Source organism: Ictalurus punctatus, chromosome 4 (genome assembly GCF_001660625.3).
Source record: "Ictalurus punctatus breed USDA103 chromosome 4, Coco_2.0, whole genome shotgun sequence".
NCBI lineage: Eukaryota > Metazoa > Chordata > Actinopteri > Siluriformes > Ictaluridae > Ictalurus > Ictalurus punctatus.
In genome coordinates this window covers 24,037,084-24,109,172 of record NC_071284.1, presented here as the reverse complement: position 1 = coordinate 24,109,172, position 72,089 = coordinate 24,037,084, and the positions used below count along the sequence as shown (strand labels likewise).

The 72,089-nt window shown below is 39.0% G+C and overlaps 1 protein-coding gene across 1 annotated transcript; it reads right to left on the bottom strand.

The window, feature by feature from the left end:
- Positions 1-17,749: 17,749 nt before the first annotated feature.
- Positions 17,750-68,942, bottom strand: LOC108264075 (WD repeat-containing protein 49). Its single transcript, XM_017465379.3, has 19 exons — positions 68,470-68,942; positions 66,151-66,277; positions 64,622-65,062; positions 60,000-60,176; positions 57,439-57,610; positions 46,622-46,789; positions 43,583-43,731; positions 40,635-40,868; positions 40,306-40,470; positions 38,091-38,206; positions 33,923-34,053; positions 30,807-30,908; positions 29,522-29,644; positions 29,186-29,373; positions 22,005-22,202; positions 20,812-20,999; positions 18,285-18,409; positions 17,870-18,016; positions 17,750-17,763 (listed from the first exon to the last, which is right to left on the bottom strand). Exons 2-19 carry the CDS (start codon positions 66,229-66,231, stop codon positions 17,750-17,752), a joined length of 2,919 nt encoding a protein of 972 aa, XP_017320868.2. The 5' UTR covers positions 66,232-66,277; positions 68,470-68,942.
- Positions 68,943-72,089: the final 3,147 nt, after the last annotated feature.

Sequence of the window (72,089 nt, the reverse complement as noted above, 5' to 3'; positions counted from 1 at the left end):
ATTTATATGCCACTCCAGATGAGGACCGCTTCAAAGACCGTGAGCTGGACAGGCATCTAAGACTGCACCCCAGCCTGTGAGGGAGGCGTCTGTCATTACCGTCTTGCAATAAGGAGATGCCCCTAGAGTGTGACCCAAGGCTAGAAACTGTGGATACCTCCAAATACTCAGAGCACGTAGGCATTGCCACGTGACACTGATTAATCCCCGACTTTTCACCCTCCACTGACACGGTCTCATGTGCAATAGGCCCAAGGGTATGACGTTGGCTGCTGCTGCCATAAGGCCCAACAGTCTCTCGTAGAGACTCTAGAGGATGCCCAGACCCAGCTTTATCTTGCTCAAAGTTGATAGGATCAATCCTACGCGTGTTGAGGATAGAAACGCCCTAATCATAGTAGAATCCCATATAATCCCTAGAAAAGTTGTCCTCTGCACTGGAGAAAGCATACTTTTCTTGAGATTCAACCTGAGCCCCAAGCTCCTCATGTGGGCGAGAACAACATCTCTATGTTGAAGTGCCAGTTCCCAGGATCGTGCAGGAATTAACCAGTCATCCAGGTAGTTTAGTACACGGATGCCCTGGAGCCACAAGGGAGCCAGAGCAGCATCCATGCACTTTGTGAAGGTGCGAGGGGATAAAGCTAGCGCGAAGGGAAGAACCCGAAATTGGTATGCGTTGTCTCCAAACGCAAACCTCAGGAACTTCCTGTGACTGGGCGATATTCCTATGTGGAAATATGCATCTTTCAGATCTATCATCACAAACCAGTCCTCGAACTGATCTGTGGCACGATAAGTTTGAGCATCAGCATCTTGAACCTGTATGTCCAAAGAGTACGGTTCAGATGACGCAGATCTAAAATTGGCCGCATACTCTCATCTTTTTTGCGGACCAGGAAATGACAGCTATAAAAACCTCCCTCCCTTAGGGAACGTGGTACATGTTCTATGGCCCCTTTGTCCAAAAGGGAACTTACTTCCTGCGCTAACATTGGGCTCTGCTCTGTGCTGACAACTTTGGTGAGCACACCTCTGAACCGGGGGGGGGTTCGAGCTCTGATCATGAGCTCTGAGCATCCACTCATGGATGACTGGGCGAACGTGACAAGACAGGGAAGGAACTGGCTGAATGCCACCGTTTGCGGTTTTGCCTCACGAAACCTGTCGGCGATGGCATTAACTGTGCCACCAAACAGGCCGGAAGGTTTAACAGGGGCGTTCAGCAAGGAGACCTTATCTTTGTCCCCCATCCCTGAGAGGTTGAGCCATAGGTGCCTCTCTGCCACAACCAAGCAACCCTTTGAACGGCTGATATGACGGGCCGTTTGTTTGGTCGCCCGGAGAGATAAATCTATGGCACGGCGCAGCTTTGCCACTGCCTCGGGCCCAATTCCCTCCCCAGTATTGAGCTCACTCAGCAGGTCTGCTTGGTAGGCCTGCAACACTGCCATTGTATGCAGTGACCCACAAGCAAGACCCGCTGTCGCATAGACTTTGCCCACCAACACTGAGGTGGCCTTACATGGCTTGGAAGGTAAAGTTTCTCTCTAAATTACCTGCCATTGATGGAGAGAGGTGGCTTGCAAGCGCCTCCTCCACCTTCGGCATCGCTAAATGGCCATGCTGCTCACTCCCCATGATGGCTGAGTAATCAGACGTCGCGGGGTTATAAACACGGCTAGTGTATGGTTTTCTCCAGAAGCGTGATATCTTATCATGCTCTTCTGGAAAAAAGGGGAGTTTTCTGTGGTGTGAGGGAGATTTATATTTATTTTCACTGGAGAGGAAGTGCTCATCCAGCCCGCTATGAGCCACTTCCTCTTCCCTGGGCCAGTCTATATTCAACTTTTCTCCTACCCTAGTAATCATCTCAAGCAGCTCTTTATATGCTTGAGAGCTGCTCTCGGTTTTCGGTGCAATGGCACCCTCTACCGACTCCTCAGAGTCAGCGACGGTGTTTTGGCTTTCCATATGGGAAGGAGGAGTCATGACACGAGCTCCAAAGTCAGAGCCAGACCTGGAAGACAGAGCAAGAGATAGAGCAGCGCTCGTCTCCGGCTCCTCTTCCAAATCCATACGAGATCCCCAGGACCCGAAACCCAACTCCCTTCGGACAAAAAGAGAGCGAAATGCGAGCGGAGCTGCCTAATCATGAAATGTTCACAATGCTGACAGACAGACCCCTCGAGGGCTGCCATCGCATGCTCCAAGCCCAAACACTTCACACCGAAAGCATGTCCGTCTCCTCCCGTGATGAAATGGGAGCAAGGTGTTAACACACTTTCTGAATTCTTTCTCTCTCATTCTTTCTCTTTTCTGTTCTTTTATTTTTAAAAAGGGATAGAAAAATTTAGAGATTTTAAGAAAATATAGAGTAGAAATGAAGTGTCTTTTTGTCACACAAACAACAGACATGCAGTCTCACTGAAGATAATAAGGCTGGCGGCTTGGTTCATAGGTGCTATCTATATATATATATATATATATATATATATATATATATATATATATATATATATATATATATATATATATATATAATCATGCGACACACTTAATTGCCATGTCACCTGATCATGGCAGGCCTGTACGTAGAGGCATGATTTTACACAAGCTTCAGATACCGGTCACGCACGCAAGAGCGCTCCCATACTGTTATGCTAAACGCAACGTCGAAGTTCCCTTTGAAAGGGAACTACTTTTTGCAGTCCTCATCTGCCTTTTTGATTCCATAGTTACTTCAGCAACACACATACTGTAGACTTATACTTGCTTTCTCCACATTTTTCATTAATGGCCTCTTATCCTTAATATAACACCATATGTAGCAAGTAACTTCATAAAGAAGTATGTGCAGTTGATATAAAAAGTCTACACACCCCTGGGTTTTGTGATGTAAAAAAAAATTGAAGTAAGATAAATCAAAAAGTCAAGAGACCTATGGCAACATTAAAGGAGATGCATAAATATCTGGAAAGTACTGGTCACTAGCTGCTTGTGATTACAATCTCTTGTGTTCTTCACCTGATTGGGCTATAGGGTGGGGTGGCCAAACCTTTGTCATGCAGAAAATAAATATCCAAGCCCACATAAAACACCCCAAACTATGTAGCAAATTAAGTTATGGTCTGATAAGACCAAAGTAGATATGTTGTAGTATAATTCTAAAAGATATGTTTGATGTAAAACCAAGACAGCTTTTCACTCTGTGGCAGCGGCGGTGTGGACCGGCAGTGTCTTATTGCTGCCAGTCTACTTTTTTGTGTTTTTGTGCTTTCAGACTGCCATGGTGAGAAATGAGAGAGAGAGAATGGCATAGCTGGTGGAGCCTGCTCTAAACATATATACACACGTCAAGCTGCACTGAAAAGCATGGTGCAAATAAACGTCCGCCCAGAGCTGTGTTAAAATTCAGCCTGTCTCCCAAGCATTCCTTTGTACCCGTACACACCAGGGTTCCACACACCCAAAGAACACCATATCCACAATGAAGCATGGTGGTGGCAGCTTCATGCTATAGAGCTGCTTTTCTTCATCTGGGACTGGGGTTCTAGTCAAGATAGAGGGCATCATGCATAACTCCAAATAAGAAATCTATTTTGGCCCAAAACCTGCAGGCATCTGTTAGACAGCTGAAGATGTACAAAAATTTCACCTTCTAGCATGATAACATCCCAAAGCACAAATCCAATTAAACAAAGGAATGGCTAGAAAATAAGAAGATCAACATTCTTTAAAGGCCAAGTCAGAGCCTGGATCCAAATCCTTAAAAAGAATCTGTGGAATGGCATGAAGAGGGCTGTGTATAGGCGATACCAGCACAATTTGCTAGATCTGGAGCATTCTTGCAAAGAACAATGGAATAAAATTGCCAAATCAAGTTGGTAGGTTCTTACCCAAAAAGATAATTTCTAATATAAAGGGTGAATTTAAAAAGAAAAAAATCAATGAAATGCTGTTGAATGTGATGTATAAGAATTAACATAAAATAATTTTTTTGCATAAGTATTTTGTGAGCCTGTTAAAGAGTTATAGTAATAAATTTTTGACAACTATTTTCATTTCTTCCTGTACTAATCTCTTAACAGTGTTTTAGTTTGATGCTTCTCAGACCCTGAACTATTGCACTAACATGAAGGTATGTTTTTGATGGAGACTTAAAAGCATTTCTGTAATTCACTCAGTGGATGGGAGTCTGTTTAATGGCACAATTGTAAATCTATTTAGATAGCTAGCTGGAGTTAATGGGCTAGCTTGGTTATAAATAGACACAAGCCTACAGTGCAGCATGCAAGCCAACACTGTTGCACATTAGGAAATTACAGCAGAGCAACTGAGAGGTTTTACTCTTTCACCTTGTGCTCAGTAATTGTGGCAGTCACATTATTATTCTAACTTCTGTAATATTTAGTAGTTGTTAATCGATAAGTGTCTTTGAACACCTGGTCATGAACAACTGGAGTCATCCCAAACTGCATAGTACTATATAGTACTACATAGTGCTAAATAGTTTGTCAGTACTATTTAGGCATACTACTTTGTGTGTATTATGAAGTTTGGGACACTTTCCCTCTAATAGCATGTTTAGCTTTATTCTACCAGTGAGAGGAAAATTCCAAAATCTCAGATCCAGCAGCTTTAACCAAATCCACAGAAATCCCCACTATTGGTGAGAGAATCCTAGTGAAGGTTTCTATCAGAAAGGCAAAAAAAAATGTTTTAGCTAAGCCTAAAACACATCATAAATATCAGATAGCAGCAGGAGAGGCAATTCTGCTTGTTTAACCATATGCCATAATTTAAAAATGTATTAAATTAATTTATTAAAGAACAGAACAGAACAAGCTCAAGGGCACACATACTAAAATAACAAAACAGTCTCTCTAATCACTTTAATTTTGTATTTAGTGTGGAGCAGCATGCAACACATTCTATTCAACAAAGTAGAATATCAAATAAGTAGTGTAGTATTGAAGTTATTTATTTATTTATGTTCCTTGATGAGTGTGGTACTGTTATTTGAGGCTCAGCAGGCATCTCAGGGCATCAGATTTTATTAACGATAATCACTTTCAACTCACCCATTAACATCCATTGATGAGATTAATTAGGCTGTTTGAGGAAAAGTGCACACAATCTTTAAACAAAACCACCATTTCTTCCTTTCCTTCTGCATCATCAGAACACAAAACCAAAGGGGAGCCAAATTCAGGATGTACACACCAGGTTTCTTTATTAAAGTACAGAATATTAAAATATTTTGCATATTATTAATTAAATGTTAGTTCATGCCCAAGCAGATGCATGTTTCTGCTAGATGTTTAATATAACACCCAAATACAAGTTGGTTTCTCCAGGGTTTTTTTTTCATCCCAGGAATGAAAACAAGTCTGTTATTATATTATGTTATAAGATTTAAAATATTTTTGAGTTTAAAAATCATGGCAGGAGTAGATTCAGGAACACATTTTTCTTCATGCAGCATTAGACAAGATTATTGCCATCAGATAATTTAATGTGACATAAAATTGGTTTTCTGCTTTTAATCAGCCTTTCTCTAACTAATCAACCTTTGTATCTAAAATAACTCCTCCAGCTTCCATGGCAACAGGATTCGCAGGTTTGATACCAAGCCGTTCAGCACACATGTAAATTCACATCCCCTCTTCATGTACTTAGATTTCTCCTCTCATTACATTCATTTTAAAACATCTCTGATAAAAGAAATAAACATGGCACATGTTAACATTATCACAGCTTATGACGGAACACACAATGGTCTTAATTTTATGTTATTCATTTCAGTATAGTTGTCAACAACGTGTGAACAGTTGTGTTTTTCCATCAACTACTGTTCTGTTGAATACTCTGAAGAGTAGTGACAAGATGACATCAAGGAACGCCAACATAACACCCAGCCGTGGAGAGACTGGAACACATACTCATTACCACTGACAGCTGGTCGTGATATGAAATCGGAGGGCTAAAATCTAATTATATAATATAGCTTGAGAACAAAATTATTATCAAAAGTGTTTCAAGTCAATAATGCCCTACTGGGTTCATGCTGTGTTTCATCTGAATACCAACTATGCTAAACAGTAAATTTGTAACCCTTATATTCAACCTTTCAGTACTGTCTTTGTTATTTTGTGTCATTTGTATTCTCATTGGACAATGTGTGCTTAAATCTCTTCTAAAGACATTTTGCAGAAAAATTATCCACCTTGTTCATGTTCATTACATCTGTGTCTGTGTTTCTCAGTCATTGATGATTACGTGTTAAGGATGTGTCAGCATCATGGGTTGAAAGATATTAGTCCAAATTTACATCTAAGGGGCATGTTAGTCCCTGTAATCACTTGACACAACTGTCACTGATAGGCTACATGAATTTACAGTTTTGGCTAGAAAGAAATCAGTACCAGACTCGCTTCTTCATAGCATTCTGTATGTTTATCCTACCACGATTTGTACTGTAAAAAATTTGTTAACAGCAAATAATCTGATGCAGTTGCCAAAAAAAAAAAAAAAAAACAGCTTATGTTGATGTATTATTAAATGTGAAAGACATGGGGCTTAGCCCTGGTAGGCCATTTATAATCAGCCACCCATGCTCATTACGCTATAATTTATTTCATCATAATAGGAGGAACAGGGTGATAGGGCATGCTGTCACATGTGTGGTGTGATACACTTGATGCTAACACTGGAGCTGAATATTTTGCTACAACTACACATTATAGCATAATAGTGTGTTATTCCTTTTATACTACAGCATTTATAAGTAATACGCTTGATGCTAACCCCATGATGAATTTTTTTGCTACAACCACACATTATAGCATAATAGTGTTTTATTTCGTTTATACTACAGCGTTTACAGTTACATTTCATCTTGTGCAATGTCCACAAAGGTTTGTTCCTGTTATCACTTACATTATAGATAAACAGTCATTTTATATAGAGAATTTTTTCTTTCTATAATTTAATAAGACAGTAATATTCAGTTGTTCATGTAACTGAGAAATGGCAAAGACTTCCATACTGATAACTTTCCAGACTTGTGAAAATGAATAGCTTTACTTCTAATTGTCATTTTGGAAGGAGTCTCCAGTGACAAACATCTCCTCATAGAATGCTTCAGCAGATCAAGAATTACACACTTTTTCAATCCACTATTACTGTTGCTGTTACTATAGAAATGATAACATATTAGAATAGAGCAGACTTATTTAAATCTGTGATTTGCCTTGAGTGATAACTTACCAAGAAGCCAACCATCCTGCACAGCCCCAGTTTCAAGTCTTTCAAGTCTCATTTTCTAGACTGTTGTGTCTCAGAAGGAGTGGATTATGTGTTAAACTAGGCCACTGAGCAACCACATTGATTAAAGTCACTCATAGAATGATATTGCTTTCAATTGATGACAGGAGCTTCATTCTGACAAAATGCCCTTATACCAACATGAGTGTGGTCAATTGCTCCAATTACATTCGGGAAACTGTTCATTGCTGCAAATTGCACATTGATGTTGGCCTGTTCACCCACCGTGTAAGGAAATCTGACGTACCGATTTTTCAATTTAAGGCAGACATGATGGAGCTTAAGGATGGCTGGGATATCCCTGACTTATCAGACATTTGGCTTTGGAAGCAACTGATTTCCAAGAATCCAAGTGTTGTTCAAACCTGTAAGTGACAGAAATTGGCTGATTTTGAAATGTTGGTCTCTCAAAACCTGGGGCTTCTAGACTACCCCATAGCCCAGATATGTAATGAATATGAGAGATTGATGTCACATGCAGGGACTTGACAGATATTCCTGGAGTTCCTATAATGTTGCCATAGGTCTCTTGGCAACCTCACTGCTAAGTTTTAATTTTGTCCTTTCATCAGTTTTAGAGTGATGTTGATGATGTCACTTGTTGGTGATGGCCTTCATGGTGTTCCATGTACATCTATTGTTTTGGAAATTCATTTTTACCTCTCTCCTGATTATCTTATCTTTGAGTGTAAGAAAAATGCTGCATAGTATTATTTACAGTGCTGTGAAAAAGTATTTATTGATTTCTTCTGTGTTTGTGTATATCTCATGCTAAATTGTTTCAGAAATTAAAACAAAATCTAAGATAAAACAAAGGCAACCTGAGCAAACACAAAATACAGTTTTTAAATGATGGTGTTATGTATTGAAGCAAAAACGTTATCCAATACCAACTAGGATTGTGTGAAAATTTATTTGCCCCATAGCTACTAATTCCTCAAATCTATGAAATTGCATTCATAATGGGTTTCAGCTGGACTAGACACAACCAGGCCTGATTACTGCAAATCCTGTTCAATCAAATCAACAGAACTTTTTCAACAGCATGAAGTTGGTTAAAATATCTTACCCAGTAACACACTATGTCGAAGTTGAAAGAAATTCCACAAATGATGAGGAAGAATATCAGTATGAAGATTGAAATACATCAGTCTGGGAAGAGTTACAAAGCTATTTCAAAGTATCTGGGACTCCAAAGAACCACCGTGAGAGGCATTATCTCCAAATGGAAAAACTCAGCACAGTAGTGAACCTCCCCAGAAGTGGCCGAGTTTCCAAAATTCACAGCAAGCAAGAGCACAGCAACTGCTCATCCAGGAAGTCACAAAAGAGCCAAGGACAACATCAAAGGACCTACAGGCCTCTCCTGTGTCAATAAAGGTCACTGTTCATGACTCTACTATCAGAAAGACACTGGGCAAAAACGGCATCCATGGAAGAGTGGTGAGGTGAAAACCACTGCTAACCCAGATAAACATTGACTCGTCCGAATTTTGGCCGAACACACCTTGATGATCCTCAAATCTTTTGGGAGAATGTTCTGTGGACTGATGAGTTGAAATTGGAACAGTTTGGAAGACAGGAGTCCTGTTACATCTGGTGTAAACCAAACACAGAATTCACAAAAAGAACATCACACCTACAGTCAAGCATGGTGGTGGAAGTGTGATGGTGTGGACACGCTTTGCTGCTTCAGGGCCTGAACAACTTGAAATAATTGAGGGAAACATGTATTCTCCTCTCTTCCAGAAAATCCTAAAGGAGAATGTCCGGTCTTCAGCCTGTAAGTTGAACCTCAAGTGCGACTGGATTATGCAGCAAGACAATGTTTTCGGAAGCATTTGGTTGCAGTTATTGCTGCTAAAGTTAACACAAACAGATTTTAAGTTTGAGGGGGCAATTAGTTTTTCACATGGGTGATAGGTGTTGGATAATTTAAAAAAAAAAAAAATTTTTTTTGCTTCAATAAATAAAAACTGTATAATATGTTTACTTTTGTTTTATGTTGTATTTCATTTGAAGATCTAAAACTATTTAGTATGAGATATACAAAAAAACAGAAAAAATCAGGATGGGGCAAATACGTTTTTCACAGCATTGTATTTCAGCTGTCATCAGCAACAAATCCAGCTTTTATTTAACTATATTTCTCAAACAAGACTCCGCTCATTGTTCCCTACTGTAATGTAACAGTAGGTTCTTATAGACTGTAAGCAAGTTATGCAACTATTTCTGAAAGGATGCTCCATCCTCACTTCATGGTCAGCTAGACCCAGAAACACCCAAACAGAATTAGTTATATAAGATGTTGATACACACTCAAGGTCAGACTTAATGCCACACTGAGAGAACACACTTCAAACGACACACACACAACTCACATCATAATCACAATCATAAATACATAATACAAATCATACTAGGTAAATCAGAGTTTTTAATGTGCAGTAATAATAATATATAATAGTAAACCTTTACTTAGAGAACTTTCATTTGGCTTTGTGGACTCCAGAGGTGCTGTCTTTGGCTTTCCTGTTATAATGAAAAATATTAAAAGACATATTCAGCAAATTTATTCACAAGACCAGATAGTTAAAAAATCATGAACATTTGTTACAACATTTGGGTTTTCACTTTACCGTCAAATATGAAATATTTTGTTGCAAATTGCTAAATAATCTAATGGCATATGACCAAATATCATAATCCCTTCACTTGCACTTGTTAAGGGGAAGTACATAGCTTTTCATTTATAGGTTTAACTGGTTGTTTATCTGGGTTTGGGGTAAAATTGTCAGATTCAGAGGTGCCAACATCAACAGTTTAACCATAGCATTTATGCTTTTTGACCACTTGCTACAGTGATATGGGAGACACCTGAAAATTAACTTTTCAGGTAACATTTACTTTTGCTTTGTCCTGACTTGGTCTTGACTACTGTAGGTGAACTGTGAAACTGTGAAACCCTGGTCTTGTGAGCCAGTAGAAAAGAAGAAGGTGGCACTGTTGTCTCTTTAGTCTGTAAACAATGGAGGAGCTGATAATTACTATGCATAAATCTCACAAGTCTTCTCTGCCTTCTTTTTTTTTCTTTTTTTACGGTTGCCTGGCACAAATCTAGGGATAAAAAATTATTAGCAAGCTGCCATTAGCCGTACTTCCTCTCCAAAATCACACCTTCCAAAAACCTATTGTTGGTGTGTGCAACATGATAGTATCACGTGATAAGTCTATCTGTAACTGAGTAGGGAAATAGAAATGGGCAGACTTACACTTATGTTAATTTTGTAATAATTGTATAAAGAAAGTATATACACTCAGTTTTTTTGCATATAAATCCAAACAGTTCTGCAGATTGCAGTTAAAAATCAGTGTCATGTCACGGCAAACTAGCGACTCAATTTCCCAGAAAGCACCACGAACTACAAACATGGCCGACGACTACAACTCCCAATGGAACATACAGATATGTCACCTTCTCCTGAGGACTAAATCACAAACATCTGTTCTAAATCACACTGATGATCACAAAACACTACTTAAGAGATTGCTTATTCACAAGGTCTTGGTGAAGTAATACGTTCAGTTGCCATAGTCTCTGTGTATTACCAAGCCATTCCATTGTTTTGTCTATTCCGGTTTTGAGTCTGCTTTGCCTTTGATGTTGATTTCTGCCTTACTTGCTCTAGCCTGTTTGCCTGATCGCCTGATGGCCTGACCACTGCCTGTCTTTATGTCTTTTGCCTTGCCCTCTGGATATTGTAATCTTTATTAAAGCTCTTAACTGCAATTGCATCCATCCTAGCCCTCATTATGTAACAATCGGTTGAATCACTTGATGTTTCCATTTATGCTGATGTAAGTCATCATGAAGCCATTCCATCCACTGGTACATTTAAAATAATAATAAAATAATAAAATTTCCTCTGCCTGCTAACTTTTTCTTGTTAATATGTCTGGTACCTCTGCATATTAAACTTGATGCTATGCATTTGCATGCTGCCTATTGCCTCCACTCATTACAAATGTGTTCCCAGTCTGAAAGAAGAAAGAGAAAGCTAAATACACACCCCATGCTCCTGATGGCTCTGCCATAGTTCCTTTTCATGGTAACTTTCTGCATGTAACGCCGGGGCTTGTCCACCTGCTCCAGCATTTCTTTAGGAAACAAACTCTTTTCATCAAATGGTGCTTTTAAATCTGTTAGAGAGAGAGAGAAGTCCAAAATCTGATTTTAGTATGATTTTATTTCAGTTTAGAGCTGGGTTCCTTTTAGTTTCGTCAACTGTAATAACCACTTATACATATGCAAAGCTGAACAATAAACCCATGTTTATCTATTAGTTGCCATGACTACTTTGTGACAAGTGTTTAGCTTTCTGAACTACCAACACTTTTTCCAATGAAAACATTTACTTTTAACTCCTTATATTTTTATATACACCATCAAAATACTCATTACAAATCTTAACAGTCTCATCTCACCCAGCCAATAACTGTACGCTATATATTGATTGAATATGCTCAGTTTAGCATCCGATCTTGTAACTCCATATGTTTCACTAATTTTGTAACAATAACTGGCTATATTTAATTAAGTCAGCCAGTTGTCTTTTCTAATGTCCATTTAGACCAGCATCAATTCCAGTAGCTAACATAACTGGCTAGGCAGCAAGTCAAATTCTAGCTATAGATAATATTGTAAGTTTATATTGAATGAGATTGAATGATGTCTTCAGGCAAAATGATGTAGTTGCTTTAAAACAAAAATCATCTTCTAACATTAGTAATAAAAGTAACTTCTCACATGAAAACATTAACTTAATTTCATCAGTTAAAAACATTTACTTTTTAATACTTAAGTACATTTAAAAGTAGCATTGTTTTTTTAAAATTGCTTTTCACTGGACTTTTTTATATATCCACTTTTATTTGAGTAGAATTTTGACACATTACTTATTACTTACACATATACTTTATCTTCTCTCAGTACTTTGTACAGTACAACTATCTTAGAAGTATGAATATGATCATACTGAGACCTTAAGGCAAGACACCACAAGTAGAAATGCCAATTTTGGTCACATCCATCATCTTACACTTTGCTACTACAATGTAAAGTAGTGAGTGTACAGCTTGTATAACAGTGTAAATTTGCTGTCCCCTCAAAATAACTCAACACACAGTCATTAATGTCTAAACCGCTGTGAAAATGTCCAAATTGGGCCGAAAGTGTCAATATTTTGTGTGGCCACCATTATTTTCCAGCACTACCTTAACCCTTTTGGGCATGGAGTTCACCAGAGCTTCACAGGTTGCCACTGGAGTACTCTTCCACTCCTCCACCTTCCGTTTGAGGATGCCCCACAGACGCTCAATAGGGTTTAGGTCTGGAGACTTGAATGAATGAATGAATGAATGAATGAATGAATGAATGCCTTTTATTGTCACTATACACATGTACAATGAAATTAAGAGCCACTCCTTTTTGTTTCGTGCCAACATATACATAAAATAAACAAGAAGAATAAACAAGATATATAAGATAAATAAACAGATAAATAAACAAGATAAATAAACAAGATAAATAAACAAGATCAACAAGATATTGGGGAGGAGGGGGAGGTACTATGAAATGCACAGTTTTGAGACACTATATACATATACTGTGAAATCAGTACATGTATGTGTTTAGAATGGTAATAGCTTTTGGGAAAAAAACTATTCTTAAATCTATTAGTCCTTGTTTTGATGCACCTGTAACGTCTCCCTGAGGGCAACATATGGAACAGATCAGAGCCAGGGTGAGAGCTGTCCTTAATGATGGTTTTTCCTCTGCTGAGGCAACGGGAAGTGTAAATATCCATCAGGGAGGGCAGAGGGCAGCCAATGATCTTCTGTGCTGCCCTTACTACCCTCTGAAGCCTCTCCCTGTCTGCCGCGGTGCAGCTACCGTACCACACCGTGATACAGTATGTCAGCAGGCTCTCGACGGACGAGCGGTAGAAGATCAGCAGCAGATTGGGGTCCAGATTGTACTTCCTGAGAACCCTTAGGAAGTGTAGCCGCGTTTGAGCCTTCTTAATAACCGCTGTGATGTTGTCCGTCCAGGAGATGTCTGCAGAGATAAGGACGCCAAGAAACCGGGAGTGTGGACCCTCTCCACACACTCACTATTGATGAAAAGGGGGGCTAGATCAGTGTTGTGCTTCCTGAAGTCTACAATGAGCTCTTTGGTTTTCTTGGTGTTTAGAGCCAGATTGTTCTTTGAACACCAGGCTGCCAAGTTCAGGACTTCCTCTCTGTAGGCTACCTCATCTCCTTTTGAGATGAGTCCGACCACTGTGGTGTCATCAGCAAACTTGACGATAAGATTATTATTGTGGACTGGACTACAGTCGTATGTGTACAGACAGTACAGGAGGGGGCTCAGCACACAGCCCTGTGGAGAACCTGTGCTCAACGTGCGAGTGGAGGAGAGGTGGGGTCCAAGTCTCACTGTCTGCGACCGGTTGGTGAGAAAGTCCTTTATCCAGGCACATGGGGGGGGGGGGGGGGCAAGAGTGACCAATTTGGTGATGAGAATGTCCGGAATGATTGTATTAAAAGCCGAACTGTAATCCACAAAAAGCATCCGGACATAGCTCTGTTGCTGCTCTAGATGTCTCAACACGGAGTGGACAGCTACGACGATAGCATCCTCTGTGGATCTGTTTGCGCGATATGCAAACTGATAAGGATCGAAGTCTGGGGGGAGGTAGTCCTTGATGTGCTGAAGAACCAATCTCTCAAAGCACTTCATGATAACTGGAGTGAGGGCCACAGGACGATAATCATTTAGGCTAGTGGTGGGCGACTTCTTTGGCACTGGAATGATTGTGGCTGATTTTAGGCAGGACGGGATGATTGCTTGGGCCAGGGAGAGATTGAAGATTCTGGTAAAGATGTGGGTAAGCTAGTGGGCACACGATCTGAGCAGCTTACCAGGTACTCCGTCTGGGCCAGCAGCTTTTCTGGGGTTCACTGCCAGAAACATCCGTCTAACATCGTGTTCCCTCACAGTAAGTAGAGTGGTGCAGGAACCAGGAGGGGATGGAGGCAGGGCTGGACTGGTACGGGAGCCAGATGAGGGTGGAGGTGAGGCTGGAGCAGATGAGTGCTGTTGTTGTGATGTTTCAAAGCGAGCAAAGAAGCAATTTAGCTCTTCTGCCAGCATTGCACTCAGGTCTCTTGTTGTCGCATCACGGCCTCTGTAGTTCGTGATGTCTTGTATGCCCTGCCACACCTCCCATTTATTTTTGCTGGACAGGTGGGACTCTATGCTCCTCTTATGGACCGCCTTAGCTTCCTTAATACCACCTTTCAGGTTGGCACGAGCGGCTCTGTACAGAGCTCTATTACCAGACCTGAAGGCAGCGTCGCGGGCTTTGAGGAGTGTGCGGACCTGTTTGGTCATCCAAGGTTTCTGGTTTTGGAAAACCCGAATGTTTTTGTCCACAGTCACATTTCCGATACAGAATTTGATATAGTCCAGTACCGTTCCTGTTAATGTTTCTAGCTCTTGATGTTCAAAACAGTCTGTTCAAAGCAGTCCTGTAGTTTGCAGAATGCATCCTCAGGCCAGGTGGTAACAGTCTTTATAGTGGTCTTGACACTGCGTCTGAGGGGGGTGTAGGCAGGGGAGAGCAGGAGGGAGAGATGGTCTGATTGGCCGAGGTGAGGGAGAGGTATGGCTCTATACGCATGCTTAATGTTGGAGTAAACATGATCCAGAGTGTTCGCCCCTCTAGTAAAACACTTAACATGTTGATAAAATTTCGGGAGTACAGTCTTCAAGTTCGCCTTATTAAAATCTCCTGCAATTATGTGAACACCGTCGGGGTGAGCCCGCTGCTGTTCGTTTATGGTGTTCAACAGGAGAGAGAGCGCCGTGTTCACATTGGCATCGGGTGGAATATACACAGCCGTGATAATCACTACTGTTAGCTCTCTCGGTAGGAAAAAGGGCCGACATCTTACAGACATGTACTCGAGGTCAGGGGAACAATGTTTATCTATCATTGTTCTGTTATTACACCAATTCTCATGCACATACATACAGAGCCCCCCCCGCCCCCCTACCCTGCTCTTACCGGAGTCCTCAGTCCTGTCCCAGCGGAGCATAGTACGACCTGCGAGCTGCATGCTAGCATCGGGTATCCTCGGATGAAGCCAGGTTTCAATAATAATCAAAACACAGCAATCATGAACGTAGCGATTTCCAGCTAGTTGTAATTCCAAATCGTCGATTTTATGCACTAGGGATCTGGCATTGGAGAGAAACAGACTCGGTAAAGGTGGCTTGGGTGGTTGTTTTCTTAGCCTTAACATAACACCGGACCTGCATCCCCGCTTTTGCTTCCTCTCCCTCCTCCGTCTGCGCCGCCTTCTGGACCCGACAACAATCCACGGAGAGCCGGGCAATCTCGCTATGTCGTCTGGGACATTGTGCGTGTGGTGAAAGACTCTCGAAATAGGTATTCGGTGTTGGTCCCCAATATCTAGAAGGTTCTGACTTGTATAGCGAATGTTCATGGAACCGATAATGCACAAACAAGTAATAAAGAAATAATACAAAAACAACAAAAAAGAGCACTGAAAAAGAGAGCCGTGAGCTGCTGCAACTGTGCGCGCCGCCATCTCTTGTTCCTTGTTGTTCTTGTTGCTTGGCCAGTCCATCACCTTCACCCACAGCTTCTTTAGAAAGGCAGTGGTCATCCTGGAGGTGTGTTTGGGGTCATTATCATGCTGGAATGGAATGTTGGGCTCATGCTCTGCTTCAGTATGTCACAGTACATGTTGGCATTCATGGTTCCCTCAATGAACTATAGCTCCCCAGTGCCCACTTGTCTTTGTACTCCTCACCTGGTTGCCACCACACACGCTTGACACCATCTGAACCAAATAAGTTTATCTTGGTCTCATCAGACCACAGGACATGGTTCCAGTAATCCATGTCCTTAGTCTGCTTGTCTCCAGCAAACTGTTTGCGGGCTTTCTTGGGCATCATCTTTAGAAGAGGCTTCCTGTCCTGTTGAATTGCTGTATGATCTTGGCCACCGTGCTGCAGCTCAGTGTCAGGGTCTTGGCAATCTTCATATAGCCTAGGCCATCTTTATGTAGAGCAACAATTCTTTTTTTCAGATCCTCAGAAAGTTCTTTGCCATGAGGTGCCATGTTGAACTTCCAGTGACCAGTATGAGGGAGTGTGAGAGCGATGACACCAAATTTAACACACCTGCTCCCCATTCACAGCTGAGACCTTATAACACTAACAAGTCACATGACACCAGGGAGGGAAAATGGCTAATTGGGCCCAATTTGGACAGTTTCACTTAGGGGTGTACTCACTTTTGTTGCAAGTGGTTTATACATCAATGGCTGTGTGTTGAGTTATTGTGAAGGGACGGCAAATTTACATTGTTATACAAGCTGTACGATCACTACTTTAAATTGTAGCAAAGTGTCATTTCTTCAGTGTTGTCACATGAAAAGATATAATCAAATATTTACAAAAATGTGATGGGTGTACTCACTTTTGTGAGATACTGTATATCCCTGAAAAGCTGGTGTACATCATTTTCCTTTATACACCTTTTACCGCTTTATACAACTTTTAAACTTACTAGAGTTATGGTCTATACTTACTAGTGTGGAAACACATTAAACCACATTGTATTTTTAAAACTGTTTCTCAAAATAACTTTTTGGTATTAAAAAATAAAAATCTCTATATATTTTTTGTTAGATGACTTGCATTCATTTTTTTTTTTTTTTTTTTACATTTATTCAAGTAGCAGACACTTTTATGCAAAGCGACATACAAATTAGGAAATACAAGCAAAGCAATATATCAAGCAGAGAACAATACAAGTAATGCTACCATAGTTCTAGAGAAGCAAAGTGCAATAGTAGAAATATTACATATTCATTCCTATCCCATATTAGAAGGTTAATGCAGAGGAATTTCCCAAAATGGTTCATGTGTTTCTACTCTAGTAGTAAGATTGTTGTTGGATTTATATTGAAAAATGTATGTTTGACCTTATACTGAAAAATGCCATTAAATATTTTTTTTTAGAATAACAGTGCATGGCATTTTCTTGATGGAATTCCTAAATGTTTTCTCCCGAGAGCATCTTCAAATTTAAGTCGTTATTTTAATGCCTTCGTTTTATTAAGAGACTTGGTTTTATTAAATAAGCAAATTTATGTTTAGCATATTTAGTTAGACAAAGTCTCATTTGCATCAATAAATGCAAAATATCACATAGTAATATCAGTATCTCTTGTTTGTTGTTATTGTTGTTGTTTTTATTACCCTATTCACCTGTAGGATCTTGCCTTAAAACAGCTCTATTTTTTTTTTTTTTATTTTGCCTCACTTATAAGTTGCTGTAGATAAAATAAAATAAAAAAGTCAGCCAAATAAGTAAATAAACATAAATTGAAATGTAGATTAAGCAAATGAAAGCACTGGTTAATTGTGAATATACCCTACTTTCTCCAGTCACAGGAAGAGGTGGAGGAGTTGGAGAGGATGAATCCCACATCTTCCCAAAATATAAATGAGGATTGATGGTGAAGTCAGGTTTGCTTAGCTCTCCTAGTGAAGCCAGTTCCTCAACTCGGAGTTTGCTGAACACCCCTTCGGATATACATAGTAACATTTAGGCAAGTATTACATGAGAAAGGAAAAAAAAAAGCAGTAAATCTCAGGAAACTCTTTAGGCTCTGTCTGAAAAATTAAATACAATTGGTCATGGTAGTGGAACCGATTGTAGTTAAACCATAAACACAACTTTTAAAATACCATTTCAGCATTTATACAGTGACAAAGGGGAACTGTGGGGAGTGTAACCCTGCAAACTCGTACATAAACAAAAAAATGTAGGAGAGAATAAACTGTGACTGACCAATAGTGGTATCACAGACACCATTAACATTTTGAGGCTGTGTGCTTTCATTCTGCTGGATCAAAGCTCTGTGGATTCTTCTGGATCTCTGCCCTGTGGTGTCATCATCAAGGGTATTGTGTTGCCTAGAACACAATATATACAATGATAACGAGCTGGTGGTGAGTTCCATTAAAATTTGACAGAACTGCTACTCTGACCATGGAGTATGCTGAGCCACCACTGCCCTGGTTGGGATGGCAGTCCATAGCAATGCACTACAAAACACAATTTCCCACATTAATTCACACCTAGGGGAAATTTATAATAGGTGAAAGAAAACCTGAGGGAATCCCACATGGACATGGGGAGAATACGCAAAACTCCAGGCTCATGACTGAATACAATACTGTATTTTAAAATGTGATTTATTCTACTTTCTATGCCGCTTCTTTGAAAACCATATGTATAATGACTTACAAATCATTATAACTCTTTATGAAAAGTCTTTACAGTTTGTAGTGTTGTTTATAATGTATTTATTACTTGTTAAAAGAAATATAAGTATTGTATGTAACACATTATATCATCATTATATCTTCTTATGATGCACTATGCAAAGTGGGGCTTGGTGATGTAACATGAACAGTACTTAATAATGTATAATAAAAAATTTCTTTATTATAATTAATAAAAATTAATTATAACCATTTGTATATAACAATTATGCCATTTGAATGCATTATAACATGATATAAACATGTTCATAGTTTATAATAGATTTATAGAAACTGTTTCCACTTTATAGCATAGATTAATGTAAGATGTTGTATCACCACATGTTTTAAGCTACAGTTACTGTGTAACCACAAAAAAAGAACTCTGTTCACTATTTCCAAGTCAAAATCAATTGGTTGGATGTGATTATCACAAAATCAAATGTGGCCACTGGATTTAAAGAACAAAGTTAATGGAGGAGTACATTTCCATATATGTTTTTTTATGGGTGTCTACAATGTAATGAAATGACTGTAAACAGCAAAATCTGAAACATGATAGAATACAAAGGTGTGTAGTAGAAGATTATTGGTCCAGCATCTCACTGTATCAACAGACCTATGGTTTTACCTTTACTGCTGCTGATTGGCTGATGTTTTTTTTTTTTTTTCTCATAATGACATGACATCGTACAGTTCTGAAGTGAAAGTATCTGGACTGAATTCTGCCAAAATGAGATGAGGCTACTGAGTTCAAGGAACAAAGGAAATGACAAAATGTCATTTCACGTTTTTATTCAAGTTCTGAAGCCTAAGTAATGAATTTGGCTGGTAATTTTAAACTTAACTTCCTGCTGCTTTATTAAAGAACATGGCAGCTTTCCATCAGAGAGTTCAGCCAATGTGCAACAATTCTTCACTACACACGTAGAGAAGAGATTACACCACACACTCACTACAGTGATCGTGCTGCTTTTGTTTATCACTGAGAACATGTTATGAAATGGATAATTCATTATAATCAATCACGTACTTCATAAGATGGGCAAAAAGTTAATGAAACTACTATTCTGTCACTTTTTTAAAGAAAGTACACATTAAGAACATTGACAGTAAGGCCATTTCTAAGCAGATGAGTGTGAAACAGTGAATGGAAGTACACACATGCAAAGCACACACACCCATACACATTTTTGATTGGATTTTCCATAATCAGCATCAAATCAGCTGCTAACAGTGACAGACAGAGAAGGAAAGAGTATTTAATTTACTTTTTCAATCACCCAGATGTGAAAACATTAATGAGCTTGCATGGGAATCATGGAATAAAAGCTCTCAAGTGGAAATGAGCCATCTGCTGGCATTTACCCAACATCTGTCTGGTTCCTATTTATCCCATATTAAATGAGAGAAAAGGAAGAGGGAGAACTAGCTGGCTGGAAAGTACCTGAGATAAAGAGAGATAGAGCAGAGAGAAGGCTAAAAACACAGTAAGGAAAGAGACAGAGGTGGTGCAAACTGAGGGGACAAAGAGAGATAGACAGAATGAGTGAAAGAAAAGATACTGGAAAGAGATAAAAGAGATGAAGTAAGTTATAGAAAGGAGGAGAAAAAAAGAAAGACAAAAGGAGGACATGAACTCAAGAGAGATAGAGAGCTGGGGTATGAAAGAAATATGGCTGCATAAACGGGGAGACAGATATAAACAAAGGAGTGATATGAAGGTGGGAGGAGAGAGTGGAGAGAAAACAAAAGATGTACAAAGGGAAAAAAAAGAGATATGGTGAGAGATAGGAAGGACACAGCCAAGAAAAAGGAATGGGAGGAACAGGTGGAGAGATGATGAATGGATAGGGAGAGAGAAAAGAGAAAAGCAAGAAAAAAGAAAGGAGGAGGTGAAGAGGAATAAGGGAGGGTGGCAGGGAGGAAAATAAAGGAGGGAGAAAGACATGGAGTGATGACAATGTTGTTGTTGACTTGTACACTTTGTGCCAGCATCTCTTCTTCACTGCTCAACATCATACACACACACACACACACACCTTACTCACAGTGTGTAATCTTTCTCCTCCTCAGTGTGTGTATTGCTCTCTGATCTCTCAGCATGTTGGGAGCTCTGTCCAGGCTGTGTTTCCTGTAGATCTGTTTCTGTCCCACTCTCTGTGGTAACCTCTGTGCTCACTTCCTGCTCTCTCCTCACAAACACTTCACTGATTCCCACCAGGTTCCAGTGCACGTCCTGAAAGAAAAGCTGGCTCTATTATTGCAAAATGTATTCATGTCATCACCAAGACTTAATATCCTAACAGAGCTTTCAGTGGTCCCTCTGATCCTAGATATAGGAAAGCAGTAGATGTTGCATTAGCCATCATTGCTAGCTAGTGTAACCAATCACCTCATCCAACTTATTGGAAGGAGAGGGATTTGATTGTAAGCCAGTTAAAGTTTATGTTGAGATGCATGTCTATCCTGATAAAATCAGTTTCTGACCTTAATATTATAAGGTCTATATGGGTGAAAGTGCTATTTTGAGATATGGGACAGTTTTTGAACACTAGCCAAATATAACATCAAATAGTGTTTGGTTTGTAAGGATCTATCTGTCTGTTTCTTATTAAGCAGTCTCTTAGTCTCACTAATAAATATTAACAAACTCAACAGAGGAAAAACTTTTTGAGTGAATTTGTTGTATTTTCCTGAATGTATAACCTAATATCTAAAATACAAATAAAAATCACTTTTAAAATCTGAAGTTGTTCCTAAATATTTTTACCATGAAATAATATTGCAAACCAGTACAATAGACCTGTACAGTACCTGTTTTGTACACTTAATTTCTATTACTGTAATGGAGCATACAGTATGTTCATCCTGGATGATGATTGGCTGGCAGATAGAACCTTGTAAAACTAAATTTATCTGCAAGTTTGGAGATACTTTGGAAAATTAACACTTCAGGACAATAATGTGCCCCCACCCCGACCCCTCCATGATCAAGTTTATGTGGTTACCTCATTTTCGACCAAAATGCCAGACAGAACCTTACAATACTAAAGTCATCATATCCAAAGCAATAGCTAATAACTTAATAAGTTATAGATAATGTAAATGGTTTTAAATAATTAGGAAAATCTAGGAAACTGTTTGGCAAATTTATGTAGCTAGTGTTAATTTACTACATACCTCCTTTACTGGGACTGACAAGCACAAACGCTGTGCCTATTTTACACAGAGTGAAACTAACCTGTCCAAATGTCCCTATAGTTCCTCCAGGCAGGAAGCTGAGAGCCAGACTGCAATCAGCCGAGGCACTGAGGAGAAAGAGACGGCCACTATGGACGCATATTTCCAAGTGAGTGATGCAGTCAACATGAGGGTGGAGGCTCGATAGCATCTCTGGCGCCTGATTGATTACACTCTCAGATGGTTGGAGACAATATTTCTGAAACAAAAGAAGAACCGGGAGAGATGATGTGTTTCATTACCGTTTTAAACACCCTGTCATCAACTTTAACTCAGAAGTGTGTATCATCTTTGTTATCCAAACTTAAGGAAGCGTGTGTAGTGCGCACTCAAAATCTGAAGGTAGAACAACAGAGCTCAAGTGATTTCATCTGATGTTTACACACTCAGGCTGACAAAAATGTGCAAGCTGATTTACTAACAGGGGCTAAGATTAAGTCTTTCATATGAGCAAAAAAAAAAAAAACATGCCCGTCTCACATATTCGCACTACTGAATATGTTTGCGGTGTTTTGATCTAAAGGTGTAACTTAGAGCAGAGTCTATGCAAATTGATTAATTTAGAAACCATGATGTGATTTGAAACTCTCTTTGGGAATGGTGATTTTGTGTGCAAATTCATGTCCAATATGCATGTATTAATTTTGCAGAAGCTTGTTTCTGTCAGATTTTCAGAATGGATCTTGGAAAAATTATGGGCTCAATTTCCTTCATGCTCATGGACAGAGTCTGCTTGATAACCCACTAGCATGATCAATCAATCAATCACTTTATTTATAAAGCACAATAAAAATAACACTAGTTGACCATTGTGATGCACAACCAACTACAAAAACTACAATATCCTAAAAAGAAAAAGTACAACCCCACATAAATGACAATGTCTTTGAAAAATATATGCTGTAAATTCAAAGACACACCCTAGCAATGTTACTGAGCTGCACCTGATGCTTAATAACGCTTTTTTGATTACACTTACAGGGAGGGTTTTTTTTTTTTTTTTTTTTTCTAACATATCCTGGCAGGTTCCTCTTGTTGCCCAGTTGGTGGATATTAGCACAGAAAATTATGAACATTTATAAGTATGGCTTTAAAATCCTCAGAAATCTTGTCAGGTTAGCTTGTGTTCGCTATCTGAAAACATGAATTCTCATAACTTTCTCTTTTCCTACTTCAAGGCCAATTATGGACTGATTTTTTTTTTTTTTTATGTGTGGTCTTGGGGGAATAAAACTAAATCTGAACACAGACAATCAATTGTAAGAGTTTTGAAATATTACAGCTATAAACAGCTTCAATTGCCATTTTGAAAAAGAAATTGCATCAGACTAAAGCAATGCCTTCTGGCAGTGTTGCCATGTGCATGTACTTTCCTGCTTGAGTTATTATTCTTTCTTTGTTTGTAAGATGGTCATTTTGAATAAAACATACTTACCCTCAATTCATTACATAACATTTAGATGACACTTTTTTCTATATTTATCACAGTTTACAACAAATCTAATCAGAGGTCAGAGGGTGTTGATTAATTTTCTATAACATGACTCTGAAAGTAGTCCTGGTGATAACTGAAAGTATGGGTTTATATTAATGCATTCATTTTAACATGTTATTGTTTCTATACAGTGGATATAAAAAGCCTACCCCTGTTAAAATTGCAGGTGGTTTTCTGTTCTTTAGCTTTTTTCCACTTTCATTACCTAACCAATGACATTCAAACTCAAGTTCAAAAGTAATTATCATACAGCTGTCATCGATGAAGTGATTCTGATTAACTCCAAACAAAGATCAGCTGTTTCTGTAGGATTTTCTTGACATCTTCTTGGTTTCATCAGACTGTTGAAGCCAAAGTCTGCAAAGCATGAGCTTACAATGCATGTATCGCATCTCATTGTTGAAAATTATTGATCAGGAGAGGGGTACAAAATAATTTCCAAAACATTAGATGTACCATGGAACACTGAAGGCCATCATCAACAAGTTAAGAAATAAAAAGGCACTACAGTGACATCACCAAGAACAAGACATCCCTCCAAAATTGTTGAAAGCACAAGACAAACACTTAGTGGGGAGACTGCCAAAAAACCTACAGCAACATTAAAGGAGCTGCAGGAATATTTGTTAAGTACTGGTCATACCCTGCATGTGACAATAACCTATTCTTTTCTTCACATGTCTGGCCTATGGGGTAGGCTGGCTAGACAGAAGCCCTTTCTCACAAAAAGAAAGTCCAAGCCCACCTAATCACCTCAAATCATGTGTCAAACTGTGTTATAGACTGATGAGACCAAGGTAGACTCTTTTGAGCATAATTCTAAAAGATATGTTTGGCACAAAAATAAGACAGCTTATCAGCCAAAGGACACTATACCCGTGGTGAAGCATGGTGGTGGCAGCATTGTGCTATGGGGCTGCTTTTCTGCTTCTTCATCTATTTTTGACAAAATCTGCAGACCTCTGTTAGACATCTGAACATGACAAATTTCAACTTTCAGCACAATAACGACCCAAAGCACAAATCCAAGTCAACAACAGGTGATGGAAGATCAATGTTTTGGAATGGCCCAGTCAGTACCCAGATTTAAATCTTATTATTCTATTCTATTATCACATTATGATTTATATGGGTTAAAAAAAATAATAATTATATCACAAAAACTCACAATTTTAACAGTAGTGTGTAGGATTTTTTATATCCACTGGTAACAACCATTTTACAGGCATGTCTGTATTGAATACTGCATGGAAATAATGATGATGTAAATGAATGGATCATTTAAAATGTGCTGTTATTAATATGTTGAAGCTTCTTGTAAGGAGACATTTATTTAACATTTATGGAAGGAGTCTCCAGAGTCAGTACTTTGTCACAGTCAGTAAGTTTTCTGCCACCGGAATATCTTCAGGACTTGGTGCTTCCCGGTTTCTCAGTAACACAACAAACTGTTGTGTTATGGCATTAACACATTTTCCTCATTAACTTCAAGAGACAGGAAAAAAGAGAGCCTGGTAAAGGGAACAACTGTTTATAGCTGCTTGAATGTAAGTAATAATAAGAACTAACCTGTCTTGTGCACATTCCTTGACATTAAATGTAATTATAAATGGTTAAAAGTATTATGTGTCTTCTTTAATGAATAAAAAAAATTTAGTAAAAGTAGTCCTTGCTAGAGGACTCAGACCTTCCCGACTGAATCAGAGATTATACAGAGGCAGAACCAGAATGAATGAAACAGAATTACCTTTGATCTGGCCTACATCAACAGGAAGATTTACATTAGAATAAGAATAAGAGGAATTACATTAAAACACCTTAGTTCTTTTTCCTGCTTAGAAATGTTCTCAGTGGAGGTTTTAGTACACTGGCAGTTAATAAGAATCAGTTTGTGCCACAGCCACAGAGACAACATGTCAGCCTGTAAAGCAATTATATCTGACGAGCAGGCCCAAATGTGAGGCTGCAAATTATCACGAGCTATTGAAGCAGTAAAATGAAAGCTAACACGTGATTTATCGTCATTGAGGAGAGCTGTTATACTTCACAGAAAGTTATGAGGAGTTGACAAACACCCTGCTCTCCCTTCATCAATCATGCTGGTTCTGCTGACAGGCTCCATTTGTGGCTCAAGGACAGAAAATTGTGTCCTTCAGACATGATGACTAGAGGAGGGAGTGTTGCTCCTGCACAAAACATCACTGATGAATGTGCTATCAGTATATATGTGTATAAATTTGCTATTAGAGATGTCTGAAGGAAAGCTGAATCCGTGATTGCTCTCTAATGAGGTCAATGTAGGACTTTTTGTAGATACACAGTCTAAATAATTTCTTTCCTTTCAAGTGGACTGGGTTAATTTTGGGTCAGGCTTGCATAAGCATTTCTCTTACAATTCACAAGGCTGGCATCTCCTATGCCTTACACGTTGACACTGAAAATGTAAATATTTCACTAAATAAATGTGAAAATGTTCTTATTTAATTTTTAATCTTGTCTAGGCTATCGTCCTGCAAATATCACACTGGGCAAGGAGCCAGTAATGATAAAAATGGCCAATCTGTCTGAAGATATCTATAACCTTGCTAGTTTAGTGCGATTTCCTCAGACAGTAAATGTTTGACCTTGATCAAGTTATTGGATTGTTACTTGCTGCACTGCAAGAGATATAAGCCTAATCAGTTCAGTTTGTAATCAGATACCAGCTATCAAAATGTCCATTTTGATCCTGCACCTGAGACAGACTGGAATATTTAATTGCAAATTTCTCCTTTTCCAAGGCTGGCACACATATGCTTTCATTTCAGCCAAATCCTGGTGCAGTCTCCTCTTTGGTGTGGTTTGTTTAGGCAGGTGTGAACACAGCAATCACACTTAGGTGCCGACCAAATAATTGGCCCAGGGCCACCTGAGAGAGAATGGATTTGGTCAGTGTTGCCAATTTAATGACTTTGTCACTATTTTTGGTGAACTTTAGAGACTTTTTGAGTAGACATTAGCGATTGTCCTGCAATCAATATGGCCTTCCAGTTCACATCACAGCTTCTGGTTATACAAGTTGACATAGCAGGTTCAGTCCAATCACTGATCAGCATTGTTTGTCCTATCCACACACTTCTTTGTTCTTCATTTTAAACTCTATTCTTGGCTATATTTGCAGTAAGAAAAAGTATAAGTAATAAAATATTTTATCTATCCCTAACCTTAACCCTAACTATTTTCCTTAGTGTCTATTTCTACTCTAACTACTCGCATCCACTGCTTCTTTTTGTCTGTGATCTTAATTGAAATTATAGTATTTTGTGAATACGTAAATAGGTAGTTTGTGGTGCTGTCTTCTTTCTATAAAAATTATAATCTATTATTTTCTATTCGGATAAAACTCTATTCTGTTTCTCTATACTGATCACCCACAACATTAAAACCACTGTCAGGTGAAGTGAATAACAATGACTAGCTTGTTACACTGGCATCTGTCAAGGGGCGGAATATATCAGGCAGCAAGTGAACAGTAAGATCTCAAAGTTGATGTGTTGGCAGAAGTAAAAATGGGCAAGCGTAAGGATCTGAGCGACTTTGACAGCCCAAATTGTGATGGCTAGACATCTGGGTTAGAGCATCTCCAAAAAGGCGGGTCTTGTGGGGTGTCCCTGGTATGCAGTTGTTAGTACCACTTTTGGTAGGTACTAACTACTGCATACCAGGGACACCCCACAAGACTTTTTGAGCATGTATTAGATCCTCTAAATACAGTAGGGAACAATGATTTTGGTCTGCTTACAAGTGAACAATAATGCAGTTTAACTGTAGTGAGAACATAATTTGACCCTGTGATGTTGTGTATTAGTAACAAATGAGCTAAACCAGACATTCACATAATTATTTAATCAGTTACTTAGCACTGACTCCATGTTCTCCATGACCAGTTGCTTTCAGTGAGTACATGATTTCCAAAGATTTTTACTGCTGAATTTCCAATGCATTTTCAGTCCCACTCCTTCTAACAATGTTTTTTGGTTGCCTTTTGGAGATATATAAAATATATTAAAAAAACATTGTATTGCCTGGGACATTTGAGGTATGGCATATCATTGATTGCTATATTGCTGTCCTCTAAAGACTGCTTGACATTTTAGTTCATGGACATGTTGAAGGTTTGTGAATCCTTTAGAATTTTCTATATATGACCTATAACATCGTCAGATCTTTGCACAAGTAGACAAATAGATCCAATTAAACAAGTGAGACAAAAATATTATACTTGGTCAGTTATTTATTGAGGAAAATTATGCAACATTACATATTTGTGAGTGGCAAAATATGTGAACCTTTGCTTTCAGTATCTGGTGTGACCCCCTTGTGTAGAAATAAATGCAACTAAACATGACCAGTAACTGCTTATCAGTCCTGCACATCAGCTTGGAGGAATTTTAGCCCATTCCTCAGTACAAAACAGCTTCAACTCTGGGATGGTGGTGGATTTCCTCAATGAACTGCTTGCTTCAGGTCTTTCCACTACATTTCAAAATGTTCTTTTTGGAGAGCAGTGGCTTTCATCTTGCAATTCTACTATGCACAACATTGTTGTTCAGTGTTCTTCTGATGGTGGACTAATGAATATTAACATTAGCCAATGTGAGAGAGGCCTTTAGTTGGGTTCCTTTGTGACCTCACAGACTATTACATGTTTTGTTCTTGGAGTGATTTTTGTTGGTTGACCACTGGGTTTTGTAACAGTAGTCTTAAATGTCCTCCATTTGTACACAATCTGTCTGAATGTGGATTGGTGGAATCCAAACTCTTTAGAGATGGTTTTGTAACCTTTTCCTGCCTGATGAGCATCAACAACATTTTCTGAAGTCCTCAGAAATCTTCTTTGTTCATGCCATGGTATACTTTCACAAATATGTGTTGTGAAGACCAGACTCTGATAGATCCTTGTTCTTTAAATAAAACAGGGTGCTCACTCACACCTGACTGGCATCCCATTGATTGAAAACACCTGACTCTAATTTCACCTTCAAATTAAACTGCTAAACCTAGAGGTTCCCATACTTTTGCTGCTCACAGATATGTAATATTGGATTGTTTTCCTCAGTAAATAAATGACCAAGTAAAATAACTGTCTCCTTTGTTTAATTGGGATCTCTTCGTCTACATTGAGGACTGGTATGAAAATATGTTGTTGTTTTAGGTCATATTTATGCCAATGTATAGAAAATTCTAAAGGGTTCACAAACTGTCAAGCACCCCTGTAGGTCATAGGGTCGACATTCTGTATTGCCACTCAGATAAAACTCATCACTACAGGGATGGTGGAGCAGGTCAGAGGTCACCCCAGCTCTGATTTACTTTCAACATTTTGAAGGTTATCTAGAGATGAGGGTGTTATAGCAAAATGTTAAGTTCCATAGTCTTTCATAATTCACATCTTACACTGCTCTTATTTCATCAGTTATTTAACACTCATGCAAGTTCTTCAAGAATAAATTATTTAAAAATGGAACAAATCATTTTAGTACCCTTAATTGTTGTGGTTTATTATCGACCAACACTTAATATTGGTACACCTCTATACCTTTATTTATCATCCTTACTGCTTTGAGTCTGTAAGAATAAGCTCTTTTAATTGGGTTAGTGACCTCAGGTAGTGTTTGATATCTCATAGAACAAATTAGTTTTGGTACCTGGATGTCCCACACCTTCAGCCCTCCACTCATATCCGCTGTGACCAGGAAACAACTGCTGCCATCTACAGTCATTATAATGGAGTTTGAGCCTTCATGAGCCACAAATTTGCCAACTAATCGAGCATTCACTGTATTCCAGAAACAAACAATGCCTGAAGCTCCACATGACACTAGATCAGCTCCACCTCAAAGAAAAGTCACACAGACATGTTTAATATATTAGTTTGTTTAATTGTGTATTTATGTTGTATTTTGTAAGACATTAATGCTGTGTATTTAGGAGAGATTATTGTAATATGTGCTTTCTGAAAGATTTCCCTCTCTTTCCATTACCTGTTGCAGCAACTCTTTTTTGCCCTTCCAGAAAGGCCAGTCTGGTCACATAATTCTCTGAGTCTTTTTCACTAGAATTTGCTGTTGGTCGTTTAGTACTGGGAGTACTAGGTAAAGTGCTATCTGCAGTGAAGAACAATGACAGTTTACTCTTACAGTCATTTTAATAAGCTTTATTCATCTTCACTACTTCTGTAGTGTCCAAGAGTTAAAACAACACAAGAACACAATTTTATTTGTATACAATTGTTACATTAGCCGATACCCACCTCCCCTGAGTTCTGAATAGCCATTTCAAATAAAATAAAAATTTTGACAAAAGACATCTATCCATTGTTTGTACAAAATTGTGCCTGTATACTATATACTATTGCAAATCGGAACAAAAAAATGTATAACTTCTACAAGCCTTTTCTTTCTCCAAACCACGTTGCAGGTAATTTTGAGCATTTCGTCCCTGTATTTTATACATGAGTATTCTTTTTAATAATAATGCATTTAACATGAATGCATGTCGTTGGATGCCGCTGTTCATACTGCTTCACATGGAGGCGTAACACACTCCGATGAAAGCGCTATGTCCCCTCCTTCACATACATGAACTCACAAATACCCACAATTGACTATTGCCGCATTGATTGACAGGGGAGAAGGAACATTTTGACATTTTGGTCTCCTGGATGGCTGTGGCATCATCAGGATTTGAACTCACAATCATTGGACAATAGGGCGATTGCTTTTCTGTTGCACCACTCAAGAGACTGCAAATGAAATTTTATGATTGATGGGTTCATTCATGTCCTACGTTGCAGATTGATGCCAAACATGTCTTGACTGGTGGAAAATAATTGAAAAAGTAAAAAGTTTCCATTAAATTTTTTTTTTTACCAAACTACTCATCAGGCAAAAAGGAGAATTCTCTAAGAGGTGTGTTATAAAACATCAATTTATTCATCTTTATTCTCCATTTTATTTTGGTGAGGGTCGTGTTGGATCTGAGGCCTATGCCATGAATACTATGCTCAAGGAGGGAATACACTAGTCCATCACAGGGCACATCATTCAGATGATCAATTAATAATAGTCAATCCACCTACTGCCATTGGGAGAATATGCAAAACAAAACTCTGCACAAACAGTAAACCAAGCTCAGGACTGCAATGGAGACTCTGGGCTAGTTACCTGCTACACCTTACATTGTTATAATATAATATAATTGTTTCTATTTATGTTTATGGGGTTTGTTTGTTTTTTTAAAAAAAAAAAAAAAAAAAAAAAGACACACCTGAGCTGAACTTGCAGTCTTGCTGTTGTGTGTTTTTGTACAGTTTGCGTATGGCATTTTCAGTGCTGTTGTTCCAAACTATAATCTCACCATCACTACCACCTATACAAAACACAATAAAAATAAATCCCAAAATCAACATATATTGTCAAAGCACAATAAAGCTAGAAAGAGAAGTGGTAAAAACAAATGTTAAAATAGCATGGATGTTCTGGATGTTCATTATTTATCCACATAGCAGCCATATTTATTCAAAACTGCCTAACAATTTCCACTGTCATTTCTCTTCACTCTGATGCAGCCTTTATATTCTAATCAGTGAAATTTAACAAATGCTTTCAGTAGCAATGCATCCAAAAATCTGGGTGGTGGAGCTATTTTACTTCACTGGTTAACAGGCTTGGGGAGTAACGGAATACATGAACTGGTAACTGTAAACTATTACAGTTTTGTCAAAAAGCAAAGTAATCAGATTAGACATTTTGAAAAAGAAAAAAAAAATATATATATATATATATATATATATATATATATATATATATATATATATATATATATATATATAAATAAAAAATGGGAATACTATAAGGATTTTTTTTTTCATGCAAAACCAAAGAAATTAAACTTTTGACAGAACACAATAGACAGTTGCTTGATTATAGTTCTGGTTCTCTCTTACCAGTCATGGCTTACATGAGCAACCTACTGGTGCATGCGCAAATAAATTTTGTGCAAAGTTAATTTGGTAGAAATTAACACAAATTGGTCTCTGAAATACTTTTGTTAGGGTAACCATATGTCCTCTTTTTTAGAGACTACATTTCCCATCCTGCACTGCGGCCTGCAAATATGGACTGCAATTCCCAGAACACTTTCACCTTCATTCTAATCACGTACACTTGCATCCAATCTACAGCCCAATCACAGCCATAGTATTTAAGGACTTTCCATTCACTCACTCTTTGTGAAGTAATTGCTCAGTTTCCTTTGTGGTTTGTCATTATCAAGCCTTCCCTCTCTTCCCCGCCCCTCATGAGGTGGTATCCTCTGCTGAGCTCCAACCAGAGGTCAACGTGGTGACCTCATCTCCAGAGCTACAGCCAGAGGTCAATGTGGAGACATCATCTACAGAGCTCCAGCCTGAGACCGATGAGGTGGTCTCCCCTGCCAAGCTCCAGCCGGAGCTCAACGTGGCAACCTCATCTACAGAGCTCCAACCGGAAGTCAACATTTCAACCTCATCTCCAGAGATCCAGCCGGAGGTCAATGTGGCGACCTCATCTCCAGAGCGCTAGCCTGAGACCCACGAGGTGGTCTCCCATGCAGAGCTCCAGCCGTAGGTCAACGTGGCGACCTCAACTACAGAGCTCCAGCCTGAAACCCACGAGGTGGTCTCCTCTGCTGAGCTTCAGCCGGAGGTAAATGTGGCGACCTCAACTCCAAGCTCCAACCTGGGACCAACAATGCGGCCTCCCAAGCCATGTATAAGATCTTTCCCCACCCTCCCTCCTCTACTATGGATCTCGCTCAACCTGCTGATTTGACTGAGGACGCCGCTCAGCTTTCCCATTCAGCTGAGGACGCCGCTCAGCTTCCCTGTTCAGCTGATGCTGTCGCTCAGCCTCCCCATTCGGCCGAGAGTTCCACTTTACCTCCCAGCTCTGCCTTGGACAACACTATACCAGGCTCCTCTTCGGACATCGCTCTGCCACCCTGCCCTGTTGACGACATCATTCTGCCTCCATGCTCCACTGAAGACATCGCTCCTTTTCTCTTCTGCACGACATACGTGTTTCCTCCCTCATGTGTCACAGAGAGCATCGTGCTTCCCTCTGACTTTGCAGAGAGCATCGCTCCCCCCTCAAGCTCCACCTTGAGCTTCCTTCCCCCCGCTGGCTGCATGGTAGCCGTAGCTCCATGCCCAAGAGGACTAGAGATTACATTTCCCATCCTGTACTGCGGCCTACAGTCATGGCAACTGACCTGAGACTAACTGATGCTGAGCAGGATCAGTGAGCATGGTCATTAAAAATGATCGCAAAGTACAGTGAATTCTACCTTGGCTCCTAAACAAAATGTAGACCCTGGCAAGCAAGGGGAAAGGAGGCACACGTGGCTCGGTGCTCACAGAACTGAAATGCTCTTACGCATGCCTGTTTCTCTGCAGAACCACTTCATTGCTCCATGCTCACGGAATCCCTTTGTGTCCTCGCATGTTACCTTTTCCTAATTTGTAATGAACATAACCACTGATAATGCTGTCGCCCTCACAGCCTCTATAAAAGATACTGTTTAAGTGCCATGTGTGCGTTTTTTTTTTTTTAATAAGGCTACTGGCATTGTAGAAAAATACTGTAGTAGCTTCTCTTGATTATTTTCACAAGGGCACAGTTTGTGGTCTGCTTTCCTTTGATTTATATCATTAATCATGAAATATGTCCAGATCACTGTCAGTTTGTGCTGTCTGTTCATTAAAGCAGCAATGTACAGTAGATATGTCACATAGTCTCACCTGGTATATGAGTATATCAGACTGATATCTGAGATCATTATCTGTATTGATGCATCCCTAAACTCTCATTACAAACTGTCCCATTCTGAAGGATGCTACCCTTTGAAAATCCTACTTTTAGGCATCGTTATCAGAATTCAGTTCACTAGACCACTGAAAGTTTCAACCAACATGGCACACCAACTGTCACTCTGTATGATGGGTATATTAACAACTGTAAGTACAAACCTGTAGTTAACAGAAAGAAATCTACAAAACCCCTGCTTTTTAGCATAGAGTAGACTTGGTGTGCTGAGAACTAAAAATAATATCTGCCCCTATTAAATATAGTTGGGGATACATCCTCAGGAAAGCTGGTAGTGAATAAAAATGTACACTAAAAAAGCACACTGAAAGACTGTTCTGTGAGGACTGTGAAGGGAGTCCCAAACACCTGCAAGGTTACTTTTCAGGTTAAAATGCTGCCCAATGACACATGGACCTTGGAAGCAGCTTGAAACCACTAAAGCAGCTGTCTCGAGAACTGAATGCAGCAAGCATCTGCTAAATTAATAAATATAAATATGAGAAGCATAGAATTAGAGGGCAATTGAAGGAGAAGTACCAGTGACTAAGGTCTGAGGTGGGTGAAATGCTGCACATAAAATGTGCTTGCGATGCTGAACGCCGCCTTTCCACTCTGAAGGCTGTACAAAGAAGTGAGAGAACGAGTTCATCCTGAACACAGAGATCACCCTGCACAGAAAGACAGACAGAGATTAGAATGAAGAGAGGGAAAGAAAGATGAAGCTCCAGTGATGAGAAATAAATGAGATATGACTGGAGAAAATTAGAAGTTCATCTCTGAATGTCAGAGCTAGTTTGTGTTTGGAAGATGGAAGAAAACAGGATTGCCACAAATGTGCGTGTGCGCACACACACACACACACACACACACACACACACACACACACACACACAGAGAGGCAGTCTGATGTCTGACCACTTTTCGGGTGCTTTGCAGAGGACGAATGAAAATAAAACATGATACCAAGAGACTAGAAATGAGCCTTATAACAATATAAAATACTTCTATACATTTTAAAAAGAATACTAAAATGCATTAAGTACAATGAGTATGGAATACTAAAGTTTAATACTTCATATACTATACCTTGTACTACCTCTATACCCTTGTACTACCTTGCTTCAGATTAAATTAGTACAAAAGTATCATTAGAAGTAAAGTGATAAGAGTATTTTGAACATACTAATAATACACTATCCATATACATATACTGATTGTACTTTTCTTGAAAATAAGGACACATTCATATCTACTTTGTTTGGGGTGGAACATTTTTTTATTTGGTTCACTTTGGTTCATATTTGGTTCATTTTGTAATCACTCCACCCATATATGTGTGTGCAACAAATAACTGAACCCTGGGCTGCTAAAAAAAAAAACATCAGGCATCTCATACAAGTGTTAGCACAGAGAATGATGCAGTCTCAGTGAAATTCAGTGTTTATGTTATCAAAATTTAAAAAGCACCTAGGATATTCATGCAGAACAACCTGCATTTCATTCTACACTCACAGGAACAAATATGCCAGAAAAAGGTTCTTTAGGGTTATTCTGTAGAAGTAATTTTGTTTCCTTAAACAACCTTTTAGTCCATTAATCTTAAGACATTATTTGTGGTTGTCCCTATAAATGGAATAATCATTTCCCACTATAAAGATTTCACAAAGATTAAGTTACTAGAGATCCAGATCCTTTCTGCCTCTGGATGGAGCTCAAATCTTCTTTAATTCCAGACTGCTGGGACTACGGCTGCTCCTAACGCCATACAGACTTCATATAAATCCATAATGAACTTTTTCACACTAACTGTTGTTACCCAGATGAGGATGGGTTCCCTTCTGAGTCGGGTTCCTCTCAAGGTTTCTTCCTCTTAAAACATCTTAGGGAGTTTTTCCTTGCCACCGTCGCCACTCAGTGGCTTGCTCAGTTGGGATAAATTCGCACCTTTAATATCTGTATACCATGTTGATATTTCTGTAAAGCTGCTTTGAGACAATGTCTATTGTAAAAAGCGCTATACAAATAAAATTGAATTGAATTGAATTGAATTGAATTAAGTTCCACATAATTAAACTCACGACAGTTTTAGGACCTGACCAGCACCTCCCCACCAGATGAGGTCACTGTCTCCAGAGGTCTAATCTGTTGTTAATTTCGTGACTTGGATTCTGACAGTTCTTCCGCTCCAGTCCCGTTGCATTATGGGATAGCACAGTATCCACAGTGTCCAGTGGTTTCATACCGCAGAATCTCAGCAGAAGCAGTAGGTCATCTGTGTATTTAACGCCTACTGTTTATGAATACTGAGAATTCGGACATACTCCTCCTTTGGCGTACTGCTTTTCGCCTACTATGTAGTAGGGTAGTAGGGATATTCAGACACAGCCATGGTTTTTAATTCATCTTAGCAGAGTCTTTCCAACAAGGATGCAAGAAGGTATTTTATATTTGTGGTGCTGGAAATTTAAGCAGTATACATTTGGTGTGAATTATGACATCACACCTGAAGAACAGTCAAATAATTTTTGACTATGTTACTCCACCCCGAGATGGTCTATTTTTGTACAGTCGCGCAGCCTGGAGTGTGTTATTCCACTTATACCACAGCGATTTTCCAGTGATTACAATGTTTAATTTATTAATGAGAAACACATCATGCATTTTCACATTTTAATGTTGTGGAAAATCCAAGAGACAAGTTAGTTCCTATTATCATTTATGTTATATACTGGATAAACAGTCGTTCCCTTACCAGCATCTCCTTCACCTCTTCTTCTCTCTCTCTTCCCGTATACATGTATTATATTATACACACACACACACACACACACACACACACACACACACACACACACACAGACACACACACACACACATATATATATATATATATATATATATATATATATATATATATATATATATATATATATATATATATATATATATACATACATATATATACACACACACAGTATCTCACAAAAGTGAGTACACCCCTCACATTTTTGTAAATATTTGATTATAACTTTTACTGTGACAACACTGAAGAAATGACACTTTGCTACAATGTAAAGTAGTGAGTGTACAGCATGTATAACAGTGTAAATTTGCTGTCCCCTCAAAATAACTCAACACACAGCCATTAATGTCTAAACCGCTGGCAACAAAACTGAGTACACTCCTAAGTGAAAATGACCAAATTGGGCCCAAAGTGTCAATATTTTGTGTGGCCACCATTATTTTCCAGCACTGCTTTAACCCTCTTGGGCATGGAGTTCACCAGAGCTTCACAGGTTGCCACTGGAGTCCTCTTCCACTCCTCCATGATGACATCACGGAGCTGGTGGATGTTAGAGACCTTGTGCTCCTCCACCTTCCGTTTGAGGATGCCCCACAGATGCTCAATAGTGTTTAGGTCTAGAGACATGCTTGGCTTGTCCATCACCTTCACCCTCAGCTACTTTAGCCAGGCAGTGGTCATCTTGGAGGTGTGTTTGGGGTCGTTATCAAGCTGGAATTCTGCCCTGCGGCCCAGTCTCCGAAGGGAGGGGATCATGCTCTGCTTCAGTATGTCACAGTACATGTTGGCATTCATGGTTCCCTTAATGAACTGTAGCTCCCCAGTGCCGGCAGCACTCATGCAGCCCCAGACCATGACACTCCCACCATCATGCTTGACTGTAGGCAAGACACACTTGTCATTGTACTCCTCACCTGGTTTCCGCCACACACGCTTGACACCATTTGAACCAAATAAGTTTATCTTGGTCTCATCAGACCACAGGACATGGTTCCAGTAATAGAAGAGCCTTCCTTCTGGGACGGCAGCCATGCAGACCAATTTGATGCAGTGTGTGTCGTATGGTCTGAGCACTGACAGGCTGACCCCCCACCCCTTCAACCTCTGCAGCAATGCACTCGGCACTGGGGAGCTACAGTTCATTGAGGGAACCATGAATGCCAACATGTACTGTGACATACTGAAGCAGAGCATGATCCCCTCCCTTCGGAGACTGGGCCGCAGGGCAGTATTCCAGCTTGATAACAACCCCAAACATACCTCCAAGATGACCACTGCCTTTCTAGAGAAGCTGAGGGTGAAGGTGATGGACTAACCCCTATTGAGCATCTGTCGGGCATCCTCAAACGGAAGGTGGAGGAGCACAAGGTCTCTAACATCCACCAGCTCCGTGATGTCGTCATGGACGAGTGGAAGAGGACTCCAGTGGCAACCTGTGAAGCTCTGGTGAACTCCATGCCCAAGAGGGTTAAGGCAGTGCTGGAAAATAATGGTAGCCACACAAAATATTGACACTTTGGGCCCAATTTGGACATTTTCACTTAGGGGTGTACTCACTTTTGTTGCCAGCGGTTTAGACATTAATGGCTGTGTGTTTAGTTATTTTGAAGGGACAGCAAATTTACACTGTTACACAAGCTGTACACTCACTACTTTACATTGTAGCAAAGTGTCATTTCTTCAGTGTTGTCACATGAAAAGATATAATCAAATATTTACAAAAATGTGAGGGATGTACTCACTTTTGTGAGATACTGTACACAGAGGACCCCCATCCCCCCCATGTAGTAAAAAGCGGTATAGTCAGACACAAACTCTGTTCTCAGTCACCCACACACACACACATGCACAAACACTCACTCATTGTCTTATTCATTCTCTCTATATGTTTCTATCTCTCACCTGTCCCAGCCAAACACCAACACTGTCCTCTTCAGCACCAGTATCTGCGAGATTTCCACTGCCAGGTCTAGGCATGCATTCAGTCTGTGGTGACAGTGGCCATTGAAGTCCCACACCTTCACATGCACAAATACAGGAGCATAACAGCATATTAGCTTGATGTACAAATAAAGCTAGATGTCAGTGTTGTCCATTCAGTGAGGTCACCAACAACAACCACAGTGTCCAAAGAAAATACAAGTGCAAACATATACGTGTAAACAGATCATGAAATTGTGAATTTCTCAAAAAAATTATATGGATAATTTCCATATTACACTTTTTTATATGTTTATATGTTATAAGAAAAAAACAGTACACCCTTGTTCAATTCCATTATATATAGACATAAAACATCATCTGGTTCTCATCAGCTCCTAAAACTTAGTAAAACTTACATCAGGTAAGAAACACTGCATAACTGATTCCACTGTATCATTACCCATCCATCCATTCATCCATTCTCTGTACCACATATCCAACACAGGGTCATGTGAAGCCTATCCCAGGGAACACGGGCACAAGGGCTGCCAACCTATTGCAGGGCACAACCGGACACACACTCACACGCTACGGACAATTTAGAGATGCCAATCAGTCTACAATGGATGTTTTTGAACTGTCTGAGTTAACCCCCAAAGCATGTTGAACCCCTAACCCCTGACAATGTAAGTGCATCCTTGCTGCCTCCACATCAATTTAATAAGATAATATGCAGCCACTTGCTGCTAATAAAATGCAATTGTTAGTTGATCATCAGCACGTGTGGTCTCCTCTATAAATGCTATAAAATCTTTTGGTGATGCGGAGCCTTCAGGTTTGTATCAACACCATGCCATGGAGACAAGACGTCAGCAGCGATCTCAGAGAAGCAGCTGTTGCTATATATCAGTCTGGGCAGGGTTATAAGGCCATATCCAAACAATTTCAAATCCATTATTCTACAGTGAGAAGGATTATTAAGAAATAGAGAAAACAAGATTGTTGCCAATGTTCCCCGAAGTGGACAACCAGAAAATTCATCCCAAAGTCAAATCAGAAATTTCAAAGAAGAAAGAGTTACATCTAGGGAACTGCAGACCATAGTGAGGATATTAAATGTTTGTTTGTGACTCTACTGTCAGAAAAAGCCTTTTAATGTAAGGATATCTAGGAGAAAGCCTTTTCTTTCTAGAAAGAAAATGCTAGCACAGCTTAGGTTTGCAATGTTAAATATAAAGAAGCTCAACAGTTGTGGAACAAATGCCCTTTGGACTGATGAGACGAAAGTGGAGGTGTTTGGTTATAATGAATGGTACTATATTTGTCGAAAAACAAAAACACCTTATGCCCACTGTCAAGCATGGTGGTGGAGGATTGATGATTGGGACATGTTTTGTTGCCACAGGTTCAGGACCCCTTAAATTTATTGAGTCGCTCATGAACTCTTCATTATACCAGCCCATTCTGGAGGTAAATGTGAGGTCATCTGTCGAGCAGCTAAAGTTTGGCACAAACTGCATCATGCAACAGGACAATGATCCCAAGCACACCAACAAAAGTACTGAATGTCTGAAAAATAAAAAAGGTTTTTGAATGGCAAACGTCAAAATCCAGACCTCAACCCTATCTATATGTTGTGGTGGAGCCTTAACAAATGCTCTCAAACATCAATGAACTAAAACAATGCTGTAAGGAAGAGTAGAGCAAAATTCTTCCAAGATGATGTGAGAGACTCATAAACTCATAAAAACTCATACAGAAAATGTTTACTTCAAATTGTTGCTGCTAAAGGTGCTTCTACAAGCTACTGAATGATTGAGTGTGCTTATTTTCACACATGGCTTATACATGGCTGATATTTTGGTAAAGTTTTAGGACCTAATGAGGACCAGTTGATGTTTTTTTTTTTGTTTTGTTTTTTATGTCTGAATATACAGTATAAAGCCATAGAATTAAAACAGGCTTTGCTTTTTTCAACAGTGTATTTTTGATGATCCCAGATTAAAATATATAAACATTATATAAGATTATAACAAATATTTACATACAGTATGTATGTTGTCATTTAGTCACAAGATTTAGATTTATGACAAAACTTCCCTTACGATAAACAAGTGATTTCTTCTATGTCCTCACGTCCTCATTTTAGAAAATAACCCATAATTTCTGTAATAATCTGCTTGTGACCTCAGACCTTTATTGCTCCATCCATGCCGGCAGTGAAGAGTCTTGTTTGAGTTGCGTCCAGCGCCATGGTGGTGATCTCAGAGTCACCATGGCAACAGGGAAAGTGCTTGACCTTCTGTCCAGTGTCTATGAGCCAAATCTTTACACTGGAGTTTGCGTCACTGCTGATAACCTTAGAGGAGCACAACATCAAAATGTAAGAGATTTGTAGTGTGTGTGTGTCTGTGTGTGTGTGTGTGTGTGTGTGTGTGTGTGTGTGTGTGTGTGTGTGTGTGTGTGTGTAGGACAGAAGCGTCTCTTAAGGAATGCAGTTTTACAGGGTCAGAGCACCCCCACCTGTCTAAAAAGAGAGTTGTAGAGGACGCAGGTGACGGCGCTCTCGTGACTCATCTCTCTCTTCCTATCCTCTTTCTGTCCCTCAAGGAAGAACAGGGTGCTGTTAAAGGAGAGGAAGAGGTGTGATCGTTCCTCGTGGAAGAACAGGAGCATTGTACACTCCTGAGCTTTAGGGAAGAGTCCTGCCACGTGCTGGACACACAGATGAGTGGACACATCCCACACCCTTAAGACCTGAGAGAGAGAGAGAGAGAGAGAGAGAGAGAGAGAGAGAGAGAGAGAGAGAGAGAGAGAGAGAGAGATCTGTATTATTTTGAAATATCCTGCTAAGCCTAATAACTGGCTTGTACAAATTAGCTTGTATTTGCCATATTTTTGCTGATTTTACCATAGTCAAACCTGTCAAAATATACTATAATGAAGGTGATTCTTCAACTATGGTCTGGAAAATTTTTGAAAATCTAACATTTTGTTATGAAATTTCTCCATTCTGTGTAAAATCATGTCCTGATAATGGCTGTGATCATTTTTGTTAAATAATATATGTATTTTTAGCATTTCATTCTAACATTAAGAGGAAATCATCATTTCCATCAAACCAAGAAACATGTGTTTTTAGGAAAATTACTGAAATATCTTCTGTTACAAATGTATCTTATTAAATCTCACATACTTACCTGCCAAAATATATAAATTCATTTATTTTTCAAGAATTTGAAGGTAATGCTTTTACAATGTTTACATAAAAAAGAGTCATTGGAACTTTTCAGTAATTTTTGTACTTTTCATAAATTATTTGTTTTCCATTTATACACATATATTTTAACCATAACTGCACGTTTCAAAACTATACAATATTATTCATGTGGCTGTATTATTTTTATGTTTTACTGGAAATGCCTGGATGTTGTGGAAATGACAATTGTGACAAACAGCATTAGTGAACAATTACTGATTTATTGATAATTAATGATACCGAGTAACATATATTCTGAAATGGAAAAATCTTTTTAAAAAGCATATATATTTCTATTAAATCCAGTGTCATAAAATAGCGTCCACTGCTCTCTATGTGCTCAATCAGGTCAAAACATTTAGCCTAACAGCCCAACTTAAATATGCCAACTGCACTTCAGTTTTGACTTTTGGTGATTCTACCATCTCAATTTTTTTTGTAAATCGATCACTTTTTTTTTTTTTTTTTTTTTTTTTTTTTTTGTATTTTTCGATTTTTCTTAGGGCATCTTCAAGCTTTGTTTTAGTCTAATAAAGATCCTTGTACACCTTTGCTCTTGCCTTCACAACCTTTTCACTCCCTTTTCTCCTCTGTTTACTGTCTGGTATACTCATTTGAAGTGTTTCAAGGATATCTTCTGCCCTCATGTTTTCTGGTGATTGTAGTGGTGTTGTTCGCGCCACAAAACTTTCTACTATTGACATCATTTTCAACATCCTACGTCTGTTTTGTTGAGAATTTCGCCATTGTTGTCTAGTTTTTCTTTGCTCTCTTTTTGACATTTCTGACACAGATTTAACAACACTTCGTTGTTGTTGTTGTTGTTGTTGTTGTTTTTCCAGATATCTTTATCTTTTCTGAGGAACTCCAGATATTTAAGTGGCTATGATTTTATCCATTCTCTGTATGAGTTTTATCTCTCTGCTGTGGTCTTGGGTGCCATCTTAAAGGAAAGAGAGATTATGTCAAATTTAGCTGTCTATTCTGCTCCTGTTGACTCAACAATATTATAGATTTTTTGTACTTCACTACAATATGATATATTTTTAAATCAGTAGGCCTGCTATAACACAACTAAATGGCTTTTTAGTACTGGCAATGTCATTTCCACCACAACACGTCTTTTCCACCACAATGAACACAGTGGTGGAAATGACTGTTGTGGAAATTATATTTTGCCATATTTCATTTGAAATCTCATGATATGTTAGCCTGCTAATGTCTGTTTTAGAGTTAGCATTAAATATACACAAAATACACAATATGAAATGAAATTTGTCCTGTTCTTGTTACTTTCATATGAAATATGAGATGTGAAATTACACCCAATAAACATACTCTCGATTTAACACATTTTTACCTTGATTTTTCCTCTTTTTATTAAGCCCTGTGGAGGTGACTCTTTTCTCCAGCCATGTGTTCCCCTGCTGAGTAGCTATTGATATGGTTACCAACTATAAAGAACCTCAAACAATAATCCAGAATTCTATTTTGTACAGTGTGGTGAAAATGATTGTGAACCAAGGGACAGGGATTCTTTTTAGAAAATATACAAGAAAATGTGAATAAATATTACAATACTTAATATATTTAATGAAAATAGGCATTGATGTCTAATTTGTATTTGAATGAAACATTATTCCAATAATAAATTCAAAATGATGCAGGGTTGAAGGTCCAGAGTCAGGCTTAGGGACAAAGGCAATATAGTAAAAACCATACATAAAGGGCCTCTTATTATATAATAAAATTAATGACTGAGCTATTATTTATTTTTTATAAGTTCATCTTGGTATGAAGTAAGTGTGACAAAAATAAAAATGTAGAAATCTTTTTTTGTTTTTCTTATTTCCTCCAGGACACAAAATGTACCATAGTTGAAGAATCACCCATGAACCATGTTTTTGTTCCTTATTGTCAATGGCCAAGGTAGCTAGACTGTCACAAGAGTTACAGTATATCTGTGTCACTGTCCAAGTAAAATACTTAAATTTATATTTTCCAAAGTGAATATAGCACATTTAACCACTCAAACAGTGAAAGTTTTATGCATTGGACAAATTACAATTTCCATTTGAAGAGAGTATAACATATGTATTCGGTTAAAAGACTGTAAAAGACTGCTTTGCAATACTGTAAGTCAATATGTCCAGGAAAATAGGTGTATTTGTGTCAGATGAGTGGATACAAATAATCAACTCTTCTTCCTCACCTTGTCTTTAGAGAAGCTAATCAGATGTTTTTTTCCTAGAATGAATTGAACTGCCACTACGCTGGTAACATGACCTTGAAGGATGCCTACAGGTTTAGAGACCAAGTAAGGGTTCCAGAGACACACGTGGTTATTCAGACCTGCGGTAGCTATGGGAGAAGAACAAAATATTTCTCAAACAAGATTCCATCTTTCACTAATGTACAAGTCCAAATCTGTGTCAAAATCAGATGATAAATTAGTTAAGATTTTATGAGATAGACAATAATCTGATGCCCTGTCAGCCCCCTCTATGCCATATACTGTAGAAGTGGAAAGAGACCATCGCTGATCTAATAATGTTTTACTGGTTGACCAAAAACATTCACAGAAGTGACATTTGTATGCTAAGAGTGTATAAGATGCTTTGTTGTTAAATACCTAACACCTAGTCGAACACTGTACAGTTGGTTTTGTGACTGTAAGTCATTCCCTTCAAATGCTATTGAGCTTTAAATTATGGTATATTTTGTATATGAGACTGTCCCTTAATTTACGCATATCTGCGAATATCTGTTTAGTGCTCCAAATGTCTGTATTTGTTTTTGTATTTAAACTTGCAGGATCCCAAAAGCACACCTCTAATTTCAACCAGACACCTGGTGAACCTTTCTGGCAAAATAATAAAATAAAATAATAATAATAATAATAAAAATTGATAGTACACTAAGAAGCTGAATAATGCGCCTCATTTATCAGTCTATTAGTAAAGTTTGTAAATATTTGAGTAAGCCAAAATTTAACTAAAAGTTTTGGAAATACTAATTTTCTTCATACTTGTTTGTGTCACGTTAAGCACGTAATGGGGTTTCGGAAGGATGCAAATGCAGATAAGAGCTTTATTAGAGAAGAGACAGGCAGACAAATCCAAAACATGAGACAATAGTGTGGTCAAAAACAGGCAATATGTCAGTCAATAAACAAGGCTAGACAGGAATCGAGAAACGAGGACGAGAACAGGATCAAAACTATGAAACAAAACATGACGAACAAAGGCTTGGTACACGGAAAACTCACGCAATACTTCGCCACAAACAAAGAGATATGAGGGGTTTAAATACTAAATACTAAATACATAAATCAGGCGTGAAACAAAACAGCTGAGACTAATGACACATACGGGAAACAACTAATGACAACACAGGGCGGAGACAGGACAGAAATCACAACAAAACACACGTGTCAGAAGTAAACAAGGTCACGCTGTACGTTTACATGGACAACAGTAATCCAATATTAACCCGATTAAGACGATAGTCATGATTAAGAATTTAGCATGTAAACATATGACCTTAATCTGACTAAAGTCATACTCGAAGTAAACACAAATCGAATTAAGACGTGGAGTATTCCTGTTTTAGTCGCGTTGTCGACATGCATTGCAGACATGTACACACCTTAATCACATTATTAACGTCGTGTGGGAGTTTTCACCGCATTGTGTGACAGGACACGATCACACACGGCAGTGCTCAACCGTTTTACGGCAAACAAGAGAGCATGGCTGTGTCCAAAACCACGTACTTACCTACTATATAGTAGGATAAATACACGTATCTCTATATACTATATAGTAGGTGAAATATATGTATATCAGCTACTATATAGTAGGTAAGTACGTGGTTCGTACGCTGCCCATGGCTTCAAGCAGTCGTCTATTTGCATGTACAGCATGACAAATAATTAACTACACTTGAAGCTGTCATAAAATAAAAAACGGAACACTGAAAACTGTATACAGTACCATAATGAAGACCAACTGTATGTCGATACGTGAAATTCTGGAGGGAACATCGGAGAGCGTGGCATGGGGGTGTAATGACGTGTGTTGTTAATTGATCTATCTTCTATAACATGAAAGAGTATTCTAAAAGCAACTCATGTAAACACCTTAATCACATTATTCTCTTATTCGGAATAAGGTCAATAACTATATTACTTCAGTCCATGTAAATGTACTGAGTGACAAACCCAAAAGCGCGTGCTCACACTTTGAGCTCACGCTTTGGGTTTCAGAGCGCGCCGCATGCTCCAGCGCTAGTGCGAGGGGAAATCGTGACAGTGTGCATATGTTGATTACTCGTAAAATGCAAAGTGCATTCATGACACAGGTCATTTGCAGTTGGTGACGCCCTCAAAACTCCATAAAAGTTGCTCAGACACCTGGGAGCACAAAAGGAATGATCAGGGTAAAATGTGAAAGACAGTGGAAGTCAAAATTACTGATGAGGGTAATGGCTGAAAGACAGAAGTGGAGGTTACAGTATTTTGACTTTTATGCCAATAAAAATATTAAATAAAAGATCATATTAATTATATTAAATGAGTGCTAAATCTTCATTTGCACATACAGATCAGCCTGTCCTCCATTTATTCAACAGCATTTATTTTGTCATAATTGAATGCTTAGTTTTATTTTTTGCTTAATTGATGGGTTTGTGTTGGCATACTTTCATTATTTTTCATATTTTTTAATGCTAATATAATAAAACCAATTTTTTGAATGGTATTCTTAATCCCTGACCTAGTGAACTAGCATGAGGATGTTTTTTTTTATATACTGCAACTCACTCCTGCAAGTCATTCTGGAAATTGGATTTATACTCAACAGTATATTCCATATATAAAAGCGAAGTCAAGCAGGTTAAGGTTTACATTAGTTAGTCTTCTTATGCATAAATTTACACACACTCAGGAGCACAAGTAGGATACGATCATTTTTGTTTACAGACATTACAGTATTTTCATCAGTATTTCTTGTGTAAACACTCATATTTATTTATAAATAAATCCATTTTATTCATCTTGATAAATGAGGCCCAATGTATTCTTATCCTGTTACATCTCTATTAACCTGTGCTAAGTATGTTTCAGCTTGACTAATTGAACATGGCTACACTGGCAGTAAACATGAACAATGTTGTTTTGCTAGAATATTCAGAACAGAAGTGAACAAAAATTTGTTAATACTTTTATAAATGACTATTAATGACAAACTACCAATGAGGTTGAGTCCTGGATGATAATCCAGATCCATAATTCCCTTCTTTGTGTGAAAAGCTGTGATTCGGAGAGGATGGGCTGCTGTTTCCCTCCATGCCAGCACCATGCTGTTCTGAGCAGAACCACTGCAGGAGACAAAGGCTTCCAGAGTGCCGAGGAAACGTACTAAAGGACAGAAACACAATGATTAATTTAAACACACTCAAATCAGATCTTACACATGGAAGAATATGACAGGGGTATCCAAGGCATTACACAGAATCCATAAGAAGAACATGCTAATTAAGAGTGTAGAATGCTACAGAGAAAGAACAAGGCAGGAGACACAGACATTCAAAGGGTTGAGGAAATGCAATGAAGAAACAAATTACAATAAACAGGTTGTAAAAACTGAAACAGAAACAAATACAGAAATGAAGATCTGAGTGCACAAGCACCAAAGCAAAGCACATCTACAAAAAGACTGAGGGTTTCATAGGGCCATGAAATCACACTGAGGCACCAAAACACACCAACAGTTAATAAAAAAAAAAATGCAGAAACAAAGCATTACGGATTAAAAACACACAAGGTAAAAATGCATCATGATACTCCATCAAATATACACAGTGTTGTGTTGGTATATCATTCTTTATTGCTCTTTGTCTCTTTGCCATCAGCACAGTAGTTATAGAGCATGCAAAAATGCTAGCATGTACCATAAACCATAATCATACTACTCTCTCCCATGCCCTCAGTGGTGACCAGACCCCAGACTAAACTGACCTACTTCACAGTACTTTTAAACTATACCACATCAACAATGACCTCATTGTTGAACTCTGACCATGCCAGAGACAGTGCTTGATGACAGCTTTCTGGCTTGCTTTGTAAATTCCTTTTGCTGATTCTAAGTAAACCATTTAAATTAAGATAATAAATGTGACTGCCAATAAATGCCTTTAACTGCTGTCTGGCCAGCCAACCAAGTATGCTTTTGGTGTTATCATAAAGCTAATAATGAATCATTGCTGACAAGCAATGGCTTAGCTGTACTGGTGCCTTTCACCTCAGACACCACTGAGACAGTTTCAATCCAGAACTTTACTACCTTTGGATACTAAATTCCCAACTGTTGCCAACTGTTTTCAGGGAAAAGTAGCTAATGCATGCTCAAGTCGCTAGAAGTCACCAGATGGTGTTATCATCAATCATCATGTTCATCTGAATATCAAAACTTCTACTAATAACACAGACAAAAAGAAGCTGTAGAAGTGTGTAGTAGGGAAATAGAGACAAAGAAATCTGCCATAGTTGGAATAACTCACTTTTATGAATTGTAAATATGGCCAAGAAGACAGTTTAAAATGAAGAACAAAGAAGTGTGGAGGTGGGACAAACAATTGCTTGTGTGGTTGGTTGTTGGGAACAATGGGGATCAGTAATTGGTCATTGTGAACAATGGTGATTAGTGATTTGTCATTGGGAATGTAGGTACATGAAAGCACAGGTCAGTCTAAACACACTGGTGGTGAGTCAACTGAACCTGCTCTCTCAGCTCATATAACCAGCAATTGTGATGTGAATTAGAGAGCTGTATCAAACACAGGTCAGTTGCTATTGCCTGATCATTTTGCCCCTTGGCTCTTTTTCAAAATTAAATCACCAGAAAAATCCTAGTGTTCCCTGGTTACCATATATAGTACATGGAGTTGAGTTTTATTACATGCTGTTTCCATCTAACTGTCCTTTTTTTTTTTTTTTACTGGCTCTTCAATTTACATAGTATTGTTGTAGCATGAACATTAACATGGTGTTTTTCAAGCCACAACTTGTGTCCAAATAGCACTGACCATGTTTTGAAACCTCCTGATCCACAGGCTTTTCAGCTGCCTCCGTGATATCCATGATGGCCTCCTGTTTTTAGTGCACCTCTGTTGCCCAACATGGAGTAGGCTTTTCAGAGGGAGTGTGCTACAAACCAACTACAGCCTACTTCAATGGGCATGTACTGAACACTCCAATCCCAGCTGTGGGACTCGAGAACCAAGTCTGTATATTTTATAGACATTATCACAAAGTAGCTTTAGCAAAAGAAAAAGGTCCCTGAGACAACATGGGGAAGCCTTGAGAGAAAACAGACTCCAATGGGAACCTGTCCTATTCCCAGTTACACCAGATAATGGGATTAAAAATAATTACAGTATAAAGTTGTAGGAGTATAAAGTATCCTTGTGAGACTATCCACTGAACAGGGCTGCGTATAAACTTTTTTTAAAAACTTTAGGACATCCAAAAATTTAAGGTAACAAGGTCACAGAAGCTGTTTTTGCTATCTTGCATCCAACTAACTAGTTAGCAAAATTTATGATAAGGGACAATTGCCCTATGATTGACTACCATCCCAAACAGGGTGTATTCTTGCTGTCCGGTGTTCCTGGGATATGCTTTGGCTCTATTGTGACCGTGATCGTTGTAAAGCAATTACTGAAGATAGGTGAATGATGAATGTGACTTTGTTGGAAGATCTCAACATACATGTACACACGCACAGTTTCATGTCCAGGTGTTTTATTAACACCCCTGGTAATTATCTAGGGTTAAAAAAAAAAAAAAAAAAAAAAGTTACAAACATAAATCACATTATGTTTTTTCAACATGCTGAATAAAAACAAGTCAGTTAATATGCTCCTGGATGAAGACATTTTAGGTTCAAATCCAGGACCAATCCTGAACATCAGATCCACCAATACTGACCTACTTTAGAATCAGCATTTTGACGCATTCGTGATTGTGTTTGTGTGCATTTTTGTTAGACAGCATCACACATGACATCAAATGTCCTTAGTACCACACAATTGTCTGTGGTTCAAAAAATCCAAAAATGCAGTGGAAGGTGAAAGCTAAAGAACATCACAGTTGGTTGGTTACATTAAACAGGTCATGGTAAGATGTGATTTTATTCTGTTTGTTTGCTTTTTAAAATGGATGAATGGGTTTTGCAGCAGTTGAATGGAAATACCAATAAAATTATGTGGCCATTCTGCCTTGTTAGACATTTTGCAATAGCAACTATTAAACAGGAACATTCATAGAGCTGCCTATCTAGGCCACAGTCTATATTTTGAGAAATTAACACATATACGAGTACTAATGAGGTCAGGTATTGATGCCAGGTAAGAAGGCCTGGGGTGCAGTTGGCGTTCCAGTTCATCCCAAAGGTGTTCAGTGGGGTTGAGATCAGGGCAGTGTACAAGCCACTTGAGTTCTTCCACTCCAACCTTGGCAAATCATTTCTTCATGGACCTCACTTTGTGCACAGACATGCTGAAACATGTTTGGGCAACTTAGTTCAAGTGGAGGGAAATCTTAATATTAAGCAAAGAATGATATTAAAGACAATAGTGTCCAATTAAGTGGCAACCGTTTGTGAAGACCCAGATATGCATGTGATGGTCAGGTGTCCATCAAGCCACAATTTACAGAACTTTGAAACCTTCCTGTCCACAGACTTTTCAGCTGCCTCCATGATATCCATGATGGCCTCTCATTTTCATTGCGCCTCTGATGCCCAGCCTGTTGTAGGTCTTTCAGAGGGAGTGTGCTACAAACCCTCTACAGTCTATTTCAATGGGCATGCATTGAGCACTCCAATCCCAGCTGTGGGACCTGAGAACCAAGTCTGTATATTTTATAGACATTGTCACAAAGCATCTTTAGCAAAAGAAAAAAACTCACTGAGACAACATGGGGAAGTCTTGAGAGGAACCAGACTACACTGGGAACCCGTCCTGTTCCCAGTAACACAAGATAATGGAATTATAAATGATTACACTATAAAGTTGTAGGAGTGTAAAGTTTTCTTGTGGAGACTATCCATTGAACAGGGCTGAGTCTAAGCCTTTGGGACTTATAAACTTTAGGGTATTCTTTTTTTGTGCTTTTTAAATGGATGAAGACAGTACAAAAAATAAGGAAAACATTGTATTTTAAAAGAAAACGTAACATAAGGGTTAAGTGGTTAGTTAGGTTATCGAGTTAGTTAAGTATAACTCAAAGTAGTGTACACTACCCTATATTTTGCAGCAGTTAAATGGAAATACCAATAAAAGTATGTGTCCATCTGCCTTGTTAGACATTTTGCATGACCAAATGTTAAACAGGAAGTTTTATAGAGCTGCCTATCTAGGCCACAGTCTATATTTTGAGAAATGAACACATCTATTTTAATCTCGTGAAGCATGTGTTAATCTACCGATAAACTAAATCACTAAACTCTGCAGAAGTTGTCTCAGTGTTGTTGAATAGGTTGGCTAAGGAAGCAGAAGTGGAAGATCACTATGTGTTAACTCGGTACGTCCAGTGTGCACTTGCCATGTTTGGTTCAAATAGTCAGTTCACACACATCACTACATCAAACACACACTTCAGTTTGACACCAACTGACTCACCAGCATCTGTTTTATCTTTTTCCAGGATAAATTTGAAAAGAAAGTGGACTACAGGAAACAAAGGCAAAGAGAAATCCCACTTGGAGGATCAAACACCAGGCACTTCATACTCAAGAGGTCACAGATGCATTATGGTTAAGAGACAGATGCCTTTAGCGACTGCCAGGCCCAAAGGCCAGCTCACAACCAAATGAGTTGTTTCAAACTCTCTCTCTCTCTCTCTCTCTCACTCTCTCTCTCTCTCTCTCTCTCTCTCAATCTCACACACATACACACACTGTATCTAATCTCACAAAGACACTTCAAAAGGATCTAGCCGTCAGCGGGGGAAATGAAGCACACAGCAATGTTCAATTAACAAGTCCTTTTCATGTTTCTTCTGTTCTCTTGTGTTTGTTGTTCTTGTTTACTTCAGCTCTGATTCTCTCTATCACCACATCTGCACACACACAGTGTTATAGTGTCAACACTAATAATAACACACAGGCCTATCAGCCTACGGGGTCCTGTGGAGGAAATTGCTAATGGTGTTAGTATAGGACATGTGGACATGTGGGTGCAGGTAAGGACAGGAGCGGAAAAAGGACTGAGATACTAAATGAAAGTATAGATAATGTGCCACAAATTGACCTGCTGCTTAGCCCATTTATGCTAGCGACTGGAAGCAATGCTAGTCTAATGTTGTGTTAGCAAAGAAAACAGACTTGCTTCATTAAATATAGCCAGTTCAAGTTATATTGTCAGTTTGAAATTAGATTGAGTTCATCCCTTCGAGGGACACAAGTTTTTTACATGTCTTTGCTCCAAAATGTCTTTACTCCAGCATATTTCACTGCAGTAAGGCCAGGGGTGTACATCAAGCTTGACAGTGCAGTCTTGTGGCTTATGCATCTTCAAAAGTACAAGGAAAGCTGTAGCATTAACTACATTATGTAGCATGAGAAGGTCACCACAGATGATAAACTGGCAAACTTGATAGTTTTCTTCTAAATCGATTAATTTGACTTTATGCTACACTAAAATAACTGGATGCTAAACTGAGCCCATTCTATTGATATAGCCTATAGCATCACTAGATTAACAGAACAGAAGAACAGATTTTTGTTACCATTTATAGCAAGTCTAAATAAAAATGTAAGGAATAATAATACTATAAGTAAGTACTGGAGATACTCTTTCACAGCGCTGTCGTGGAATTTTGGCCCATTCTTTTTTGCAGATGTTATGAAAAAAGACTTGGAGACAGGAAGTCAGCGCAAGAGTACAGTCTTTATTTGAACTTACGCTAAAGACTTACAACGAAAAACCTATCCCTCAACTCGGGATGAAACATGAATCACAAAACTTAGGACAGGCTTTTGCCTAGAACCAGTAGTTTAATTCATGCACCAAACATGCATTTAACTTAGGCAGGAACACTCCTCTAAACTAAGACCTGAACACATCATTTAACTAGAGCATGAATGCTTCATTTAACTAGAGCATGAACACATCCTTTAGCTAGAACATGAACACATCATGTAAGTAAAACATGTACACATCATTTAACTATGGCATGGCAGAAGCACTCTTATCTATGACATTTTCTAAACACTTAAATATGATAGGACATAAGCTCTTTTAGCTATAACAGGGCATAAACACTTATCTATGACAGGGCAGAAGCACTCTTAACTAGGACAGGGCATACACAATCTTAACTCTGGCCAGGCATAAACACTCTTAGCAAAGCGTAAGCTAAGGAACAGGAAAACAGACAGAGCATGGCAACATCACAACCTGGCACCATTATTCATTCCATCGTCTTCTCTGTTAGTCATTACACCATTAGTCCTTTCTCTGCTTTACTTTACTTGACGTTAGGTTAATGCCATGCAATTTGCACAGCAACGTGAGGGGTTTAAGTAACCAGTCTCTTGATTGCCAACAGCTGGCAACACTTGACACAGTTTTAGCGCCAATGCGCACTTCAATCACGTGCACGTGCACACTCTCAAGCCATTTGTGCACATTGTCGCCACAGCACCATCTGCTGGCGGTACCGTAACAGAACCCTCCTCCAAAGGTGCTCCTCCCAGAGTGCCAAAAAAACCCCTCCAACGGGGTCCTGGGCCCCTGTGTAATCTGTCTCTTGATGCATCAGAAAACAGGGTGGCCTCCGCTGGGCAGCAGACAGGCGGAGCACCACCCCCAGTTGGACAGAAGTTCGGGGTGCCTTCCGCAGCGGGACTGGAATGTTGGGTGACGTCCTTAGCAAGACTGGAACGCTGGGCGACGTTCTCAGCGAGACTGGAACGCTGGGCGATGTCCTCAGCAAGACTGGAATGTTGGGCGATGTCCCCAGCGGGGCTGGACAGCGAGACGGCTTCCTCGGCTGGGCTGGACAGCGGGACAGCTTCCTCAGCAGGACAGGACAGTGGAACAGCTTCCTCAGCAGGACAGGACACCAGGATAGCTTCCTCAGCAGTACAGGGCAGCGGGACAGCTTCCTCAGCCGGACAGGAGCTTGGGACAGCTTCTTCAGCAGGACAGGAAAGTGGAACAGCTTCCTCAGCAGGACAGGACAACAGTAGCTTCCTCAGCAGGACAGCATCCTCAGCAGGACAGGAAAGTGGAACAGCTTCCTCAGCAGGGCCGGACAGCGGGACAGCTTCCTCAGCAGGACAGGACAGCGGGACAGCTTCCTCGGCAGGACAATACAGCAGGGCAGCTTTCTCAGTGGCAGAGACCTCCCCGCAGGTCTCTGGCTGGAGCTCCGAGGTCGCCGGGTTAACCTCGGGCTGGGACTCCGGAGCTGAGACCTCCCCGTAGGTCTCAGGCTGGAGCTCTGAGGTCGCCAAATTGATCTCAGATGGGGGACCAGAGGTCACCAGGTTAACCTCAGGCTGGAGCTCCGTAGCTGAGACCTCCCCATAGGTCTCGGTCTGGAGCTCTGAGGTTACCAAGTTGATCTCAGACGGGGGCCTAGAGGTCGCCAGGTTAACCTCGGGCTGGAGCTCCGGAGCTGAGACCTCCCCGTAGGTCTCGGGCTGGAGCTCTTAGGCCGCCAAGTTGACCTCAGACGGGGGCCCAGAGGTCGCCAGGTTAACCTCGGGCTGGAGCTCCGGAGCTGATATCTCCCCGCAGGTCTCGGGCTGGAGCTCTGGGGCTGCCAAGTTGACCTCAGACAGGAGCCCAGAGGTTCCCAGGTTAACCTCGGGCTGGAGCTCCAGAGCTGAGACCTCCCTGCAGGTCTAAGGTTGGGGCTCTGGGGTCACCTGGTTGACCTCTGATCGGAGCTCTGAGGTCGCCCTTTTGACCTCAGGCTGGATCTCTGCACGGGCTCACCGATGTAATTGTTTATGCTCCCATCAGCTGCTCTTGAAGCATTCCTTTGAGCAGTAGAATGCTTCCTGGAGACCCAGTTTTTTGGTGGTAGGGCACTGTAGCTTGGTCTCCTTCCCGCAGCCCTCAGACATGCATCTAGAAGTCCTCTCCACCACGTCGACTGGAACCTGAGGCGAAGCTGCTGCTTCTATCCAGTCTAGCGATGCATAATAGAGGTGGAACGGCCAGTTCTCCTTGTCCGTCACCTCAATTCCCCTCTCAAGCACATACAGGCGGTTTAGTTGCCCTGGCTGCGAGAATTCCTTCAGAAAAAGTTCAGAGAACCAGGTGATGTCGTGGAGGGCACTGGACCCTGAACAGGCCAGCTGCTCTGCCCAATCCCGGGCCGGGCCATAAAACCGGGATACTAGGAAGCCCAGCCACTGTTTCTTGATAGGCTTGGGGGGCACCAGGCTGGCAAAGTACACCTGGCTGAGGAATAGGAACTGCAACGGGTGGTGTCACCCGTTATCTAGGACAGGGCATAACAACTCTTAACTAGGACAGGGCATACACAATCGTAACTCTGGCAAGACATAAACACTCTTAGCAAAGCGTAAGCTAAGGAACAGGAAAACAGACAGAGCATGGCAACATCACAACCTGGCACCATTATTCATTCCGTCATTTTCTCTGTTAGTCCTTACACCAGTAGTCCTTTCTCCGCTTTACTTTACTTTACCTGACATTAGGTTAATGCCACGCGATGTGCGCAGCAACGCGAGGGGTTTAAGTAACCAGTCTCTTGATTGCTGACAGCTGGCAACACTTGACACAGCTTTAGCGTCCATGTGCACTTCAATCACGTCCACGTGCACGCTCTTAAGCCGCTCGTGCATGTTGTCGCCACAGCGCCATCTGCCGACGGTACCATAGCAACAGAACTGCTTTAGTTCAGCCACAATGAAGGGTTTTCGAGCATGAACTGCCCGTTTAAGATCCTGCCACAACATCTCAAAATTGGTTCAATCAGGACTTTGACTAGGCCACTCCAAAACTTTCATTTTGGGGGGGTTGTCATTCAGAGGTGGACTTACTCTAATGCTTTGGATTATTGTCTTACTGCATATTCGAGTTGTGCTTGAGTTTCAACTTATGGACTGAAGACCGGACATTCCTTTTAGGATTTTCTGGTAGATTGCACAATTCATGTTTCCCTCAATTATTGCAAGTTGCCCAGGCCCTGAAGCAGCAAAGCATCCCCACACCATCACACTTCCTCCACCATGCTTGACTGTGGCTATGATGTTATTTTTGTGGAATTCTGTGTTTGGTTTACACCAAATCCCTGTCTTCCAAAAAGTTCCACTTTCGACTCATAAATCCACAGAACATTCTCCCAAAGGTTTGAGGATCATCAAAGTGTGTTTTGTCTTTATGAAAGTGGAGTCATGAACAGTGACCTTTATTGATGTAAGAGAGGCCTGTAGTTCCTTTGATGTTGTCCTTGGCTCTTTTGTGACTTCTAGGATGAGTAGTTGCTGTGCTCTTGCTTGCTGTGAATTTTGGAAGCTTGGCCACTTCTGGGAAGGTTCACTACTGTCCCGAATTTTTCCATTTGGAGATCACTCCCAGAGCCTTTGAAATAGCTTTGTAACCCTTCCCAGACTTATGCATTTCAATCACGTTCTTCCTCATAATTTCTGGAATTTCTCTCAACTTAGGTGTAGTGTGTTACTGGGTAAGCCCTTTTAACCAACTTCATGCTGTTGAAAAAGTTAAGTTTAAGTGTTGATTTGATTGAACGGTGTTTGCAGTAATCAGACCTGGTTGCATCTAGTCCAGCTGAACCCCATTATGAATGCAGTTTCATAGAGTTTGGGAATTAGTAACTATGGAGGAAAATACATTTTCACACAGGCCCAGTTGGTATTGGATAAATTTGTTGCTTCAATAAATAACATTATCATTTAAAAACTGTATTTTGTGTTTACTCAGGTTGCCTTTGTTTCAGCTTAGATTTTTGTTTTCATTTCAGAAACAATTTATTCCTCTGAGTGAATGTGAACAATTGCTGCGTCCTTAAGGATGACAGACTAAAGGAGGTAGGATCAAGGAATCAAGGAGGCATCAACTAGAGTTTTGGGAAGCACCCTATGTTTAAGTAAACTATGTGTTTGCTTGCTAATCCCACAGTGCAAGTTCTAAGCCTTGTTTATTGCTGCTTGTCTCTGCTTCCTGTGTTGGACTTTCTGTCTGTTTATTTGGATTACTCTCTGGATTCCCCCTTGGCTTTATTATATCCTGGCCACTAATGTTCTGACCATTGCCTTATCAGTTTGATTATTGGTACATGTTATCTGACTCTGCCTGTATTTTTTTTTAAGAATTTATGTCTGAACATGGATTATCACTCTCTTACTGTGTCTGGTCTCTTAATGGAGGATGAGAACACATACAGGAGTACAAAATAGACAAGGTGAGAACAGATATGGACACATGAGGAAATATATGAGGACTGTCACTTCTGAGCATTTTGAACACAACATTGATCATTTATGAATTTTCAAAACCAGATTAATCACTGACACTGTTACTAACAGAACAAAGCCACTTTAAAGGGTAAGACCTTCTGTTTTTCCAGTAATGTGTGTCTTATTTCTGAACCATAAACAATTCCTGAGTTATGAAACCTTGAAGACTATTTGCAAAAATGCCCACAAATACATTCATCAGAATGAAAGTGTTAAGCTTCATTGTATACACTTGTTTGTATGATATCTGTAGGCACATTCGATAAATCCAAATTGTATTGTGCATACAAAACTTAAAAAATTTATGTATAAGTTATAATTTAAGAAGTTTTTCTACACAATTTTGATAAATGATGGCCAGGTCCCCATAAGGGAAATGAGTTAAAACATAACAGGGACACTCCCATTCTGGACACTGTTTGTCTCTGACTGTGTCCTATAACTGCATGTTTTTACTACCTTGCATTCACACTAGCAAGCAAAAAGCTGGCAGAGTTTTGCTTCGTCAACGACAGACAGGATGGACAGACAATGTGGTTCTTACCGCTCCTGACCCAGTGAGCTGCATGTGCGCTGTGTGTCACGGTGTAACAGCACTGATGTCGGTTCTGCTGTAATTCACTCCAGGTGATATTGAGGGCAGAATTTTGCTCCACACCCGCAGTTGGCCTCTCGAACAGAGAGATTACCGCTGACCTAAAACACATCGCACTCACCTCAAACACACACAAAATACACACACTGTAAAACTAACACACGAAGGCCAAAAGCAGACAACACATGTCAACGTTTGTGCAATAAGCTTGAAGCTTTTAACAGATCTTTTTAAAAGGGAATACAAATGAGGACAGGTGTGAATATGTGCGTGAGGGCAGGGGACTTACAGTAAAAGCTGGCATAATACCATTTATATATCCTGCACTTGCAGCAAACTTCAAACACCTAAAGTATCTAATGATTAGGTGTCAAAGTGAAACAACAATCTTGGCCATATTCCACTCAGAGAACACCCCGCAGAACCAGGGCAAGAGCACGCATGAGGTTTTTTTATTGGTGCTTTTGGCCTTGGTATGGTCTAACATAAAACTATTCAAATCATATTGCAGCTTTCTAACTCACTTGTTGCTTTCCCTTTGCTTTGATCTCACTCACACATGATCAGCTCACTGTTCAGGTAGAGCGAGAGAACGAGAGATACATCACATAAATATACATGGGAAATCAAGGCTCAGGCATGCCACATTAGTCATTATCTCTCTAGCTCATCCCCAAACTCCCCCACCTTTGGGGATGATCACCCATCTAACATAATGGCTCTTCTGCTACAGATGAAAACAGGTATAGAAGAAGACAGATGTATACAATTGAGTACAAGAGATGACAGGTGTTTTTAGGTGATTACAAGTAAAGACGTGAATAATTGGAAGCACTGAGTCAATTTGAAGTGTACATGCCTTCATCCGTCCTCATCTGTTCTGTACTGGGATTCCTTGTCCTGTTCATTATATTTGCATTTATGGCATTTGGCCGATGCTCTTATCCAGAGTGACTTACAGAAGTGCTAAGAAGTCTTTATCAATAAATACATCCTGATTCTGGTTCACTAGGTCACATACTAAGAATGCCACCAGTCTAAAAACTCTGTTGTGGAGGTAATATAGTAAGATAAGCACACACACACACACACACACACACACACACACACACACACATACATACACATATATATATATATATGTGTATATATATATATGTGTATGGTATCCCCGTGACCCTGAAGAAAGGATAAGCGGTATAGAAGATGGATGGATAGATAGATAGATAGATAGATACATACATAGATAAATAGATAGATAGATGTGCTAATTCAAGTACTTCATGAAGAAGTAGGTCTTCGGACGTTGTTTGAAGACAGCCAGTGACATAGCTGTTAGGACATCTAGGGGAAGTTCATTCTATCTCCTAGGTTATAGGTTTCTCTCCAGAACAGAGACAAGAGAGAGTCTTGATGCATGCCTTCCTTGTACCCTGATGGTGGGACCAGTCGAGCGGTGCTAGAGGATTGGAGGAAGCATGGGGCCATGGGGCCATTGGAGGTGTGATAACTGCTTTGAGGTAAGTGGGTGCTGGTTAGTTTTTGGCTTTGTAGGCTAGCATCAGTGTTTTAAATCTGATACGGGCAGCTACAGGAAGCCAGAGGGCGTAGTGTAGCAATTACGTAGAACTTAGGAAGGTTGAAAACCAGTCGCACAGCTGCATTCTGTCCTCACATGTTCTTACCTCCACTGTCATTTATACAACTCTTGACATGTACACATCTGTCCTCCCACCGTATTTATCTGTCCTCACCCTGTCCTCAACTGTAGAAACTTGTGCACACATGTTCTTCCCCATGTACCTCCCAGTCAGATCTGTCTTCCCACAGTATTTACTTCTTACCTCTGACCCCCTTCCACCAGTACTCATCTGTGCACACTTGTATCATGTTCCTTTTTGAACGACATGTGGAATTTAAACAAATGGTGTGTGAACAGGATATTCAGATTGATTTAATTTCTGTGTGATTTATGACAGCAAGATTATTCTTAAATATATCAATCAACTGAATAAATCAGTCATTACTTTTTGATAACTGATTAAATATGTTTGGCATGTAGTGGTTCAAGAGTAAAGACAATAGTTAAGAATAAATATGTCTAGTGTAAACTATTGTGATCGCTTCCAGATTAACTTTACAACATGAGTCCGATGAGAGTTGATTCAGAACTGAGATTACATATTTTGACCTGATTCTTGATAGAGGGATCGTGGTTTAAGAAAATTATAGACACCTGTCAGCTAATTTGAAAAAATCATATAATCTCTTTATAAGTCTTTATAACTTACAACTATAACATTATAAAATCCAATCTATTTCCTCTTCCTGTCAGTATGAAAAATACTGATGAAAACCGAGCCCCAAGTAGCCCTCTCCATACTCAGGACTTCTCCTCATAGCAGGTTTGTGCACACAGGCAGGGTAGAAATAAGAGATGAAAGGAATTGAACAGCAATAAAGCCAAGCACATAAAGCTTCCTGTTGGAAAAAATAATTTCAAAGCTCACCTGTCCTGCTGTATCTCCGAAGCTAAGCACAGCATGTCCAGGTCTCTCAGGATGATACCAATAATGGAGGCAGATGGGAGTGTGATGCAGGCTATGAATTTTATACTGACAGCTGAACTCTTGCTTAGAGAGCAGATCATAAAAGCATATCTCCTTACTGGTGAAGGAAACAGCGAGCTAATGGAGGAATGGGAAGAGAGGACAGATTGAGAAAATTACAGTACATATTTCACATACACATTTCATATACAAAATAACTCATGCTGACATGAGAGAAAGAGAGGTAACAGAAATATTTTATTGACATAACACAACAAACTAATGACTGTACAAATTTTAGATAACAGAAAACATATCCATTTATCCAACATATCCACCTAATAATTACATTCAAATTTCCTGGAACGTAAACTAAAATGGTTTCAATCTAGATTTTAATATAATTACATTTTGATTTATTCATAGAAAAAAAAGAAGAGGCACTTCTAAGATTAATTGGCAAAATGTAGGCTACCAAAGTCTAGGTGCAGCAAAATACAAAGCACAGGCTTCCTGAAACTTTAATAATAAAATATGTGGTGTATAAGCTGTAATTTAGAGAAGAATAAAGCTTTACTTACACATGTACACATTACAAATGTATAGTTCATTAACATACAGCGAAAGAATTATTTCTTTGCATATCCCAGCTTATTATAAAGTTGGGGTCAGAGAGCAGGGTCAATCTGAGAGCAGATAAGGCAGAACAGCATGCCTGGAGCAGATAAGTACCTGCTTAGGGGTTTGAAACCCTGACCTTTTGATCAGGTGGAGCCTAAACCACTGAGCCACCATATGTAGATTTAATAAGCAGAGCTGCTGTTAATCAGAACAGGATTCTTCGTTTTCTATTTATCCTGTGCACAGCAGGTACAAATAGAAGAAGCAAAAGCACTTCCTCTCTTAAACTTTCATAATAGCAAATGCATCCATTCCTAATCAGGACAAGCTTTTTTTTTTTTTTACTACTAAAGCAAAATAAACTCACTTTAAATATAAAATTTGAAAGTTTATATATATATATATATATATATATATATATATATATATATATATATATATATATATATATATATATATATATATATACACAGTATCTCACAAAAGTGAGTACACCCCTCACATTTTTGTAAATATTTGATTATATCTTTTCATGTGACAACACTGAAGAAATGACACTTTGCTACAATGTAAAGTAGTGTGTGCAGCTTGTATAACAGTGTAAATTTGCTGTCCCCTCAAAATAACTCAACACACAGCCATTAATGTCTAAACCACTGGCAACAAAAGTGAATACACCCAATGTCCAAATTGGGCTCAAAGTGTCAATATTTTGTGTGGCCACCATTATTTTTCAGCACTGCCTTAACCCTCTTGGGTATGGAGTTCACCAGAGCTTCACAGGTTGCCACTGGAGTCCTCTTCCACTCCTCCATGATGACATCATGGAACTGGTGGATGTTAGAGACCTTGTGCTCCTCCACCTTCTGTTTGAGGATGCCCCACAGATGCTCAATAGGGTTTAGGTCTGGAGACATGCTTGGCCAGTCCATCACCTTCACACTCAGCTTCTTTAGCAAGGCAGTGGTCGTCTTGGAGGTATATTTGGGGTCATTATCATGCTGGAATACTGCATACTGATCATGCGCTGCTTCAGTATGTCACAGTTCATGTTGGCATTCATGGGTCCCTCAATGAACTGTAGCTCCCCAGTGCCGGCAGCACTCATGCAGCCCCAGACCATGACACTCCCATCACCATGCTTGACTGTAGGCAAGACACACTTGTCTTTGTACTCCTCACCTGGTTCCCGCCACACACGCTTGACACCATCTGAGCCAAATAAGTTTATCTTGGTCTCATCAGACCACAGGACATGGTTCCAGTAATCCATGTCAATGCTTGTCTTCAGCAAACTGTTTGCGGGCTTTCTTGTGCATCATCTTTAGAAGAAGCTTCCTTCTGGGACGACAGCCATGCAGACCAATTTGATGCAGTGTGTGGCGTATGGTCTGAGCACTGAAAGGCTGACCCCCCACCCCTTCAACCTCTGCAGCAATGCTGGCAGCACTCATATATCTATTTCCCAAAGACATCCTCTGGATATGATGCTGAGCACGTGCACTCAACTTCTTTGGTCGAACATAGCAAGGCCTGTTCTGAGTGGAACTTGTCCTGTTAAACCGTTGTATGGTCTTGGCCACCATGCTGCAGCTGTGTCAGGGTCTTGGCAATCTTCTTATAGCCTAGGCCATCTTTATGTAGAGCAACAATTCTTTTTATCAGATCCTCAGAGAGTTCTGTGCCATGAGGTGCCATGTTGAACTTCCAGTGACCAGTATGAGGGAGTGTGAGAGCGGTGACACCAAATTTAACACACCTGCTCCCCATTCACACCTGAGACCTTGTAACACTAACAAGTCAGATGACATCGGGGAGGGAAAATGGCTAATTGGGCCCGATTTGGACATTTTCACTTAGGGGTGTACTCACTTTTGTTCCCAGTGGTTTAGACATTAATGGCTGTGTGTTGAGTTATTTTGAGGGGACAGCAAATTTACACTGCTACACAAGCTGTACACTCACTACTTTACATTGTAGCAAAGTGTCATTTCTTCAGTGTTGTCACATGAAAAGATATAATCATATATTTACAAAAATGTGAGGGGTGTATACACTTTTGTGAGATACTGTGTGTGTATATATATATATATATATATATATATATATATATATATATATATATATATATAGAGAGAGAGAGAGAGAGAGAGAGAGAGAGAGAGAGAGAGAGAGAGAGAATAGCGTGGAAAAGGTTTTTTTTCATAATTTAATTAAAATGTGGAACTTTCATATATTCTAGATTTATTACACATAAAGTGAAATATTTCAAGCCTTTTTTTGTTTTAATCTTGATGATTACGGTTTACAGCTCATGGAAATCAAAAATCCAGTATCTCAAAATATTAGAATAAAGAATTTATAATACAGAAATGTCCACCTACTGAAAAGTATGTTAATTCATCTACACAGTACTTGATCAGGTCTCCTTTTACTACATCAATGCGGCGTGCAGTGTTGGGTAAGTTACTCAAAAATAGTAGGGGAGGCAATCAGCCTGTGGCACTGCTGAGGTGTTCTGGAAGCCCAGGTTGCTTTGATAGCGGCCTTCAGCTCGTCTGTATTGTTGGGTCTGGTATCTCTCATATATTCTCTATGGGGTTCAGGTCAGGCAATTTGGCTGGCCAAACAAACACAGTAATACCATGGTCAGCAAACCAGTTACTAGTAGTTTTGTGTGGGCAGGTGCAAAGTCCTGCTGGAAATGAAATCAGCATCTCCATAAAGCTCGTCCACAGATGGAAGCATGAAGTGCTCTAAAATCTCCTGGTAGACACTGCATTGACTCTCGACTTGAGAAAACACAGTGGACCAACACCAGCAGATGACATGGCACCTCAAATCATCACTGACTGTGGAAACTTCACACTGGACTTCAAGCAACTTGGATTCTGTTCCTCTCCACTCTTCCTCCAGACTCTGGGACCTTGATTTCCAAATGAAATGCAACATTTACTTTCATCTTCCACATGATTGTAGTTGTGTACTGTACCAGACTGATAGATTAAAGGTTCAGGAAAATTTTGCAGGTGTTGTGAGTTAATTAGTTAATTAGAGATCTTCTCAGGTCCACATTTCTGTATTATTAATTCTTTACTAGAATATTTTGAGATATTAGATTTTTGATTTCCATGAGCTGTAAGCTGTAATCATTATGATTAAAACAAAAAAGGCTTTAAATATTTCACTTAATGTGTAATAAATCTAGAATATATGAAAGTTCCATTCTTTGAATTAAATTACGGAAAAAAACAAACTTTTCCACTGTATTCAAATTTGTTAGATGCACCTGGTTGTTCATTAAGTAGGACTGGACTATTATTTGCTTGTTTGCCTTGTGTACCATGGGCAGAGATTTACTAATAAGTAGAAGAAGCATTCCTTGTCATGAAGCATACAGACACAATTGCAAGTTTTCTGTTTTTTTATTAAAAACCATTTTTGGCAGCAGTGGTGTTAGCAAGCATCAGTTGTGAATGAGGGAAGGAGTTGAGGAGAAGGAGTGTGGTAATGGATAAATGGCTGCACCTGTGTGTGTGTGTGTGTGTGTGTGTGTGTGTGTGTGTGTGTGTGTGTGTGTGTGTGTGTGTGTGTGTGTGTGTGTGTGTGTGTGTGTGTGTGTGTGTGTGTGTGGTCAAGTGGCCAAGTTTATTTATAGACACATATGATTCAAGGGTCTTTATGATTTCGACAAGGTCTTCAAAGCAACATATATTCCTTACTCCCAGCTTCGGCACCACTATGATGCCCTGGCAGTTCACAAGGGGAATGAGGAAACAGGATACAGGCTTTTTGAAAGCCTACAGCCTTTATTATTTATATTTTACCAGAGGCTGAAGTGATTAGGTGATCAGTGCTGGATCAGGACTTTGCAAAGTATAATAATGAGATATTCTCTTAAACTTTAATATTTAGTACCTTACGCTTTAATATGCAGAATATGTCTCTCTATATATATTTACCTTGTGGACATTGGGCAGCACCACCATGCCTGTAACCCAGAGGTCTTTGGGTTTGACTGAATCATTGTGGAGCTTGTGACTCTTCAGCAGCGTTAGATTGTCAGCCCACACAGCCATCATGCCCTCTTTACTCACACTCAGGTAGCGGCCAGTGCCCAGAGCTACCAGGCTCTTGATTTTCCCTCTGTGAGGGGCATGTAGAAGGCGAGGTGGGCACCAACATGGCACTGCAGACATTGTAGCTTGCTCTTGTTTCTCTGAAAGTCCCAGAAGAAGGTAAGATGCTAGGTGATGCCAGTCCACCGAGCCCTCCCTAGACACGTCCACACTGTCAAATAAACGCTCATATTCCTCCCGTGAGCCATGGCCAATGATGGAGTAGAACTGGTCTATAAACTCCTCTCGCTGCATGGGCACTGGATCACCAGAGCCATTACATGACTGGAATTCAAATAAAATGGTCAAAGTGGTTCTTATACTGCAACTGGAGTAATGAAACATAAGAATAACTCTAGTAAGATATGAAGACTGAATGTCAAAGAACTGTTTCTGTTTCAGAAAGCTGTTGTTTTACTCAGAGAATACATGTAAAACATTAATCTGAGCTCAGAATTGAACCCCAGAAGCTGTGAGGCAATAATACTTCCTTTTGTTCCACCAAGCTGCTGTAATTCAAATATTGTTATTGCTAATTACTGTTATTGTTGTCAGTGTTTTGCCCAGTGCAAAAGTTCAAAGTGGTCGTTAAAAGTGCTTTCTTGTAACACCATGTATCTACTAATAAAACTTTAATGTAAGGTTTTTATGTATATGCTAAACTGTAATTCTTTCCATATAGCATAACCACTGGGTATTGGATTTTATGGAATGCCATTTGTGAAATAAATAATCACCTGAAATAGTGTAGCCATTTGCTATAAACTGATAGAAATGCATAATGAAATAAAAGTATCACAGTTGCAAGGATTTTTTCAAATCATTATTTAATTTAATGTATTTTTTTATTATTATTACTTATTGACTTATTGATTTAAAAAAAGTCATTCTACGAGTTATGAGAGTTTTCCAGTTGGGACAATGTACAACACCTATTCTTTATTTTTAGTTACAATTAAAATGATGATATACAAATTATTAAAGTGTGTTTTATAGTAATAATAATAATAATAATAATAATAATAATAATAATAATAATAATAATAATAATAATAATAATAAGCCTTCTATTTAATTATTCCATATTCACTATTTTTGAATTATTAAATATTGTGTACTGCTGAATTTTTGCAAGGAACTACTTAGGGTTGTCTTTTATTTATTTCCATTATTTTATAAATTCCATACCTGCTTTCCTAAACAAAAGTAAGATGAAAAATAAAATAAAATTGAAAGATTAAGGACTCTCTAACCTCATAATCCAAGCTTCTTCACTCACTCAAACACACATATCTTATAAAATACACACACACTCACACACACATACATTAAAACACTGTCTCATCTTCCCCTTTAAAGCTCACTGATCTCACCTGAAACAGACTCTGCATCTTGATGAAGTCCTCTATGCTCAGCCGACTCTCAAGCATCTCCACCTCTCTCACTGTCGCCATGGTTTCAGCTGTCAGTCAAGGCCTAGAGGACACAAGCGTGCGACTCCTTTGGGGGAAAATGGCAAAGTTCACAAAACGACCAACTCTTCTGCTCAGCATCAGATTAGACAGAGATACAACACTGAGGTGTTGAAGTTAATGAATCAATACTTCTATAATGCCTTGACTATAAATTATATACACATATTAGGGTTATTTTCTGTTAATATAATTTTATTCAGATTTTTTTTAGCATAACAAATAAGAAAAAATGGAACAGAAAAAAATCCTAAGAGATGCAAACAATAAAATGAATAACCTCAGACTTCCAAGAAGGAATAGGCTTAATATGAAATTTTAGAACTGTCTTTTAAGTTTTTTTTAAGTTTAAGCAAGTTAGTAGTATTTTCTTGTGAAGAGGGTTTAGATTGAAAGATGAGTAAGAATAATACTGGGGATATAGGAAAATCTTGTTTGGAACACATTTGGAACACAACTTTTCAGCAATACATTTCATTTGAAATTGAGGAGTTATATAAAATCTTTGTAAAAAAAAAAAAATGTATAATCAACTGGTGAGCAAACTTTTTAGATGAAACAAATACATTCTTCCAAATAATATCAAAATCCAGTTCCCCATTAGCTTCATACAAATCCTGAGACCATAACTCCACTATCTCAAGGGGGACCATTAGAGATAAATTTATTATAAAGATTCGATCCAAAAAAAATTGCTGGACTTCAAAAGATCAGCCAAAGGGTGAATTTTTGTGGAAGTGTGCCATGGAACACAGTCGGCTCACAGTCTTAAGTCATTAAATTGTCCCTTGTCATCAAAGATGTGCTTGAAAGTAAGAATACTTGCATTAGATGCACATATTAGTTTTAATTTTGTTTTAATACCCATAAACCCATGAAGTTGTCATTCTGGTAGTTAGATCAGGGATCATTGAGGCTGTGTTCAAAATGTAATACTTATATAGCGCATACTTCACTAGTATACTGCATACTAATTTTAGTAATAGTATATGGTATGGTATGTACAGTATTATGCAATAATTATCAATTCATGTGACTTCCTGTCAGTCGAATTCACTTGTAGAAGCAGATTTAGTGGAAAGGATATAGTTTTGTTTTTGTTTTGTTTTTTGCTACAGATGGCTGTATAAGCATGCATGTAGGCAATAAAATTAACCACATTTTTCAGTTACCTAGAGCATTTATATTAAATATGCATATTAAACAAGCATAACAAGGTCCCCAACACTTTGATATGTCTGATTTAATCACCACCATTGTTTGAAAGTGTAGTCTTATATATTAGCTTGCCACAGAAATTTATCTAAGCTTTTTCTAAAAATAAATAAATAATAAAATAGCATTTTTAAGCCCTATTCACACTTCTCAATATGTCTCCTCTATGATAAAACTCATATCCCAGCATCTAGAAATTAAAATAGCACTAGCAACTTTCTGGAATGTTTCTTTTCCTGCAAGCCTAAATGCTTGCATTATACAAGACAATATTAAATTTTATTCACCAAAAATTACAGCATGATATTGTGGCATATGCAAACATAAAGTGAGGTTTTCTAAAAGCTGTAGCTGTCATTTAAAACAGCCTGCGGAATCAAGTTTTTTGGTTTACTTTCCCTTTCCTTATGACAGGCTGTAAAGTACATGCTAAAACTTTCAAACCATCCATTGTTCAGTGTTTACTGGGAGTATTTATAAAGCTGATGTGGATTTTCTTGGAGCCATGATCATACAGGCAACTGAAATGCTTTTGCTTCTTAAGATGGTGTTTCTTTCCCCATGATGTTTCAAAACAAAATGACACCTGTGATATTAGATATACAGTATTAAAAGCCAAACTGATATTAATAAAAGGTTTGGGAAATACTGACATATTAACACACCCTGTTTACTGTATGTGTGTTAATAATGAGTCTAATCAACAAAAATGGACTAGAGGAACAGGAATTTGAAAAGAAAAAAACACTACTGTATAGGATTACACAACAAATATCACCACAGCATTAAGGTCATAAAGTAAAGGGCCACACAAGTTTTTCTAAAAGCACTAATAAATAGAACCAAATTATACATTTTGTTCACGATCATAAAATTCTAAACAACAAATAATCAGCTACTGTCACAGAATATCTAAATGTTAATGCGTTATATAATTCATTTGAAGAAAGGCATCAATAGAAATCAATGAAGACTAAAGTGACATAAATGAAAAAATTTCCCTACCTATCACTCTTTGTGTGAAGTGGGTCCAGGACATGAAAGCTTCTCGCAAGGCTCTTTAGCGAAGAAGCTCAAAAAAGTTTAAGTGTTGGGCAGATGGGAATATAAACTCCTTTAAATTCTCACAACGCTAAGTGCATTTCTAAGAATCAGACAGAGAAAAAATCCTCAAAGAACAAGAGTAGCAGCCACCAGTTGTAGCATTGCTGGTGGTGAATCCAAACACACACCACACACATACACACATCTACACAACACTTTTCTTTTATGATCTCTCTCTTTTAAAGCCCGTCCAGGTATCCAGGCAACAAGGGAGCTAGAAGAGGACGTGTTTATGCGTCCAAGCCATTCCTCTTTTCACAGATTGGACACTAGAGAAAAGCTTATCTGAGCCTGGGGCACATTTTTCCCCAACACACACACACACACAGTCACACACAGTGGAGAGAAGCAATGGGGGAAAGAGTTTTATTACAGTTTCCACATCCCTCGTTTCCAAAACTCTCAAGGGCTTTAAACAATTGTTGTCCAGGGCTTCAGTGAGAACAAAAGCTTCTGTCTTTCACTAACACACACACACACAAACAAACACACACACACACACACACACACACACACACACACACACACACACACACACACACACACACACCACAACAACAAACCATCACCCTGGGAACCAAATAATGTTGTATTCACAACCAGAAAGCTCAGAACTGTGTTTTGTTTAAAATATTCTCAATAAATGTGCAAAAACAATCTTTAGAATTCCTTTTAGCTTGCACACAGTTTCCAGTCATACAGTCAGGTGTCTTTACTTGATCAGCTATTAAACACTGATTTAAGGATTCCCAAAGTTGAGCCTTATTTTACGCAAATCAATTATTTAAAGCTGAGACAGCTCCAGTGTTTAGCTTTGTGAAAAATGATAGTGTGAAACTGAGATCTATGTATCCTGTTCATACACCCTTCACTTCCACACCATATAACTCATCCACACAGTTACATATTGACATGACCACTGCTGTTTTATAATTTACACTCATAGTGTTATTCACATTACTACTTTATGCACAGTGGCACAGCAGGTAGCATTGCCTCCTTACAGCTTCAGAGTCCCTGGTTCGATCCTGAGGTCAGATTACTGGCTGTGCGGAGGTCCCCATATTCTTCCCGTGTTCACAAGGGTTTAATCAGGTTCTCCGGTTTTCTTCCCACCTCCCAAAAACACGCCAGCAGGTGGATTGGCTATTCAAAATTGCCCCTAGGTGTGAATGTCTGTGTCCATTGCACATCCCATTCAGAGTGGCATTTTGTCCAGAGTGTCACTGGCATCCCATCCATAGTGTATTCCAGTCTCACACCCAGTTTTCCTGGATAGACTCTGGACCCACCACAAACCTAACCAGGATAAAGTGGTTACTGAAAAGGAATTAATGAAGTAACAGGCACAATTTTTACACTATACTGAAGATTGAGAAATAGAGGGTAATGGAGAGTGCAAGAAATGTAAGGGAGAAGAAAATAATCAATTGTGTCTTGTGGTTGAAGTTGATGAAATACTGTTAGATAAAATGTTAGGACCACTGTACTAATACTGGGCCTCCCCTTGCTCTCAAAACAGCCTCAATTCTTCATGAAATGGATTCCACAAGATGTTGGAAACATTCCTTTGAGATTCTGGTCCATGACATCATCGCATCACACAATTCCTGCAGATTTTTCAGGAGCACTTTCATGCTGCGAATCTCCTGTTCTACTACATCCCAAAAATGTTCTATTGGATTCAGATCCGGTGACTGGGAAGATCACTGAAGAACACTGTACTCATTGTCATGTTCATGAAACCAGTTTGAGAGGACTTTTGCTTTGTGACATGGTGCATTATCATGCTGGAAATAGCCATTAGGAGATGGGTAAATTGTGGCCATGAAGGGATGCACATGGTAGCAACAATACTCAAATAGGTTGTGGATTTCAAGCTGAATTTGGGGAAACCACTTGAAGCATTCGTTGTGTTGAACTATTTAACTTGCTTTTGTTTGATTTGTTCATTGCAAACAGCTGAACATCTGTAAATTTTGACAATAAACCTGATTTGCAATGAGGGTTGAATCATTTTGATTGCAACTGTATTACAAGGAGAGCAATAGAGCTGAAATAATTCATTTTCTCATGGATCAAACCCTCAGGGATCATTTGTGACTCTGATTTCTACACATTACTTAATGGCCTATGATAATGATAATTAGCTGATCAGCACTTTCATGCATGAAGATATGGTTTTAAATCAGGTCACAGTCATTTAATTCAATATTCGTTTCAAAACAGAAGCTTTTTAGCAATTAAAAAATTAAAAGAGATAGGGAACTCCTTGAAGGATTACTATAAAATCCTTTGTGTAAAAGGATAAGATGTCCACCATATTTTTTCAGGCTAGAACTCATTCCAGACTATGAGATGCACCTCTTTAAATTCTCCATTTATTTTTATTTTTATTTTTTTTACATTTGTTATATAAGTTGCATTCATGTAGCAGGCATTATCATTTTCCTAGTTTCTTTGTAGTGGCCCGAAAACACCTGTTGATGAAGTCTTGGTTAGGATTTGTCCTACTATTGTCTTCATAGTCTAACTGTTACCTGAGCTGAGGTCTTATAGTCCTGGAGCTGTATTATCCTATTACATCTGATTATTAGCCGTGACAACCACAGGCAGGTTCTCGTTTAGGACAATGGCTATGTACAGAATAACAATTCATAATTTACGGCATTTAGTAGATGCTCATTAACTTAAGAAGTGCTTTATTATCTTAATTCCAGATTAAAGAGAAGATTAAAGAAGCATACTAGCTGGACAAAATCCCTTAAAGCTGTCCTTACTTTAAGATAACCCTAATGGTGCCTTAACTTCTAAGTTTTCACTGTTTTCCTTGTTTATAGGACAACTGTGTAGCACAACTTGATTGCTAACATCAACTAGCAATAGTACTATGGTGGTTTATATTGCAAGACACAAAATAGAAACTTAACGATCGAAACGCTTGTAAAAGCTGACTAAAATTATGTGATGTGTTTCAATGGCAAAATGCTTATTGGCAACTCCACGAATTGCTTCAATTTGGAGAGACGTTTTTACTTTTTTATTTTTACAACATAAAATAAAATAATAAAAATACAACTGTGGCTGAATCTGAAATTGTGCACTACTGCATAATGGCATTCACAACCTTTATAGCAGACCATATATCAATTTAGGAGCCATTTCAAATTTTCCATAACACTTTGTGTTGTTCAGTTTGTCTAACAGCTGTTCATGAATCACTGACTGCTAAGTAACAGTGGAAAATTGATTATCTACTACTTTTGGATTTCCTAACCTGATATTTTATCCTTAAGTTATTATTCCTAAATTGAGCTAGGATTTCCTTTTGCAGTATGAATTTGTGTAAAAAAATAAATAAATAAATAAATAAATAGATAGATAAATAAATAAATAAATAATTTTAAAACATATTGCACCTGTTAGATCTTAAATGAGGAATTATCTTATTTTAATCCCATTCTCAATATTTCCACGTCATTACAACCGTATAACCTTGTACCATGGCTTACAACATGAAT

What these genes read in the sequence shown, in the direction of transcription:
- LOC108264075 (XM_017465379.3), bottom strand. Translation starts at nt 66,231, where the DNA reads ATGGCGACAGTGAGAGAGGTGGAGATGCTTGAGAGTCGGCTGAGCATA. An exon ending in AGATGCAGAGTCTGTTTCAG is followed by an intron (nt 65,063 to 66,150) that starts GTGAGATCAGTG and finishes TTTGAATTCCAG; the next exon opens with TCATGTAATGGCTCTGGTGA. An exon ending in TGTCTGTGATACCACTATTG is followed by an intron (nt 18,017 to 18,284) that starts GTCAGTCACAGT and finishes GTATATCCGAAG; the next exon opens with GGGTGTTCAGCAAACTCCGA.